At 41.8% G+C, this 60,948-nt stretch overlaps 1 protein-coding gene, 1 long non-coding RNA gene and 1 pseudogene across 4 annotated transcripts; 2 read left to right on the top strand and 1 right to left on the bottom strand.

Moving 5' to 3' along the window:
* The first annotated feature begins 935 nt into the window (after nt 1-935).
* On the top strand, nt 936-24,359 carry LOC127486688 (septin-14). Its single transcript, XM_089322009.1, is given in 8 exon segments — nt 936-971; nt 5,796-5,957; nt 9,048-9,058; nt 14,726-14,766; nt 14,769-14,813; nt 17,283-17,513; nt 18,649-18,734; nt 23,086-24,359. Coding segments are annotated over 8 exon segments (777 nt in total). The 5' UTR covers nt 936-950; the 3' UTR covers nt 23,266-24,359.
* On the top strand, nt 9,603-12,473 carry LOC127486687 (serine/threonine-protein kinase LATS2 pseudogene; annotated as a pseudogene).
* Nucleotides 17,121-53,823, bottom strand: LOC149120423 (uncharacterized). 3 transcript variants are annotated; one of them, XR_016226374.1, is made up of 3 exons: nt 53,138-53,823; nt 45,382-45,493; nt 17,121-17,350 (listed from the first exon to the last, which is right to left on the bottom strand). It is a non-coding gene; the product is annotated as an uncharacterized LOC149120423 (long non-coding RNA). The 3 variants fall into 3 exon arrangements; XR_016226375.1 differs by lacking the exon at nt 17,121-17,350 and adding an exon at nt 33,513-33,916; XR_016226373.1 differs by lacking the exon at nt 17,121-17,350 and adding an exon at nt 38,871-39,219 and having other exon boundaries at nt 53,138-53,822.
* Nucleotides 53,824-60,948: the final 7,125 nt, after the last annotated feature.

Raw genomic sequence — 60,948 nt, 5'->3', positions numbered from 1 at the left:
ACATGATTATACAACCACACCCACGCCCTATCCAATAGTCACAGAATTCCCAGTCACAGCCCACATAGCTCCCACAGTCACAGGGTGTGGGGGGTCCACTCTTAGCAGTGTGAGCCTCCCCCGGCTGTGGAGGGAGCGGCTGCTTTCCCAGAGCCAGATGTCTGCTGGATAGAAGATGGTGCTGCTCTGCCTCAGCAAAATGAGTCTGGGTGCCTTGGTAGAGTGATGGGAGGGGAGCACTTCACAGGCCTAAGTGGGTGCCCTGCTCCCCACCAATTGTTCATGCCAGACTCAAAGTCAGTGTGGACCACGGATCTATCCCTCTGTAAACTCCCTGTCATGTGCAGGCTGCAGCAGTCTCTACCTGCTTTGCTGAGGTGTCTCCTCTTCCCTGCTGGTCACCAGTCACCTGGATGCAGATAGATGGTGTCCCCTCCAGCCAGCAGCTGTGTGAGTTGCTGGTGATGCCCTGCCACTGCTGTGTGATTGTACCATCCTCGCTGCTCCATGGTGTCTCTCTGCTTTCTGTAGAATTTCCACTGCACACTTCTCTCCAACTGTCCCCTGCAGAATGCAGCTCCACCCTTTTCTTCTGTTATATTCCCATGGTCAAAGTCAGCACATCTTTTCCCTATTAAGCCATCTTGGATGCAGAAATTACCTTTTTATGGACATATTATTCACCTTTTCAGTCACCATAGAAACTTGTTTAGCATACATATTGTTTATTAAATGGTGAAAAACAGACTTCATATTTTATTAATCTGTTATGCTCATTATTTTTTTAGCTACCAACCAATTGTTGACTACCTAGATGCTCAGTTTGAGGCCTATCTTCAAGAAGAACTGAAGATTAAACATTCCTTGAGTACCATGATTCTCGTGTCCATGTGTGCCTTTACTTCATTTCACCTACAGGACATTCTCTGAAGTCTCTTGACATAATAACAATGAAGAACATTGACAGTAAGGTGCGTGTGATAAATCATCAGCTTTTAAAGTTTAATATTTATTTTGCAATAATAAGGTATATTGAAGCATTTGCACATGAATACCTGTTATTTTGTAATATGTGGATATGTAATTTTTTCCTGTTAAAGTGTTTGTATTAATTCTCGGGCTGCTTTAATGAAATATCATAAGCTGCATGGTTTAAACAATAAAAAATTATTGTGTCATGGTCCTGGAAGTTGTAATTCCTAGATTAGAGTGTCAGTAGGTTTTGTATCTTCTGGAACCTGTTTTCTTGGCTGGCAGATGACTCCTCTCCGTTCATCATCATAGGCTTTTTCATCTTGTGTCGCTGTGTATATCCCAGTTTCCTCTTCTATGGACACCAGTCAGACTGGATTTGGCCCCACTGTAGCAGCATCATGTAAATTTAATAACCTGTTTAAAGACTCTCCAGTTATGGACACATTCTGAGGTACTGGAGGCTTAGGGCTTTAACACAGGAGGAATTTTGTGGTGGCAAAAAGTCAGTGTTTGGTTGATTTTAATTTTAGCTACTTTGTAGGCAAAGTAAATATTCTATTGGCTTGGAAAATGAAAATTCAAGTAAAAAATCCACTAAAAGGGAACTTAGGTTACAATCATTTACCAATATTTTAAACATTAGATTCATTACATGATACTATAAAGAATCCTGTTTGTGCTCATCTGAAGCCACTGAGAGTGTGGAACATGACACATTACTGATTGTGGCTGCAGGTTCTATCAAGGATTCAGAATAGAAGAACATTGAAGAAGCTCTTCCTCGTTGAGTAGAAGCAGCCAGGGGAAGCATGGTTCCTTCTCGCAAAAGTTTGAGACACACGATGACTTCTTTTTGCCAATATGCTTATTCTCATGGCTTTAGAAAACTCTTGAGGAAATTTATGAGACCTATTCATTTGATTAAATTTTCAGATTATGAATTTTTCATGTTTTGGGTTGAATGCATAGAAAATCATTTTATGGCATGTATAGGAAAACTAGACCATTCAACTTAGTCTTATCCCTACAGGAGGAATATAATGTTGTATATATAAAATATATAGGATTTGCTATCACTGGAAGTAGCTTTTGAATATTTGCATTATTACATGCTTCTGTGACCTTGAAAAAATGTCTTGAACTTTCTGGGATTAAAGCTTGGGCATTGAGTTTAAGCTTTCTGATTTCAGCCACTTTCTAAGCTATACAGCTTGGGGACCATGAAGTCTCAGTTTTTTTCTCTGAACTGTTTATACAATTCTTTATAAATCTAGAATGACTTCACATAAATAGTTTAAGTGCATATGTATATATATATAAATATAAAGATTTTTTATTTATTCAAAAGATAGAAAGGGAGAGTGAGCGAGTGAGCAAGGAAGAGAGCTTCCAGCTAGTGGTTCACAGTTCATGCACCAAATGTCTGCAGTGGATGAGGCTGGGCCAAGCTGATGCTAGGGAGCCAGGAGCCAGGAGCTGTGACTGCATTCTGGCCTCTCCTGTGGGTGTCAGGGGCCCAAGACCTTGACTCATCTGCTGCTGTTTTATCAGGTTCATTAATAAGGAGCTCAATGGGAAGCAGAGCAGCCAGGACTTGACCCAGCACTCTGATATGGGATGCTACCATCACAGTTGGAGGCTTAGCCTGTTGCACCAAAATGTTGGCACTCAAAACATGTAATTACATTTGCAGTATAGAGTCAACATACACATGAATAAAACTGTCACATCATCAGATTCTTTTCTGCAGTCATTCCTGATAAAATATTTGTCTTCAACTTTATTCATTAGACAAGAATAAAAGTTCTAAAGCTAGATTCCCTTTATCATAAGAGCCATAGCTTTAATTATGCATTGTTCAAGCTTGAAAAAAATCTTTGTATGTAATCTTAGATGACATCAAGTTGAAATAAATTCTATTTCTAGTTCAGTTAAAAGCTGCCTCAATTTCCTGATTAGTAGTATATTCATAGCTGAGGACACAGTGTCTGCTAACATCAAGCCACTTTTCAGATAGAGGAAAGCCCTCCTTTTCACAAGGACCATTATATAAAGGGGTCAGCCAGTGTGTCTGTTGTCATCTTTTCCAAATTGTTTAGTTATCCTTGCTATAAATGCCTTTTCCCTCTCAAAAATGAACATCTAAGGAATTGTTAATGTAGGAAATTTCCATTTCTTTCTATGTGAATGATTTATCACCATTGGGGGATGTATTTACTGAGCTTTCTCATCAATACAATACTAAATGTTTGCTTTAGGCTTGAATCTACCTTAGCATTTGCCTGCCCTTTACCATTGAAGATGTTAGGTTTAGATATCAAAACTTGGCAATTTTTTTAGAGAACTTTTATTTAATAAATATAAATTTCAGAAGTACAACTTTTGGATTATAGCAGTTTTTCCCCCCATAACCACCCTCCCACCCACAATCCATCCCATCTCCTACTCCCGCTCCCATCCCATTCTTCATTAAGAGTCATTTTTAATTATCTTTATATACAGAAGATCAACTCAGTATATACTAAGTAAAAATTTCAACAATTGCACCCACATAGACACACAGTATAAAGTACTGTTTGAAGACCAGTTTTACTGTTAATTCACATAGTACAACACATTAAGGACAGAGATCCTACATGGGGTATAAGTGCACAGTGATGCCTGTTGTTGATTTAATAATTGACACTTTTTCTTTTTTTTTTTTGGCAGGCAGAGTTAGTGAGGGAGAGAGACAGAGAGAAAGGTCTTCCTTCCATTGGTTCACCCCCCAAATGGCCACTACGGCCAGCGCACTGTGCCAATCTAAAGCCAGGACCTGGGTGCTTCCTCCTGGTCTCCCATGTGGTTGCAGGGCCCAAGCACTTGGGCCATCCTCCACTGCCCTCCCAGGCCACAGCGGAGAGCTGGACTGGAAGAGGAGAAACCGGGACTGAATCCAGTGCCCCACCCGGGACTAGAACCTGGTGTGCTGGCGACACAGGCAGAGGATTAGCCTAGTGAGCTGCGGCACTGGCAATAATTGACACTTTTATTTATGAGTCAGTAATCATCTGAGGCTCTTGTCATGAGCTGCCAAGGCTATGGAAGCCTCTTGAGTTCACAAACTCCAGCCTTATTTAGACAAGGCCATAATCAAAGTGAAAGTTCTCTCCTCCCTTCAGAGAAAGGTACCTCGTTTGATGGCCCGTTCTGACAAAATTTTGAACAACTGTGTTTTAATTTTGAAGCCTTGTATTTACCCAGTTTTTTTTTAAAGTGATTTGAGAAATCTAAAGCAAAAATTATCCAATAAAACTGATGTCTGTCACATTTTGACATTGTGAAGCTATGATTTCAATATTATAACAGTAGTAAAGCATATTTTAGAATTTTGGATATTTTTACTTTCTACAAGTTTAGCTATTTCAGTATAAATACACAGATGTGAGAATGATCATATAGTACAACTGAGAAAAAGCTTATTTGTAAAGCTTCAACCTAAAATATGTAAATATTCAACTTTAAATGAGAAAATAATTCATTTTTACAAATTTAAGTTAACATATTTGTTGGAAAGGTGCCCTTCACACACACACACATACATGCACACACATGCACACTCAAACACACATACTCATATGTACACACACACAGATAGACACACATTCACACTCAGTCATTAAACTATGGTAACCAAAAAAGTCTATTACGTTTATGTGGTTTTTGGGAAACAAGCAAATCCATCTTCAAGAACATTTTCCAAAAAGATTTTATTTATTTGAAAGGCAGAGTTACAGACACACACACACACACACACACACACAGATCTTCCATTTGCTCGGTTCACTCTCCAAATTGCCAGATCTGGGCCAGTCCAAGGCCAGGAGTCAGGAGCTTCTTCCAGGTCTTCCATGTGGGTACAGGGGCCCAAGGACTTGGGCCATCTTCTGCTGCTTTCCCAAGTGCATTAGCAGGGAGCTGGATCAGAAGTAGAGCAGCCAGGACAAGCACCAGCACCTGTATGGGATGCTGGCCCCACAGGTGGAGGCTACCTGCTACACCACAGTGCTGGCCTCGCTTCAAGGACATTTATATTTATTTGACAGGAAGAAAGAGAACACTTCTATCCACTGGTTCACTCCCCAAATGGCTGCAATGACCAGGGCTGAGCCAGGCAGAAGCCAGGAGCCCAGAATTTCTTCCAGGTCTCCCACATGGTGGCAGGGGCCCAAGTACTTGGACTGTTCTCTGCTGCTTCCCCAGGCAGACTGTCTGGGAGCTGGATGGGAAGCAGAGCAGCCTGGACTGGTGCTCCAGTATGGGAGGTCTGCATCAGCTTAACCCATTGTACCACAATGCTGGCCTCTGTCTGCAAGGACATTTAGGTTGGGCACAGATAGGTGAAGATGAGACCCTGATTAGGATGTCTTTATGGAGAAGGTGCTGTGCATGAATGAGAGCTATGACATCAAAATCCTCTTCCACAATTGTGTTGAAAGGTTTCTAATTCTGACTTTTGTCACTCAGTCTAATAAGAAATAAAATTGATAATGAAATAGATGGTCTGTTTCATAGTATAGCTTACATTTCACTAACTCAAATGTGTTGGAAGTGAAAGAGACTTGTAGGAGAAAAACAACATTGAGACTTCTAAACAAATTATAAAAGATGAATATTAAAAGGTACTAATGATTTTTGAAAAATATTTGGAAGGAAGATATGATAACCAAAGATCATCTAGTTACACAAATTTATTCTCAGAGGTTGTGAGACTTTTTGAAAACTACAAGATAAACAACAAATCATTAGAGGTGAAATTTGTTTGTCTTTCTTCTTAGTAGGTGAACATTATACCATTGATTGCCAAAGCAGATATGATTTCTAAGAGTGATTTACCGAAGCTTAAGAGTAGGATTATGAGTGAGTTGAGCAGCAATGGCATCCAAATATACCGCTTCCCAACAGATGATGAAACTACGGCTCAGGTGAACGCCTCCATGAATGTAAGCTTCTGTTTATTTGTTTTACATGTGAGAATGAAGATACCATTTATAAGTAGCAATATTAGTCATATGTTTCATTTGTATCTGACAAAAACAAGATTAATAATGTGTTTTCCCCAAAATCCAGTGCAAGGATACATTTTCTTGACCTTGAAAAATGTTTTCCAAGAATCAGTACTTTTTTATGGCTTCATTTAGTCTTAATTCACAAATTCACAGATACACATAACCATCATATGATAATATGGACATTTTGATGATATTAATTCTTGTAATCCATGAATATGGAAGATTTTTTTTCCATTTTTGGTGTCATATTTGTTTCATTAATGTTTCATAATTTTCATTGTAGAGATATTTCCCATCCATTACCAAATTTATTCCTGGTGTTTACATTTTTTGTAAATATTGTAAATATTTTGTAAAATTTTGTAAAAAATTTGTAAATATTCTCAGTCATGCCATTGTTTGTGTATACAAAGGCTTTTCTTTTTTGTGAGCATCTTATTCCTGATTCAGTCTCTTGTTTTGTTTATTGGTCTATTTAAGTTTTCTATGTCTTCATGACTCAATTTGGTAGATTGAATGTGTCCAGACATCTATCCATTTCTTCTAGGTTTTCCAATTTGTTGGCGTAGACCTGTTTGTAGTAATTCTTGTTGATTCATTTTGTTTCAATGCTATACAATCTAACACCTTATTTTTTGTCTCTGATTTTATTAATTTGGGTCTTCTCCCTTTTTCTGATAAGTTGGGCTAATGGTGTATCAATTTTGCTTATTTTTACAAAAATCCAGCTCTGCAATTCACTTTTCCTTTTGTTTTGTTTATTTCAACTTTATTTCTTCTCTACTTTTAATTATTTTTCCCTCCTATTTGGTTTGGCTTGTTCTTATTTTTCTGTCTTTGAAATGCATTTTAAGTCATTTATTTGCTGTGTTTGCAATTTTTTGATCTACTAATTGCTATAAAATTCTCTCTTAACACTGCTTTTGCTATATCCTACAAGTTTTGATATGTTGTGTTGTCATTTTCATTTGTTTCCTGGAGTTTTTTTTTTTATTTCCTGGCACACTGTTCATTCAAGAATGTGTTGTTAGTGTTCATACTTTGCATATTTTCTAGAGTCTGTTAAGTTGTTAATTTCCAACTTCATTCCATTGTGGACAAAGAGATACATGGTATGATTTCAGCTGTTTGAATTTGTTGAATCTTGCTTTATGGCCTAGCACATGGTCTGTACTAGAGAAAGTTCAAGCACTGATAAAAAGAATGCGTGTTCTGCAGCTTTAGGATGAGATGTTCTATAGGTGTCAGTTAGGTCCGTTTAGTCCATAGTGTAGATTAGCTCTGTTGTTTCTGTGTTGATTTTTAGCCTAGTTGATCTGTCCATTGATGAAAGTGGGATGTTTAAGTCTCCTATTATTATTGTTTTGGAGCCTGTGTCTCCCATTATATACATTATCATTAGTTTTAAATAGCCAGAGACATTTTTTCTTATTTCTATTTTTTAATACGTATTGATATTTGCTTTTGTGGCCTATCATGTGATTTATCCTAGAGAACTTTCCATGTACAGTTAAAAAGAATGTATATTCTGTTATCCATTGGAGTGTTAACTCTAGTTTATAGTGGTGTCTGAATCTCTGTTTGTTGAACTTCGCTTTGCTCTGTCCACTTTTCATGTTGAGGTATTGAAGTCTGTGTTATTAAATTGCCTGTTTACCTCCTCATTTCTGTTTTCATTTCTTGTGTGTGATTTTGGTGCTTTGTGAATAGGTGCATATGGATTCATAAGTCAAGGATTGGGTGGGCCCTTTCATGTAAAATTATATGTAAGACAGTCTTTATAACTTTAGTAGAAAAGTTTAAAATATTTTATCTAATATTAGAAGAGCCACCACAGCTTTCTTGTAGTTGCTGTTATCATCATGCGCATTTTCAATCCTTTTACTTTCAATATATTTGTGTCTTTGAACCAAATTGTGTCTCCTGTAGAAAAGATAGAGCTGAGACATGCTTAATTGTTCATTCTGGCAATTTGTGCTTTTATTCACTTGTTTAATCCATTCACAAGTAATATTCTTACTTCTATAATTTGATTTGTGACTGCCATCTTACATTTTGTTCTCTAAATTTCTCATGCTATATTTGTTCTATTATTCTCTTTTTTTTTTTGCCATTAAGCAAATGTTTATGTAGACTTTTAATTTGTCTAATGCCTCTTCACTGAAATTTTAGCTTTGATTATAGTAGTTGCTCAAGATTCACCATATACATACACCTTAGCTTACCAGAACTGACTTCACATATATTCCACTTTTGATTTAAATAGTATAGAAACTTTACTATTATATAGCTGTATTCAATTTTCATATTTTCTGTGGCATTATTGTTATACACATATTTTTATATTTCAAACTTAGTAATACATTAGTAATTTCCTCATTCCAGTTCAGCTTTGGTGCTGCCTATAGTCTTTGCATGGTTATTAGCAAATGTGTTACAAATGTAATACCTTTCTATGTGTTATAGGTTACAGAAACATTATATAAATATTTTATATATTATTTAAAAATTAAAAGGATAAGCAGGATATACATTTAAGCCATTATTTTATAATTATATAATTACAATTACTATTTAAAAATATTTATTTGAATCATCTACAGAAGTTTCTTGCTTTCAGTATGAGGAATTTCCTTTAGTTCTTTTTATGTAAAAATTAACAATTGTGCATATTTATGTGCTACATTGTGACATTTCAATAGATGTATAAAGTGTATACTGGTCAAAACAAGGTAAGCAACATTTCTCCTTTTTGACCCTATAACTGGAGGATGGAGCATATGAAAGAGCTGTCTGTACCACATATTTATTGCAGCTCAATTCACAATAGCAAAGACATGGAATCAACCCAAATGCTCATCAGCTGAAGACTGGATAAAGAAATTATGGGATATGTACACCATGGAATACAACACAGCAGGCAGTAAAAAAAAAATGAAAAGAAAACGAAGACCGGTCATTTGCAACAAAATGGATGAAACTGGAAAACACCATACTTCGTGAAATAAGCCAGTTCCAAAGGGACAAACTCTGTATGTTCTCCCTGACCTGTGATAACTAATAAAGCACCTAAAAGACAACATGTAGAAATGAAATTCACACTTTGAGAAGCAACGATTTTCAGGAGCCCTTCTCTTGACTGTTGCTTTTTATTCTATATCTTTTATCTTTTCCTTTATAATATTTTCCTTATTTTTTCTCTTTCATACAATTCATTGAATTCTATACTTAACAGTTAATTATATATATATATATATATATATATATAAAGTTAATTTAAAATAGATCTTAGTAAAGAATAAGCGTGAGAATAAGAAAGGGAAGAGCAAGGGGGGCGTTCACAGTGGGAAGAATTAGCAAGATCCTAAAGTTGTAATTGTGAAACCTATGGAGATGTGCGCTTTGGAACCGCAGCGTGAGAGCCCGGGAAGATGGAGCAGCTGCCTCCGGGGCAGCCCCTGCCCCTGGGGGGCCCGCAGCAGCTCCAGCCACTGTCATCAGGTCTCTGGCCCAGAGCTCTGGGCCAGGACACCTTGGAGGGCATAGACCACGCTGCAGGAGAGTGAGGACTTCACCATGGAGGCTCTGCGACATCTAGATTCTCTAGGGACTACAAAAGTCGAAGGAAGGCAAATTTTCAAAAGGAAGTTGTCTTGAAAATATATTTACAATATTGACAGCTTTTTATATTTTTAAATAATTTAAGACTTTAAGAAGATTTATGGTGAAAGGAAACTGGACTAACAACGAGGCCAAAGACTTTTCCTGCCATGACTTACTCTGGAAATAGCTGGCAGCGACTGCAAGAGACCCGCGAGGGGCTGTAACAGCCGCCCAGGCCTTCCACTCAGGGGTTGCCCGAGGGACAGAGCAGTGATGCCTCCCTGGACGGCAGAGGGCCACCGCTTTTATCAGAAAGTGCTGCGGGAAATCAGATGCTAAGGAATCAGGCACCTGCACAGCTGAAAACCGGCAGATGCTGCAGAGGCTGGTGAATGCAGGGTGTGACCAGGAGGTGGCAGGCAGAGCGCTCAAGCCGACTGGCAGCAGGAGTATAGAAACGGCCCCGGAATACATCAGTAAGAGGCTGCCTGGGCCCCAGGAAGGAACACAGTGCGAGTCGTTAAGCAGACTCCCCAGGAAAGGGCCTGGTGCCAACCCCGGTGAGGATGTCCCTGAGGCCCAGTTTCCAGGGCGAAGCCTTCCCACCCTACCACCTGCTGGGCGGCGCTGGAGGAGGTGCCAAGCCTTCCCCTGGGCGGGGCACCCCCTCCTAAGGCTACGGGACAGCGGGCGGGACAGCGGGCGTGGAGGGGGCGGGGGGCGCACTTCCCGGGCTCCCGCCCTGCGGGCTCCTCGCTGCGGCTACTTGGCGCGACCTAAGGCCATGCTCTTGCTGGTGTCCAGGGAGCCTCTGGCCTAAGGCGTGCGGCACAGCCTGTTGTTCCAGAGCAAGGCGCTGCCTGAGGCTGGGGTCTACCGGGGCCTGACAGCCAAGGGCCAGCCCGACGGTCCCGCGCCCAGAAGGACCTACTCCTTCAACAGCCAGCAACTGCGGGTCGCGTGCCCGTCCAGGCCGAGCCCTCCCTGCTGGCCCCCAACACCCTCGGCAGTCCCTACCCACTAGACCTGGAGTTGGGCAGCCCACACTGCAGGTGCCTGCCCCCCTACCCGAATCACCTGCTGCTGCCCAGCATGTCAGAGCAGTACGACCTGGACGGCCTGTATGTGGGCATAGAGCAGAGCCTCCGAGGGGGTGCGGCGGCCAAGCCCGCCAAAAGGGCAGACAAGAGCCACTAGGGCGCCAAGGGGCACAGATGCGGGAAGGACAAAAAGCAGATCCAGACTTTTTCCTAAGTCCTTGGCTGCAAAAACAGCAAGGAGGAGGAGAAGCGAGTCACACTTTAAGTAATTCATGGAGCAACACGTGGACAATGTCATAAAAACCTACCTACCAGCAGAAGGTGAACCGGAGGATGCAGCTGGAGCAAGGGATGGCCAAAGCTGGACTGTGCAAAGCTGAGCAGCAACAGAGGGAGATCCTCTACCAGGAGGAGTCTAATTACAGCAGGCTGAAGAGGGCCAAGGTGAACAAGCCCATGTTTGTGAAAATCAAAACCCTGGGGGTCGGTGCCTTTGGAGAAGTGCACTTGTAAGGTGGACACTCACTCTCTGTACACCATGAAGACTCTGAGGAACGAGGATGTGCTGACCCGGAATCAGGTGGCCCATGTCATGGCCGAGAGGGACATCCTGGCTGAGGCCGACAACGAGTGGGTGGTGAAACTCTACTACTCCTTCCAAGACAAAGACAGCCTGTACTTTGTGAGGGACTGGTCCCTGGTGGGGATGTGATGAGCCTGCTGATCCGCATGGAGGTCTTCCCTGAGCACCTGGCCTGGTTCTCATCATAGAGTTGATGTTGGCCATTGAGAGTGTGCACAAGATAGGCTTTATCCACTGGGACATCAAGCCTGACAACATTTGGATAGAGCTGGAGGGTCACATCAAAGGGACAGATTTCGGCCTCTTCATGGGGTGCAGGTGGAACTCACAATTCCTAATACTACCAGAAAGGAAACCACATCTGACAGGACAGCATGGAGCCCAGCGACCTCTGGGACAATGTGTCTAACTGTCGGTGTGAGGACAGGCTGAAGACCCTGGAACAGCAGGCAGCAAGCAGCACCAGCGGTGTCTGGTGCACCCCCTGGTTGGGTCACCACATTACATCACTCCTCTGCAAAGGTACACCCTTGTGGAGCGTCAGCGTGATTCTCTTTGAGATGCCAGTTGGGCTGGTGCCCACACTCACAGAAACCAAACTGAAGGTGGTCAACTGGGAGAACACCTCCACATTCCTGCCCAGGTCAAGCTGAGCCCAGGGCCAGGTCAACCTTATCACCAAGCTGAGCTGCTCTAGTCTGCCTGGGGGAGGGACAGGCCGATGACTTGAAGGCCCACCCCTTCTTCACACCATAGGCTTCTCCAGCGACATCTGGAAGCAGCCAGCCCCCTACGTGCCCACCAGCAGCCACCCCATGGGACACCTCAAATTTTGACCCCACAGATAAAGAAAGCCTGTGGAAGGAGGCCAGCGAAGGGAGTACCAAGGCCTGGGACACGCTCGCCTGCCCTGGAAACAGGCACCAGAGCTCGCCTTCTGTGAATTCACTTTCCGAAGGTGCTGTGATGACAGTGGCTTCCCCTTTAGATGCCACAAGCCTTCAGGAGCAGAGGCTTCACAGTCTGAGAACTCAGATTGTAAAACTCCGATCTGGTGGATCCGACCGAGGGTGCCAGCTGGTCTATGTGTAGCCCGTGCAGCCAGGGGCCATGAGGTGTCAGTCACCGGGGGAGCAGCCCAGGTGGGCTACTTCTCTCCAGACTTCTTCACTGGGAACGCCCGACACGGAAGCTGAAGGGACTCTTCCCAGCTGAGCTGCTTTTCTCAGTTCCGCTTGCTGCGCAGGGAGGGTGGACGTGACTTTGAATCGGCTTTTGAGGACTTAACACTGCATTAGAACAATATTTTTAAACATTTAGTACAGTTTAGAAAGCCTATTTTTCTTACTAAATTAGAGATTAACTTTGACAAATCATGCTGCTGTTATTTTCTACATTTGTATTTTATCCGTAGCACTTATTCACATTTAAGAAAAGACATAAAAACTGAAAAACTGAAAAACATGTGAGAACAAATGTCTGTGCAATAATATAAAAAACTTAAAAGGCACTCTGCCCAGATATCATGGAAACCATTTTATCCACACAGTGGATTTTGTTTGTATTTTTTCCCACATTTCAAAATCATGATATGATGCTAAAAGGTGCTTTTTTTGGGCTTTGTGTGTATTACAGTATAATAGGAAGTGAGCAGGGTGATGATATGCTGCGATTTCAGACATCTGCTGGGGAAAGCACTGCTGGAGCAGGGTTTCTATCATAAAATTACCATAGCCATTCACAGCAGCTGCTGTGAATATGTTTTTACCAAGTGTTTTTAAATGAGGCATTTTAGATAGCGTGCTGATAAGGTATCCTGTGGTTTGCTATGATTGTATCCCTTATTTTGTTAAAGACATGCAGAAGTGTAACTGGAAAGTGATTTGTGTGTGTGTGTGTGTCGGGTATGATTGGGTTCTTTGGGGGATAAAGTGAAATGTTTGTCATATACTAAACTTTCACACATCAAAAGGGATTAACATAGCTATGCCAGAACTTTGAAGTTACTGGTGGACGCATGTTCATTTTTGTAGTCAGTATGCTCTTGGGTTCTTGGTGCAGCTGGTATGTGGAATTCAATAACTCCAACCCTGCTACTTAACCTCTTGAATGCTTCTTCCCCCCACTGTTGTAACAGCTGAGATGTTACCATAATGAAATTGAGTAATCTTATGGTTTTTGAGTAATCTTACGGTTTTAGTGTGCTTTGAAATGTTGAACTGTAGCTTGGTTTAAATAGCACATTTTTCTAACCTTTGTAAACAAGCAAAGATTCTTATTGACAGTGTGATGAAAAAATAAACCATACATGTTTTCTTAGATGTATAGATGTATGTATAACTACATAGGTAAACAAAATATTCCTTATTTCAAATTAGTATGGTGCCTATTTAAAGTGATTTATTTAAATTCTTCTGCTTTTTAAAAATCTGATCACAGTTTTCATTATATTATTCTCCATATTTTTCTTTGAATTCTTGGCATAATGTATGCATTACTTAGTATGTATCTAAGAAACAATGCTTATAAGTTTATCAATGCCTAATCTAAAAAAAAAAAATCCTGTGTACTGGTTTTTTGGTTATCATTTTTCAGACATCCTTGGCCTGGAGAACCTCTCTGTCATGAGCCATAGAGATCCCATTTTGCTCTAAATTGCACTTCGAATTCACTGGGATGCATATAGTATTCCTTGTAAGCAAATGCTGTGTTTATCCAGTAACATTGTTTTAGTTATTTTTAGTACCATTTTCTTTTTTTTTTCTTTTTGACAGGCAGAGTGGACAGTGAGAGAGAGAGACAGAGAGAAAGGTCTTCCTTTTGCCATTGGTTCACCCTCCAGTGGCTGCCATGGACAGTGAGCTGTGGCCGGCGCACCGCACTGATCCGAAGGCAGGAGCCAGGTGCTTCTCCTGGTCTCCCATGGGGTGCAGGGCCCAAGCACTTGGGCCATCCTCCACTGCACTCCTGGGCCATAGCAGAGAGCTGGCCTGGAAGAGGGGCAACCGGGACAAAATCCAGTGCCCTGACCGGGGCTAGAACCCAGTGTGCCAGCGCCGCTAGGCGGAGGATTAGCCTGTTGAGCCGCGGCACCGGCAGTACCATTTTCTTTTAATTTTTATACTAGAATTAAAAGTGGTATGAATGTAATTTTCTCAACAATGTCTCTGTGTTTCAGGATAAATATAGGGAAGAATTATATGTCCACTAAAATCTTTTTTCTTTTTATTCCCCACAGCATGATACCCTGCTGTAGGCTCTGCTCAGTAGATAATTTTCAGTTATGTGCATAATCTGAGATCAATGTTGGCAAAAAATCTGCTAGCACATATATGCTGTCAAGTATTGAGATCTGATGCAGTATATATCCTTTGTTTAATTAGATGTATTGTGACATTCTCATCTCTTATTTTTGTACAGCGTCAACCACATTAGTATGAAAGAATTCAATTAATATCACTCTTATTTTCTAGGCCTTTCGCTGTGGCAGGGAGTATGGATGAGGTGAAGTTGGGAAAAGGATGGTCAGAGGCTGTGACTACCCCTGGGGAGTTTTGCAAGGTAAATGTGATGAAAGAGTGCAGCTTCTGGAAATACGGAGTTAAACATTCCATGTCTGTCACCTGTAGGATTTTTAGAGTTTCAAAGTTATGAAATATTCAGATTTTACTATATTGCTATATGTTACACTACATGTAATATTATGTAGGTATAATATAAATAAATGTAAGTAAAATAAGCTATAGTAAAATTATCATATAAAATAAATATAAATATAATGAATATAAATAAAATATAAAATTATCATGTGCTATAAATAATAAGTCATCCTGAGACTTTTGGAAATGGCAACACAAGAGAAAGAAAGACATGTGAGTTGGTTTTTTAACAAAGAATTTTTAATTGACAAAATTGTATGTGCTTTTCATATGCAACGTGACACTTTGAACTATGTGTCTGTTGTTGAAAGGCTAAATTGAGCTAAGCACCATATACATAAGCTTTGTGGTGAGAATATTAATATATACTCAGTATTGAAATTTTTAAGGATGCAGTATGTTAACAATAGTAACCATGATGTACAGTAGATGTCTTGAACTTTCACTTTCATCTAACAAAATATTTTATATTTTGACCAAAATCTCCCTTATCCACTACTCTATCCAGCTCCTGATAACCACTATTTTATTCACTATTTATGTAAATTAAACTTTTTAATATTCCTTAAATAACTGAAAGCATGCCATATTTGCCCATGTGCCTGGCTTATTTCGTAGTTAAATGGCCTCCAGGTTTTTGTTATAAATGACAGAATTTCCTTCATTTTAAGCCTGAATGGTATTCCATTGTGTTTATTTGCTACATTTTATTTATCCACTCATTGAATGGTGGACTCTTGGGTTGATTTCATATCCTATTTTTTGTTTTAATTTTTATTTATTTATTTATTTTATTTATTTATTTTGACAGGCAGAGTGGATAGTGAGAGAGAGACAGAGAGAAAGGTCTTCCTTTGCCGTTGGTTCACCCTCCAATGGCTGCCATGGCTGGCGCACTGCGGCCGGCGCACTGCGCTGATCCAAAGGCAGGAGCCAGGTGCTTCTCCTGGTCTCCCATGGGGTGCAGGGCCCAAGCACTTGGGCCATCCTCCACTGCACTCCCGGGCCACAGCAGAGAGCTGGCCTGGAAGAGGGGCAACCGGAACAGAATCCGGTGCCCTGACCGGAGCTAGAACCCAGTGTGCCAGCACCGCTAAGCGGAGGATTAGCCTGTTGAGCCGTGGTGCTGGCCTATTTATTTATTTTTAAAAGATGGTGATGTATTGTTATTTTGGAAGCAAAGCAACCAGGACTTGTGCTCACATATGGAATATTGACATTGCAGGCAGCAGCTTAGTTCACTGTGCCACAATGCCAGCCCCAATCAGCCAGTTTCTGAAAGGGATTTCTAAGTATGCTACTATGATATTACAGTCTATATTGTTCTTAAAGATTTATTAATATTTGATTTATATATTTAGGTAAAATATATTTATATATAAGTATATATTTATATTTAGGTGAAAATATATATTTAGATGCAAATATATTTATAAGTGCTATGTCATTTTGAATATATTTATTGAGTTGAGAGGCAGAGAGACAGTTATACAGAGAGAGCGTCCTCCTACCAGTCCACTCCCTAGATGATCACAGTCACTGGGACTGGACTGGGGCTAAAGTCAGGAGCTGGAAGATCAGTCCAGACCGCCCTTGTGGATGCAGAAGCCATCACTTCTGCCTCCCAGAGCTGCCTTAGCAGGAAGCCAGAGCCAGGAGCTGACTGTCGGTACTGAATCCAGGTACTCCAATATGTGAAGCAGGTATCTTAATTGGCATCTTAACTACTAGACTAAATGCCAGTCCTGCTATATCCTTTTGATTAAATGACTCCTCTGTTTTTATATAATGACCTTCTAATTCTTGGTTTGCAGTTTTTGCCTCAAAGCCTACTTTATCTGATAGAAATATAGCTGCTTCTGCATTTTTGGTTTATTTCAGTATACTGGTTAGTGAAACACATGTATGGAATATAAATGGGAATTATAACTAAAGCATGCATAATCTATCTTTTGCATATTATATTTTTGTTAGTAGAATTTTACTTAATAAAAGTATTTCCTTCAGTGATGTTATAATACATACTTTGTTAGAAGTCTGTGAAATACCTTCAGGATAGTTTGTAAAGTACTAACGCACTAACCATGAAAACCTATAGTGGATGCTAATGAGACACATTGTTTTACTATTTTTTATTTTTTATTTATGTATTGAATTTAAAGAAAATTTGCTAATCTAGAAATAAACTTCATATAGTTGGTATGTATTAGTAGGAACACAGTTATATTGTTAAAAGAATTATTGCTGTTATTCAGATGATAATGTTGGCTTTCCTTTAAATGTGGTTTCCATTCTTGCATTCTTTTGAGAAAGCTTACTGAGTACCAGGTATTGACAGTGAATGTTGTAGATGTGTTGTTTTTCTGACCAGTGGAAAATGAAAATCACTGTGACTTTGTTAAGCTCCGGGATATGCTTCTTCCTACCAATATGGAAGACCTGAAAGAACAGACACACACTCAGCACTATGAACGTTTCAGGTACTTCAAACTGCAGTCAATGGGTTTCACTGATGTGGGCCCGGACAACCAGACAGTTAGGTGAGTACAGACATGGCTGGAACAACTAGATGAATAATTTAGAAAGTCCATACAACCACAGAGTGTAGTCATTTGGGCATGCAGATAATTGTACTTCTCCCATCCCAACCCATCCTTCATTTTAGGTTTTTTAATCATCCTCAGTCTTAGGTGGAACTAATAGAAGCAATATAAAAAAAAGCTCATTTATAAGCTAAATATTTGTGTATATTGAAAAATGTATCCAAGGTATTGTTTTGTTTTGATTTTTGTATTTATGTGAAACAGAATCAGAGAAGAGATTGGTGAATATAAGCAAACACTGACAGATTGGCAAAAGAAATTAAGAAGGTTTGGTGAAGGAAAGAGTTGAAAAGCATTAATGCAATGTCTTGGAAGTCAAGTGAAAAAGTTTTAGAGCAGATGTATTTAGCGCTATTGAAGATGGATGGTATTTGTGTTGTAACAGTATTTATAGTACTTTAGTAGTCAATTGGTTATGATTCCTTGATGACAAAACCAGAATTGAACTATCTTAAGTGAATGATACTTTTAAAGATGCCTAGCTTTATTTCAACTATTTTAAAAAGATTTATTTATTTGAAAGACAGGTTGGGAAGACAGAGATAGATATCTTTCATCCACTGATTCACTTCCCAAATGGCCACAGTGGCTGGGGTTGGAGTTAGGCCAGGCCAAGGACAGGAGCTGGAACTTCATTTGGGTCTCCCACATGGGAGCACAGGCCCAAGTACTTGGTACATCTCCCACTGCTTTCCCAGGTGCATTAGCAGGGAACTAATTGGAAGTGGAGCAGCAAGGACACAAACTGGTGCTCATATGGGATGCTAACATCACGGGTGATGGCGTAACCTGCTACACCACAACACCAGCTCCTATTTCAACTATTTTGAAAGTAGTTTCAATCATTAGAACTTTCCTCTAATTTTATTGCCAAAATATAAGAAGTACAGAAAATGGAAGAAATAAGAAATCACTACTATAAGCAGTTAAAAATTATAGTACCCTTTTTAGTGCTCTTTATTTATAGTCTACATATAGTCAGGTTAAATATTATACCTCAGTTTATATATCCCATGATCTATAAGTTGTCATATTGGTAAATGTTCTTTTATAGAACCTAGCCTACAAATATATCTTTATATGTTTATTTATGTGGGCATTTTAATGTGAGAGTAATACAAATGTGCTTTTTAGCTTTCAGGAGATCTATGAAGCTAAAATAGAGGTTTATGCAATGGGTGAGGGAGAAAGAAGCAACATTTAAAGAAGCTAAGAAAGAGGCAGGTGCTGCCAGTTTGATATACTTTACATCAACTTTTAGTGGTCTTCCTAACTTAGGGGGTAAACTCGAGAGATCAGTTGAAGTTTTTGAGGCTGCTTGACTTCAAAAAGTATGAATCCCATGAGGCATTGCTGTGGTGGGAATTCTATGCAGTGGCTGTGCCCTGTGTCAAGTCTTTACCTGGGCCCCAGATTGCCCACATGCTATCCTTTGTCTAGATAGAGACATCTGTGTTTCCACAGCTCTTGCAGTCTGTGTGGCCACAGAATTAGTAACGTGTGGATGCTGCTAGAAATGTTGGCTTGTACCTCATGTAGCAGTGGGACAGGCCACACCTGAGCTCACTTGGTGATGACTGTGGTGGTCCAGGATGCTGTACCAGAATCTGGGGAGCAGAGTCCTGAGGTGGAGCAGAGAAATGAATGCTGAGATCCCCAAGGGGCCTCTCCAGGAATCTTGTGGTGAAGGCCCTGGCTTGCTTCACAGATCCCTCTGAAAAGCCTTGTCTTCATGACTAGAACCTGGGTAACTGACAGCCACATTAATCCTTGGCAAATGGCCACTTGGGTACATCTGTAGTATTCTCTCCTGAACATGAAAATTATTATTCACAGGGCCAGCTTTAGGGTTTTCAAAATTTTACTTCCTCCTTCCATTTTAATTATAAATTCCATCTTTAAATAATTTCTCTCCTCTTTTTACTGGAGGTAGTTAAAAGTTGTGTAGACCCTTGACTGATTTGCTCCTTAGATTTCCCTTCTGCCAGATACCCTGGCTCATGGCTCTTAAACTGTGTCCTGAATAATGCCTTAGACACAGGAACAATTCAGCCATGTTCTTTACAACTGTACCCTGAGGACGGTCTTTACTGAAGTTTCTAATACCTTGTTTCTATCTGCAACTTCATCAAGAAGGCCTTACTGTCTGTATTTCTATCAGTATTCTGACTTGGTCCTAACTAATGCCTGAGAAGATTTAGATTTTCCCTGCAGCTCTTGTCTTCTTATTACTCAGCAGTATTTCCCTTTATGCTGAAATTATGGGGATCTAGGTTTTTTTTTTTTTTCTGGCTTAATCCTATAATTCTTCCAGCCTGTGCCCATTACTCAGTTCAAAAGGCATTTATAGGTGGTACAAAGCAGGATGGTGGCTGAGTAAGATGATCTGGGGACCACCTTCCCATGGAGGCAGAAAGTTTCACAATTATCAACACATCAAGTCACCATCACAAGAGCTACAGATGCCAGGCGGGAGACCATAGTGCCTTTAGGAGAATAAGAAGAAGCATTGCAATGAAGAAATCAGAAAGGAAAGAGATGCCTGTGTCATCCCTCCCCTACTCTAAGCAGCACAGTCTGGAGAGAGATACTTCCTGCTTGTGAGAGGCAGAGGCAGCTGAATTCCAGTGCAAGGCCCACTGCAATAAAATTCAGAATCACACAGAACCCTGTGGCTGCTGCCCCTAAGGCTTTTGCCTGCAGACTGAGTATTGGGCTTTCTATAGCCAGACAACCTCTGTCACTCCTCCCACAAACCTTGGCAGAAACTGGAACAAGACCACAGCTGCTATAGAGTAGGGCAGGAGAGGGAGTTCAGGACCTTGCTTTGGAGCTCTGAGCCCATCCAGCAGCTGCCGCGAGACCCAGCACTTGTTAAAGCCCAAAGACCTGTACCCTACCCCAGGGGGTGCTCATGGATGCAGCCTCTGAAGTTACTTGGCCTTGTGCAGAGGCCTGTGCTGTGTTAGGTTATACTCCTTTCAGTGTGTCAACATGGGCCTAAGGTGGGCCTGACATGCACTCCTAGGAATTCACAGGGACAGTGGCTGTGGAATTCAAGTCTTACCCAGATTTGTTTCTTTTTAAAAAAAAAAACCTTAAGGCATACAAATTTCATGTATTTCCTATATACAGATTCAGGGACATAGTGATACTTTCTACCCTACCCTCCCTCCTGCCCACACTCCCACCCTTCTTCCTCTTCCCTCTCCTATTCCCATTCTTATTTTTTTTTTTTATTTTTGACAGGCAGAGTGGACAGTGAGAGAGACAGAGAGAAAGGTCTTCCTTTTGCCATTGGTTCACCCTCCAGTGGCCGCCGTGGCTGGCGTGCTGCAGCCAGCGCACTGTGCAGATCCGATGGCAGGAGCCAGGTGCTTATCCTGGTCTCCCATGGGGTGCAGGGCCCAAGTTCTTGGGCCATCCTCCACTGCACTCCCGGGCCACAGCAGAGAGCTGGCCTGGAAGAGGGGCAACTGGGACAGAATCCGGCGCCCCGACCGACTAGAACCTGGTGTGCCAGTGCTGCAAGGTGGAGGATTAGCCTGTTGAGCCACGGCGCCGGCTTCTTATGTTTTACAAAGACTATTTTCAGTTAATTTTATCCTTGTAATATTTACTCTACACTAAATAAATAATTCAACAAATAGTATGAAGCAAAAAAACACTTTCCCAACAGTTGAGACAAAGGCTATTCAAAATCATCATATCTCAAAGTGTCAATTTCACTTCTGTAGATTACCTTTTAGGTACTGTATTATTTACCACAGATCAGGGAAAACGTATAGTATTTGCCTTTTTGGGACTGGCTTATTTTACTAAGTGTAATGGTTTCCAGTTGCATCCAATTTGTTGCAAATGACAAGACTTCATTTTTTTTACTGCTGTGTAGTATTCCATAGTGTATATATACACCATAATTTCTTTATCCAGTCTTCAGTTGATGGACATCTGGGTTGATTCCATATCTTAGCTGTTATGAATTGAGCTGCAATGAACATAGAGTTCAGATAACTCTTTAATATACTGATTTCTTTTTGTTTGGGTAAATTCCCAGGAGTAAGATGGCTGGGTCATACAGCAGGTCAATATTCAGATTTCTGAGGTACCTCCATATTGTCTTCCAATGTGCCTTTACCAGTTTACCTTCCCACCACCAGTGATTAGGGTATCCCTTGCCAGCACTTGTTGTTTGTTGATTTTCGTATGAGAGCCACTCTATCTGGGATGAGGTGAAGTCTCACTGTGGTTTTGATTTGCATTTCCCTGAAGGCTAGTGATCTCCCCACTGGGATGCCAAATACCAGAACCTGCTAGGTCCTTGCTACTGTGTTTTTGTGCCCCTTGTCTGACCTTCCATGTCCCTCTCCCACACTAACATCATGTAGGGAACTTTTGAAGGCTCTGTCCCATGGATTTCAACCCAGGTATTCTAATGTAATTGATCTGTATGCAGTCTACACATTGGGAGACTTACAGGCTCACTGGATGACTAATGAACACCCAGCACTGAGAGTCACTGAAATCAACACTGCTTGCATTCTTGACAGTCATCTCAGCCTACTGACCATTAGTGTGGTAGCAAAAGTCCCCAGCATATGTATTTTTTAAAACTTAAGCCACAATTACACCTCTCCTTCATCGTATCATTCCATGCAAATGGTAATTTTAAAAAGCACACCTTCTCTAGAGCAGGTATTTGGCACAGCAGTGAAGAAACTCACATCCTGTGTCAGATTGCCTGGGTTCAAGTCCTGGCCCTACTCCCTGTCCAGCTTCCTGCTTATGCATACCCTAGAAAGCAGCTGGTGATGCCCCATGTGGTTGGATCCAGGCAACCCATAAGCTAGACCTGGATGTAGTTCCCAGCTCGTGGGCATTTGAGAAGTGAGCCAGTGGATAGTGGCCTCTATATCTCTCTGCTTAAGTAAGTACATAATTTGAATAAGTAATTTGAATTACAAAGAGCTTCTCTGATGCATATAACAATCTTTGTGCTGTTGACAAATCATATCACAGATGCAGGCCTGCCTCTAATGAGATCCAAGGTGGCTCTGCCTCTTTTGCATAGTTAATTGAATTGATTTTAAGCCCCATACATGAATAAGAATTCCCGAGGAGCTAAAACGTAAGTGAGTTCTTGTTGTTTTCCACATGAACTGATTTTACTTAACAAGGAAATTATAAGACTTTCTTTCAAAGCATCTTTACCAATTAAAGTCTCAGCTGCTGTTTCACAAACCATGGTGTATCTTAATGTGCATGTATTTTTAGTGAGCATGGATTTATTAAACTTTATTAGAACATGTTTTGAGGAGAAAATGTTGACTCAGAAAATATAGGTTATTAGGAAAAATGAAAAATTCAGATTTTTTTGTTCACAGCTGTGGGTTCTATTACATTTGATTCCATGGGTACATAGTCAAAATTAACATCAAGGACACCCCACATCTGAGTATTTTCTTTTATTGTGAATGTTTGAGTTGTTTGATAACCCTAAAAGGCAAGTATATTCTTTCAGCTGTTCTGCCGCACTGTGCTTTGAGTCACAACTGCACATTGATGTCCCAGTTACACGACAAGTTTGAGAACGTGAAGAGGATTCAACACAAGGAGGTGATAAAGCTTGAAGAAGAGAAAAGACAACTGGAAGAAGACATAGTAGATCTTTATAAAATGAAGGCTACTTCTGAAACATTTCAGCCGCCTATGTGCACCAATGTAAAAAAGGACAAAGGTCATAAGAAATAGTTTTTTCTGGGGTGAGCATTTGGCACAGTGGTTAAGACATCAGTTAGGAAACCCGCATTCCATACCAGAGTGCTTGGGTTTGAGTCTGAGATCAGTTTTTTTCTTAATTAATTTATTTTAAAGGCAGAGAGAGTGAGCTTCCATCTGCTGGTTCACCCCTTAAATGGTTGCAAAGGCCAGGACTGGGTCAGGCTGAAGCCAGGAGCCAGGAGCTTCATACTGGGGTCCCACATGGGTGGCAGAGGTCCAAGTACTTGGGACATTGTGGTCTTCCCAGGCACATTAACAGGAAGCCGGGTTGGAAGTGGAACAGCTGGGACTTAAACCACCACTTGATATGGGATGCTGGCATCACAAGTGTTGGCTTAACTCACTGCACCACAACACAAGCCCTGCAATTCCATTTTCATTCCCACATCCTGGTAATGGGTACCCTGGAAGGCACTTTGTGATGGCTACAGTACTTGGGTCCCTGTCAACCCATGTCGGAGAACCTGGCTGGAGTTCCAGGCTTTGGCCTGGCCCAACACCAGTGGTTGTAGGCAGTTGAGGAGTGAATGAGCAGATGGAAATCTCTCTTCCTGTCTCTGCACCTGTCTCTCTCTCTCTGCCTTTTAAATAAATATATGAATACAAATTTAAAATAGTCTTTTCTTACCATCTATATGTTGGAGAGTTCCACCATTCTCTATTCCACTTACTTATGAGATTGTATTCATAGCATTTTGTTGCTCCCCCATTCGCGGAGGAACGACACAGGACCCTGCGCTGTTCTTTCTGCCCGGCTCTTCCCGGGTTAGCTGCTGGTCCCTCACTCGCGGAGGAATGATGCCGTCCCAGGTTAGCTGCCAACCCCTCCACCTCCGTGGAGAGGCGGCACCCCCCGCCACTTTCTCCACTTCCGCGGAGGAGCAGCACACTGCCGGCCAGCTCTCTCGGGGGCTGCTCAGATGTTCCTCAGGTGTTCCTTTCAGATCTTCCTGGTGCATGTTGTCTCTCTCCTCCTTTATAGTCCTCTTCCACCAATCCCAACTCTGCTACCCACACACCGAGCACGCTGCTCTCCTCCAATCAGGAGCAGGATCAGCTCCTGCAGCTTATCAAACTGATGAGGCAGCTGCATAGAGGTTGTTTGCTCCCTCAGCACCATATTGTGGGAGAGCAGATGCATAGAATAAGTCTTAATTCCAGTAACTTAGTCTAGTCTCAGTTGCTCCCCACAGCATTTAACTCTGATTACAGTTCTAATATTTACATTTTTGGGATTTTGTATGTTTTCTCTAAATAAATGTGAACTCCTTGTGAGCAGATACTTTGTCAGTCTTGTTAGATGCCTTATTACTATCACTTAGGACATAGACTAGCCACAAATGCAGTACTTAGTGAATATTTTTCAAAATGAAAAAGATCAAAGAAATATGAAGGGCCTTCAAAGTTTATGCAAATATGTATTCTGAAAATTTATCAATTAATTTCATTTTTTTGCACCATAATTATCTTTTAATTCCATTTTCTATGAACTTTTTAAAGTACCCTCTCATGTCTTTACACATTATTTTCCGTGCAGGCATGATTGACTTTTGAAAATAACAATCCAGAGAAATAGTGCCATTAGTAACTTGTAAGTAGCCCTATCAGTAATGTCTTTAATATATATGTCTTTAAATTATGTTTGTGGAATTTTCTGTGATGAACACACATCTGTCACTGAAATGGCACTGCTCAACCCAGTGAAATCTTAAAAATGTGTACGATGTAAGTGTATTTAAACACTTTTAAACATATATTACACTATTGTGAACCAGCCCATCCATCCAAATAGTACTGCTCTCAATTGCTTTATTATTTCCACTATTAATAATTTAATACATGTCTTTCAATATTAATAGAATCTTTGACTAACAAATTGTATTGCATACAATTATGAGGTACAATGATGCTTTTGTATCTTTAAACAATGTGGAATGATTAAACTGAGTTAATTAATATGTCCATCACCTTGTCAACTTATTTGTTTTTTGGGATAAGACATTTGAAATGAACCCTTAGCAATTTCAAAATAGGTGATATATTGTTGTTGCCTGTAATCACTGCAAGGTGTAAAGATTTCAAACTTACTGCTCCAGCATATCTGAAACTGTGTATGCGTTGAGTAACAACTTGCTATTCCTTCCTTTCCTCCATGCCAGCCTTTGTAGGCCATCATTCTCCTCTCTGAGTTAAGTTTGTAAACATTCCACGTGGGTTCTGAGACTGAGTGGTATTTGTCTTTCTCTGACTCAGTTAACTCAGCGTGATATCCTCCAGGTTCATCCATGTTGTCCAAAGTATCAGCCTTATCTTTCTAGCAGCTGAATGGTATCCCACTGACTACATTTTATTTCTTTATCCTAAATGGAAATGTAGGTTGATTTCATAGTTTGGCTCTTGTGAAAACTGCTGCAGTGAACATGGGAGCAAGTATTTCTTCAACACACTTTATTTCATTTCTTCTGTGCATGCACCTGGTCGTGGTAATTCTGTTTTAGTTTGTTGAGGGATGGCCACGGTGTTTCTCACACTGTCTGTACAATTACACTTCCAGCAGTGATACGCAAGTTCTCTTTAGACTGTATCCACAAAAACATGTTATCTTTCATCTGTGATAAAAGCCATTCTAACGGATGTGATGCTGGCAGCTCACTGTGGTGTGAATTTGCATTTCCCTGATTTTTGGTGGTGTCCAGCCATTTCCCATGTGCATGATGTTCACGTGCATGTTTTCATTTCAGATATGTATGTTGAGGTCCTTTGTCTGTCTTGTCTCTACGTTGTTGTTTCCTTTGTTGTGCAAAAACTTTTTCATTTTGTGTAGTCACATTTGTCTGTTTTGTTTTGTTGCTTTCAGGTTAATATCAAAAACAATATCAGCCATGCCTATGTTGTAGAGCTTTTCTCTTATGCTTTTATCTGGTAGTTTTACACCTTCAGGTCTTATATTTAAGATTTTAATGTATTTTGGGTTTATGTGTGTCTATGGTATGAAATAAGGATCTAATTTAATTCTTCTGAATGTGGATACAACTTTCCCCCAGACCATTTGCTGAAAAGATTGTATTTTTCCCACTGTATGTATTTGGGCCCTTTGCCCCAAAGCTGTTTTTTTTTTTTTCTGTTCTGTTAGTTTATACATCTGTGTCTATGTCATTATCTGACAGTATTTTTTAAGTGATAGTATTAATTTTTTATTGCTGCTTTAAAACATTACCAGAAACTTAGTGCTTTAAACAGTAAAATTGTCTGATCTTAGCGTTTGGGAAGTCAGAGGACCAACAAAGGTCTCATTGGGTCAAAATCAAGGTGTCAGCTGGGCCGTGTTCTTTCTGGACTCCATAGGGAAAAATTAATTTTCTTTACAAAAATAAGATTTTACACTTGATCCTAGCCTAAAGGCTGAGAAGTTATATATGAAAATAATTAAAAAAATTTTAAAAGGCACGTAAAATTGTACCTATGTGTGGGGTAGCATGGATGTATCAGGGTGGGGGATAGCTAGCAGGAAGATTGACTGCTGCAGCACCAAACGCGCCAGATTCCATGCAGTGGAAAATGGAAGCTCCTGCAGTTTAGGCACTTACAACAGGTGCCAGCTGGAAATAACCAACAGGGCTGCCAACTGTGTCTCCATGATGGACTTTAGCTCATTATAAAGTCATTGTAATAAACTCACCATGGTTAGCACCCTACTCCCTTCATGCACCTGAAGCCATGACACTTCTGAGATTTCCCAAAAAGGTCAAGGAAATGAGTGATACTCAGGTCCCTCCCCCAACCCTGCCCCCTTTGAATATTTAATTAAACTGTGCCCCAGACACCACCCCATGCCTCCAGTTCACATAAAGTGGTGGACTCAAACCTTGTTGGTGCAGTTCTTTCTTGAGTGTGCTCGCACGCCTTCCTGAATGTATTGAAAATATCTTTATATTTCAAATCCATGGAAAAATTACTCTTGCTTTGTCCTTTTTACTTATGTCTGTTTTGGCTGAGGTCCTTTGTGGCACCATACAAATATTTTTCTTTGTAAGTGAATAATGACACTGGCAGTTTTCTACATATTTCCACATCTCTGTCACAGAATTCCCACACTCACAGTGTACATGGCTCCCAAACTCACAGGGGGCAGGAGGTCCCCTCTCAGCCCACGAACTTGCCCCCTCCACAAAAGAGACAAGGTGTTCCCAGAGCCAGCTGCCTGTCAGTATTCCACCCTGGCAGTCTGATTCCTGGCACCTGTGATACAGTGAGGGGGGGAGCACCTCCCAGGGCAGGCCAGCTCAGATTCAGTGGGGACCACAGATTTATTCCTCTCACATAGTAATGTGGTTGCACACAGGTATGAGCCACAGCAGCCTTTACTCACCTTGTTAAGATGGTGCTTCCTCCCTGATAGTCACTGAGATGGCTTGGAATTCAGCAAGCATGCAACACCAGGAAGTGCTGCACACCACAGAGTTCACCTGGGCCTGTTTGGGGGACGCTAGGGTGGTTAAGCTGCCTGAGGGGTGTCTTTGGGTGACAGCTGGTGGCTTTAGTTCCACTTCACCAGGGGAGGGGTTGGGACAACTCCTGGGCAGTGGGCTCCATGGCGCCCCCTGCTGGGGATGCATCCCTTGCTTTCAGATCTGCAGGGGGTGGGTTTGACCACAGAGGCTCAATGAGGAGCCTGGATCCTGACTGGTCTGGCAAGGCCTGTCAGCTTCCCAGAGGGCACAGCTCTGGTTCCTGAGGGGATTCATTATTGTTTCAGTGGTGTCTAATTTTCCGGTTTTGTGTTGATCTTGGAAACATATGTTGTGTAACTGCAAGGGTTAACTGAAATAGTGTTTTTTGAAACAATTCAAGATTTTAGCTGATTTCCCTTATACATACTGGAGTATGATTTTGGCAACCACTTGGACTTTTCACAAAAGCACCCTTTGAAACGCCTTTCTCCCCAGCACTGGTCTGATAGAAGATACCTGTTGTGGAAGCTGCTTTGACTTGCTTGCACCTGACACTGTAATCTCAGGAGCACTGAGCAACCCCAATGGGGACCCCCCACCCAGGAGGAGCAGGGCTGTGCATTTGCATCTGGTTCCCTCCCTGCGGATGTCCCCAGCCTGGCTTCCCTTAGAGAATGGATTCATTCTTGCTGCCCGTTCATGTTTGCAGGGTGGAGTGTTGCTTTCTCTTTACAAAGCCCTTGCTCCTGGTGGGAGCTGGTGGGGGTGGATTGGAGGAGCGCCCCTCTCTTTCCCCTCCAGCCTAGTGAAGTAGAAATCAACAGGAAGAGAGAAGCCAGTTAGGGAGTTTGATTGAAACTGTTTAACTTTTGCTCTGCCTGTGGAATGCACGTTCTCATGTGTGAAAACTTAACCCAGATGGTAGACTGCTGAATTATAGGATGACAATTTTTAATTTTAGACTCCACTTTTAAACATTCCTCTAGAAAGAAAGTATGTCCTTAAAATACAGTTGTCATAGTTTAGGTCACATAACATGCAAGCATGTCACAGGAAGACTAGCACAGAATCTTACTTTCCCTGCCAGAAGATTTTCTGCTGTCTTCCTTCTGGTTGCCATTGCACAAGTCTGCAAGGGAATCACAAGTTTTGCTCATGTGTTTCCTAGCAAAGAAGTAGCTGAGGGCGCGCTTATGGATTAAAGGATCTCACTAGTGTGCTTCAGAGTGTTTTAGACGATTGAATCCTGTGCTGCAGTCTCTCTAATGGAGGGACCGATCATGATGAAGAGCAGCAGTGCCAGGTAAACCATGTGAGTACAGGCTGTAGTCTATACAGCGTGAACACACCTTAGTCATGCAAGTATATTGCTGTTTATACTACATTTACCTGGATGATCCCTTTAAAATATTGTTTACAATTTTTACACCACATTTTATAATATGGTACAAATATTTTATGCTGCACACTTATCTTTCCAATCTCTGACAACCTAAAATTGGCAATAGATATGACATTATTTCTTTTCTGACAAAGTGCTTTTATTTTTATTGAAAATATTTATGAATATTTTAGGAACAGTTGATCATCTTTTGTGTTATTTAAATTCTTATTGCTTATTTTGATGCTACCTAAGATGAAAATAGTACTCATGGAATTAAAAAAATTAGAATGTATTTTCAAGATTTTAATTTTACATTTTTGTCTTCACTGGTATTAAATTTTGGTCTGTCATCACTTTCTTAGGTTTTATTTTCCAACTTTATTAAATTAGGCCTATCTTACATAATTTCTATCAGTTATACTTGGCAGCATGGCATTTTATTTTTTATAATTTAGTGAAAATCAGCACCGTAGAAACTGATAGTGAATAGAATAGTTAATGGGTGAGGAAGTGAGAGAGACACCCAGTAACCACATGTTTTACCTGGACTCTTATGCAAGGGTACATGCTAGATGGCTTCATTCAGGTTATGATACAGATGGAATCACATCTTGACTTTCGGTCTGGATTAAAGTGGATATGGAGGTAGTTAGAGATTTAAGCAAGTGCCTTGTGTTTCCTGGAAACTATTGAAACTCGTTTGGATGAAAGATTCTCAGATGGTGATAATTAATTACACCCTCTACCTTTTTCTTGGGATAATTTGGAGTTATACAGTAAAGTCCCAAATGTCCTTGATTTGCCATTTTTGTTCACATGAAACTATTCAAATTTGATTTTGTTCCCACATTATATATGATGGAGAAGCCAGAATTACCTGGCAGAATTTAATTCTTCCTTGGATCTAGTTCCATTTTTAATGTTGGGTTCCTTTTTCAAATCTGATTACTCTAGCTGTAGCTCTCTAGAATAAAACATTCCTACCAAGTCCCTGGTCACAAAAGGTCAAAAGAATTCTCATTTCTTAAGGTGCTCAACAAATCACCTTTATTTTGAGATGGTAGTCTTTCAAGTTACTGTTACTTACAACCCTTCTCAGTGATGATGAAATACTGAGTTCCCATCATGGGGCACTCATCTGAACCTCTTGTGGTATATTTCAATAAATTACATTCTTAGTCTTAGAGAACATGGACATTTTAGTGTTTGGAATACTCCAAATTTTAAAAGGTTTTTCTTTGTTTTAGGTTAGCTTCTTCTCTTCCTGATGCCATAAAATATAACATGTTAGATATCCTAACCACCTCCCCCAAATGTTTTTCCTTTTTTAAATTGTATAATGACCAGTAGATTCATCCAATGGCATGCAATTGACAAGTACTATGGATATTTAAGATGATGGTAAATAATTTTAATTATTTTTGCTATAATTTTATAGGAGAAATGGGCTGTAAAAGAAATCTCTAAACCACAGAGAGCATTTAGGAAACTATATTTTATAGAGGGTCATTAATGTGTCCTTAATTCAAGATATAAGGTATATAGTTTACACAACCTTTGTTCTCCTCATACAAAGTTTTTATTCATTTTCCTATAGGTCAGCACTTTCACTGTTCCTTGTACTGCTTCTGCAGACTTGTTTTCAGTTTGCTTTATTTTTGCTTTTCAGAGTTGTCATACTCATGGCAGTAGTGTTTGTGACACCATAAATGCCAAAATTCATGGGAAACTTAATGAGTGATTGCCTAAGTATTATTTCCCTTCAAATTGGGATGGTGCCACAATAGCCAGAGAAAATGAATGGCTTTTTTGAAGGCCATGTAGGTTCCATGACATCTGGTCAGTGTATTGCTTTAAGGGCACAGAAAAACATTCTATCTTAACTTGCCTTATGGACCGTAAATCCTTGTTGCAGAGAGTGGAGCTTATTTTATTATACTACTTTGTATAATTAAAATAAGTCACATTCTAGGGGGGGGGGAACCTGGAATTTTTCTTTTTCTTTTTTGTTTCTTTTTGAGAAACTCCTATGTAGAAATCAGAGCTACTCACTACCTTGTGCTCTTGATTGTCCACGAGGATTATTTGTAGTCCTTTTTTTATCCCACATTGGAATTGCCCTCTTCTTCTAGATTGCCTCCCCTTCATGATAATCATGATATCAGGACAGTGAATGTGTAGTGTGTAACATCAAATGTGGTGAGGTATTCTGAAATCCTGCAGCATGGACACAGAATCTCTGTAGTTAATGAATTAGCTATGGCTGAATTGTTAGCGTGGATCGTCAGAAGACTGCCAGGTCTTAGTAAGGAGGAGAAAGATAAGTGATATAAAAATTAGAGATGAGTGGAAGGAAACCACTCCCTTACTGATATTAGTAATCTTCCATATAGTTAATGGTCTAAAAAGTATATTTACTTCTTAAAACCCAGGGTTGGTATTGGTAACATAGAAATATTGACTTTTCTGTACATTCCTCATTATTGGTTCCCCAGAAAATAATTATTAAGAGTTTATGAAACCAGATTAAATATCCATGTTCACTTCAGCCTTATTTTTTCAAATAAAAATTTGAATTTTCAGCTTTTGTGTATTTGGTGTTCATCACTGTTCATGAAATCAAGGATCAGAAAGGAAGTGGAGATGAGACATCTCTGTATTTCCCTTTGCACTTTGGGTACAGTGAGTGGCATTAGCGTGCACTAGCTGCGAATTTACAGCACCTTACGGAACTAAGTAGTGTTTATTTATTATAATAGAAAAGTTAAGCTGCACTTCTGTAGATAATTGACTTTTCAGAGTGTAAAGCTATCATATCTTCCAACAGGATTTACTCTTTCATTCATAATTGTTTTTGAAAAATCTTAAATAGTGTATCATTCATTTATATCCTTTATAATAGTTTTGAATTTGGAGTAGAAGGGATTGTTTTTTTTTCCAAAAAGGGCTTCATCATTGCTATCTTTTAATCATGCTTAGGGATCCAGTTAGAATCAATAAACTTTAACAGTTTATGGCCTCCTATGTCAGCACTGCAGTGATTGGTTGTGAATATTAAATTGATTACTATTTTCCCTCTGTAGCATGTAATTGCTATGTTTTTGCTAAGAAGGTGTGACTAGAAACAAATGTGAAAGATCACTTAAACCAAAGCCAGTTTAAAGGAGTATTCTCTCCTGTTGGTTTACTTTCACCTCAGAATTACAAGAATATTACAACGCATAGTGAATAATTGTTTATAACATTTCTACCAGTTTCAATTGCATATTGGTCTTGGCATTTCTTGGCACTATGGTTCTCTGTGATGTCTTATTATTTGTGAGGGGTTTTTTGTTTTATTTTTAATAGGTGAGGCCTGAATGACTGTCCTGGCAGGAGCAGGGCTGGGAGGCTTCAGGCTCCTCTGTGTGGGAGGAGCTGTGTCATTTCCTTAACCCTGATGGTCACATGCTCTGGCCAGGCCAGCAATGGTGTGGGGTTATCACAGCATGAGTCAGGGTTAAGGATATATGTGTCAGTACTGAGTACTTTTCTCAAATCCCCAATTTCTGGTTTCCATTCAAGTCTTTTACTCTATTTTTTTTCTTGCTGAGTAGCAAAGGACTTTTATTTTCCACTTTTCCAATATACCTACAAAGTATGAACACTGCATTTCAATTGATTGTATTGCATGCTTTTTTGCTGAAAACCTTTTCTGTAAACACAATTGCCTTGTTCAGTTTTGTTGTAAACTGACTTATCTTAAGATGCACTGTTGATATGCTTTCTGATGTGTTTGATAAGAGTGATAAAAATAAAACTTAAAAAATAAAGCAATTAAAAAAATTTGGCCTATTTCTCAGTAACATGTATAAACAGCTCAGTAATGAAGGGAAGTAGTCTTCAGTATGATGTGTGCTGCACTACCATATATATGGAATGGGTGCACAAAGACAGTGCTAGGGTGGCTATGGTAGATTTATGAAAATTGATAAAACTGCACCTATAATTTCACTCGTAGTGTCTCTAAGCCACAATTCTGATGTATTGTACTTGATCGATGAATGTGTTTACTATAATCATAGTTCGGTTTACATATCTAAATAATATCTGCAGGATTTTTATGTGTTTGGGATTTATAGTATTGATGGGAGATATTCTTGGACCACAAGGGTTATTGTCAATGTGTTATTTGTGTTTTAATTTAATATTTTCAAATGAGAAGCTAATTTTATCGGTAATATTCAGAGAATTCTATAACTGTATATTTCACAAACTATTACAATATTTTTGTATTGGAGCTTCTTTACATTATTTTATCATGCAGCAGACACTTGGTAGTTTCAAAATAAATCATTCATTCAATAAATGCTTCATGTTATGGGCCAGAAACTACAAGACTCTGGATTCACAGAAAATGCACAGTGTTTGTTGATAGGCACCTAAACATTAGAAATGGAAAATGTGAATTATCTTCTATAACTGTTTCTTCTTTCAATTATTTGAACAAAAATCTTTGGATTCAACCTAGAGCAGAGAAACAAATTGACTAAGAATAATTACTATATATACTATAATTTAACAACTGAAGAAGTACACCAGTGGGTGATGGAGACAACTGGTGAGTTCATGGACATGAAGAGTCTCCTTGGGACAAGGACGCTGGTGGCCTGTCCTGAGCAGACACTGTGGAAGTGCAGTCCTTGGAGACACTGGACACTGTGAGCTCAGTACCTGGGAAAGCTGTGAGCTCACAAGCAGGACCATGAGGGAATGATGGAGAATTGTCAGGCAGGAGTGTAGCAGCCTAAGAGAGGGTGGGATCCAAGACAAAGCACAGGTTAGGTGAGGCCTGAATGACTGTCCTGGCAGGAGCAGGGCTGGGAGGCTTCAGGCTCCTCTGTGTGGGAGGAGCTGTGTCATTTCCTTAACCCTGATGGTCACATGCTCTGGCCAGGCCAGCAATGGTGTGGGGTTATCACAGCATGAGTCAGGGTTAAGGAACAGGGAGTGGGACCCTGTGGGGCCTCAGAGGGGTAGGACAGGCTGCAGGGACATGTTGGCCATGACTTCATCCTGTTTAGTCTCCAATGATGAGGGCGGCTGGCAGAGGGAGGATGACAGATGGGAGGTGACACCCTATGACCCCCTGAGTGACAGAAGCAATGTCCCTGAGGTGAGTTCTCCCATCTTTCTTCTTGTATTACTCAACCCATGGCCTGGTCAGCAGCACCTGGTAACCCAGCCGCCTGAGATCTTGGGAAGTGGTTCATCCTTGGAGCCCCTGAATGTGGTGATGTCTGGGGCAGTGTGTGGATCCCTGCTCTGCAGAGCACACCCAGCACCACACCACAGTCACCTCCACCAGCCAGGGCCCAGCTTCCTCACAGGACCCTGCCCTTGGCCTCCCTCCATCCTCACCTCCAGGGGAGACCAGACAAGGGTGATGAGGAGATTGGTGAATACAACAGCAGCAATGGAACCTGTATAGCTAGGAACACACATGGGCTTGTGCACACAAACACACACAGGCTCACACTTGTCCCCAGTGGGATATTACAGCTCAGGCCCCTCAGGACAGGGAGAGTAGTGAGGAGCTTGGCCACAACAGGACCCAGGAGCCTCAACAAATCCTGCAAGGCATTCACTGTCCCTGCAGGACCAGAGGCAACCATGCCCGGCCGAGGAGCTGGAAGGGGCCTAATGGTGCTGACAGTGAAGGTGTCCCCCAGATGTGGATGTCCCTTATCTGGGAGCCCTAGGGATTGTGGGTGCTCCTGACCCCATATGCTTATTGTCAACATCAGTGTCTGTGTGGTCAGCACCAGTGTCAGGGGCTGGTGGTGAAGTCACAGTGACTCAATACTTCACCTCTTGCCTGTGTCCAGGACAGAGTCCCTGTTCCTCCTGCAGATAGTCTGGTCCCTGCTGGCTCAAGGTCCCAGGCAGGTGGCAGGCAGCCTGCCTCACCCCTCCCCCTAGTCTCTGGATTCTGATACCCAACAGCAACAGCAGCAGCAAGGAGAAGCCAGGAGGCGGGCAAGAGGCACAGCCTGGATCAGCAGTGCTAGGTTAAGCCTGTCATGTGGCAGGAGGTTGTGCCACATGGATTCCCCAGTTCTGGTCATTGCAAGGGTAGGCAAAGTACGGGGACCTCAGGTAGTTGTATTTCAATTGTGAGGGCACACATTGCACTCATATTAATCCAAAATGGAAATGTTCAAAGGTCAATACAAAATATAATTGTAGAGTAGGAAAAGGAGGATGGAGGATGGAGGGTGGCAGTGACCTGGGACATTGTCCAGAGAGTGACAGAGGGAACCGGGACATCTGAGCCCATGATGTATCTCCTGCACATCTGCCCTTTCCTCTTGATCCCAGGAGAGACCACAGGCCCCACTACTAGGGGATTCTTATTCCTCAGGGGGTTGGGAACCCTGACCCCGAGACTTGCTAATCTAGGAGGGTGCCATTGTGACTGCGCTCCATGATGTCATCATTGCCAAGCACTGCTCCTTCCATATTCTACAGCAGTTAGAGGCCACTCCTGTGTCAAGTGACCGGCTGAGCTGGAGTTTGTTTTCTAGGCAGCAAGCAAGTTCAGGACACGGGGATGGATTCAGGTCCAGGTGAGTGGGACTTGCTCTCTTCATGTCATGATGATTTGGGGACAGGTTGTCCCAGCTGTGTGGGCCTGGCCTCTCTTGGCTACTGCAAAGGGCCATGCTGCCTGAGAGTGTCTCTCTCTCTCTTTCTAGCATGTTTTCCAGCTTAAAAACATGAAAAATTTGATTCTCTGAATACTCACAATGGAGATGTAGAACCTGAAATTAACTATGCCACTTTCAACTAATCTGAGAAAATTAAATGCTTATGTATAGCATTAACAAAATATGTGTAATATTGTACACTCCAAATAACAAAATACTGATTTTAAAAAAGGTGAAGTACATCTAAAGAACTGGAAACTGTATTGTGCCTGCAGATTACAGGATAAATGTAATAAAGGTGCTGGTTTCCCCAAATTAGTAAATAACTCTAATGCTATTCCATCATTATCCCAGCAAGATTTTGTAGGTCTAGGTGAACTTATTCTAAAATTCATACGGAGAGTTAAGACAGTCTTGGGAGAGTGGGAAGAACAAAGTGGGAAGATTCACTGCAGTCAATGTCAAGTCTCACTATGTAGATACAGTAATCAAGAATTTGTGACACTGGGGAAAGGACAGACTTAGACAAACAGAACAGAGAACCCAAATAGACCACACAAATATACTCAACTGAATTTTTTTACTCAGTACCACAGGGAATTCAAAAAAGAAAGGATAACTTATTCAAAAAGTGGAGTTACCCTGCCTCTGTTACACATCAGAGTGCCTGTGTTTGATGCCCGGCTCTGCTCCTGACTCCAACTTCCTGCTACTGCAGACCCTGGGAGGCAACACCAAGGGCTCAAGTAATTGGGTTCCTGCCCCCCACATGGGAGACCTGGAATGAGGCCCTGGCTCACTGCTCTAGCCTGGCCCTGCCCCATCTGTTGCAAGGATTTCAGGAGTCTATCCGTGGATGGAACATATCTCTGTCTCTCCCTCCTGCGCTGTCACTCTGCTTTTCAAATCAATATATAGATCTTTAAAATATCTTTTAAAGGAAAAATACAGGACTCCAAGATGAATTTTCTCAACAGTTGACCAATGCATAATTTGTGAGTTTATTTAATATTCTATGCAATATTTAGATGCATTTGCATTTCTGATCAACCCAGATCAATTCACATGTCAGATGAATGGAAAAAAAAAACATAAGAAATATATTGCATTCCATGGAACATTTGGGATATCATTACACTAAGGGGTCTTTCAATGTTTATGTAGCACGCAAATGGAACTGGGCATTTGCTATTATTGTTTCAGGTACTTCTGTTTTTTTCTTGGCTAAATCTGGCAGCCCTATCAGGCTAAACTTGGAAGTAGGGCCTTCTCTATACCAATTTCACCTATGGCAAGTGTCAGACTGTCTTTTTTCCTCTCTGTAAAGTGGGGGTGATGACTTTTATTTTGCAAGGCTGCAAGCTTCCCAAATCACACAGCTCCACTAACTGTTGTTGGTGGTGAATGCTTAGCAATCAACATGCATGTCTGGGGATGATGGGTGGATCACTGAATCTTTTTTAAAAAAGATTATTTATTTAAAATGGAGAGAGAGGGAGAAAGAAGGAGATGAGGGGAGAGAGAGAGATAGAGTGAGAGAATGATCTTCCATTTGTTGGTTCACTCCTCAAATGGCTAAAACAGGGCTGTACTAGGTCTTGAGCCAGGAACTCCACTGGGGTTTTCCATGTGGGTGGTAGGGAGCCAAGCACTCAGGCCATACCTCACTTCTCTCCCAGATATACACCAGCTGGATCAGGCACAGACCATCAGAACTTGAACCAGTGCTCTGACATGGGATGCTGGCATCACAGGTGGTGCTTTAACGTGCTGCTTCACAACACAAGTCCCTAATTAAACACATCTTGCTTGTTACTGTATCCCTGGGTTAAAGCAAGTGAATACTAGCAATATTATGGGAAAATTTATTTTTCACTTAAATTTTGCATGTAGGCATTTATTTGAACAGCAGAGAGCCAGCAAGCTTTCATCTGATGGTTCACTCTCCAAATACCCACCACAACCAGGGCTCGGCCAGGCCAAAGCCAGGAGCCAACAACTCTGTTCAAGGATCCAATCACTTGAGCCATCACTGTTGGTTCCCAGGCTGTGTATTGGCAGGAAGCTGGAGTCAAGAGCCAGTTGCAGGACTTTACTCAAGCACTCCAGAGTGGGACATGGGCTTCTTAAATTCCAATTAAACACCTGCCCCACAGGTAAACCTAAATGGCCTGTGGAGTTGGCAGGGCCAGTGTGATCACACCCTGTGTGACATGACAAGTGATAGAAGTGGAGAAAGCAGCTCCAACATCCTGGCTTTGCCTTCACTTTAACCACCCAGCTGGCTTTTCCAGGCTCAACTGGGTGCTCATTTCCTCCACTAACTGAGCTGGGACATTTCCCAGATGCCTCCAGGCTGGTTTTAGAAGAGATGACAATGTAATCCTAGGTGTCATTGCCTGTGTCTGCGGTAACTGCTGAAATTCTAGGAATGAACTTTTGCCAACACCTGCTCAGTGTCAGGGTTTAGGCTTTTTATTATGTTATTCATTTATTATCATTATTATTATAAGAAAGAGAGACATAGATATCTTCCAACTGCTGGCTCAATCTCCAATGCCTGTAAGAGCCAGACCATGGCAGGCAACACCCAGGAGCCTGGAATTCTATCTGGGTCTCCCACATTGTTGAACCATCAACTGCTGCTTGCCAGGGTGTGCACTAGCAGGAACCTACAGTTGGAGGCAGAGCCAGGATTCAAACCAAGGGAAGAACACTCTCAGGCTTATTAATATGAAAGATTTTTAAATAAGCATTTGGTGATAACATATGGCACCTCAAATTTCAATACCATATGTGGCATCCCAGATGGTGCTTCTGGGGAACTTAAAAGGGCCACATTTTGATATAATTTTAGGGGGTTATTTCCAGTATCAGCAGCACCTGAGCTGCAGCAAGCCATCATGTGGTGCACACAGACTCACCATCCCATGGCACACAAGGCTCTGGAACACCCAGATGGAGGTACCCATGTCTGAAATGAGTACATGAGATCAATCACATTTCTTTTTTTTAAAATTTTATTTATTTATTTTGACAGGTAGAGTTACAGACAGAAAGAGAGAGACAGAGAGAAAGGTCTTCCTTCCTTGGTTCACTCCCCAAATGGCCACTACAGCTGCGCTGATCTGAAGCCAGGAGCCAAGTGATTCTTCGTCTTCCATGTGGGTACAGGAGACCAAGCACTTGGGCCATCCTCCACTGCCCTCCCAGGCCACAGCAGAGAGCTGGGCCTGGGACTAGAACCCAGCACCCATATAGGATGCTGGCGCCACAGGCGGAGGATTAACCAAGTGAGCCACGGCACTATCCCCAATCATGTTTCTTATATGCAGCTGCCAGCAACACACAACAGGCATCTGTCAGTGTAGGCCATCCCTTAAGAAGTCTCCTGGGGAGTCTGTGCAGGGAGATAGATAGCAGTGATACACCAATGGGTGAATCAGTGGACTCCTTTAGCAGTGCTAGTCCTTAAGTCTACTAGATGTTATTCTAATTCCCACATGGCAAACAGCAGATACTTTCTGCAGGTAAGCTTTATCTTTGCCTTTTTCATATGATCTTGTATGTAGAGAACACTCAAGATTCCTCAATAAAGCTGGTACAAAAACAATTCAGCGAAGCAGTACAATACAAAATAAACATAGAAAAAGCAGTTTTGTTTATATACAAAACTGAACAACCTTGAAGGGAAATATAGAGAACAGCTGGATTTGCAATAGCATCAACAGGGTTAATTACTTAGGAATAAACTTAACCGAAGAAATAAAATATTTAAACACCAAAAACTATAGTGTTAATGAAATGAATTAAAGATGACACAAATAAAAAGCATTTTAAGAAGTTAGTACCACACTAAATGATCTACATATTCAAAGCAATCCTTCTAAACACATCAACATTTCATTTTAGCAGAAAATGTTAAAAACAACTTAGAATTCATATAGAATGTAAGAGAACCCCAAACAACCAAAATAAGTTTGAAAATGAAGTACAAAGTTAGAGGTCTCACATTTCCTGAATTCAAAACTCTCTACAAATCAACAGCAATCAAAATAGGATGATACTGACATAACATCAGATACACAGACTAGAGGCATAGAATAAAGAGAGAACTGGTGGGCATTCAGTCTAGCAGTTAAGATGCTGGTTAAGATTCCCACAATTAAATCTCAGCCTGGGCTCCTGACTCCAGCTCCCTGCCAATGCACACCCCTGGAGACAGTGGTGATAGCTCAAATAATTGGGTTCCTGCCACCAACACTGGGAATGTGGATTCTGTTTCTGGGGGCATGGTATTGTGCAAGCTCAGATTTGGCCATTGTAGGCATCTGGGCAGTAAGCATGCATGTAGGAGCTCTCAGTCCCCACCTCTCAAATTAAAAAATTTAAAATTTAAAAATTCAGTTAATATTATACTCACTAGTAAAATTAAGGAAAGTCAAGATATGATAACCCCATAAATACAAGTTTTGTGTTTTTTTTTTTTTCTAAATCTATCTTATAGTAAAACCCTAAACAAATTAGGAATTGAAGAGAACTTCTGTCAGGGAAAGGCCACCCATGGAAAAATCTACAAATGCTGGGGCTGGGAACAAGAAACAAATACTTTTACCACTTCTATTCAACCTGGTAATGGAAAACTTTACTAAATAAATCATGAAAAGAAAAAGAAAAAGTCTTCAGATTTCAAATGGAAACAGTAAAATCGCTTTGCATTGTTCAAGACATAATCCTGCATATAAAAGAAATACTGATGAATTTACTATATATTCAAAGTAAAATTCAGTAATCTTTCAGGGCATAGAACAGATGTAAAAGTATCAATTGTATTTCTGTGCAACAATGAATATTCTGAAAAAACAGCAGCATTCAAAATGGCATCAGAAGGAAGAAAAATACAAATAAAAATTTTAAGAATACCCTAATACTACACAAAAAATACAAAATACAATGGAGATAAACAATGTTCAAGTCACTTAATGAATTAAATTATGCATTTTTCCAGTAACCATGTAAAAATATGCTTACTATTAGTCATTAGGAAATCACAAATCAAAACCTCAAGAAGATACCACTTCCCAGCCAGTAAAATGACTATGGCTCAGCAAGAGATGAATGCTGACAGATCTGACTGAGGATCATGAGAGCTTCACGCAATTCCACTACAATGGTGCAGACACTTTGAAAAACAGTTGAAGTAGTTTCTCAGAGTGTTTTAGATGAAGTTACTGTTATTGATCTGCAGTTCCACTTGCAGTTATGCCCCTAAAATATAAAATGACATGAACACAAAGGCCCACCCCGGCACTATTCATGAAAGCCAAATGGGAAAACATCAAATGTCTATGTGAAAGGAAAAAAATTGAGTTGTGTATCTTCACAATTTACTCTATGTGGCAGTCAAAAATGAAGTTAAGAAAAAACATGTCACTGAAGAAACAAACTAAAAGAAACACATAAAGAAATCAGAATCAGGGGCCCGTGCTATGGCATAGCAGGTAAAGCCACTGACTGCAGTGCCAGCATCCCATATGGGAGCCAGTTCAAGTCCTGGCTGTTCCACTTCCTATCCAGCTCTCTGCTATGGCCTAGGAAAGCAGTAGAAGAAGGCCCAAGTCCTTGAGCCCTTGCACTCGCGTGTGAGACCTGGAAGAAACTCCTGGCTCCTGGCTTCGGATCAGTGCAGCTACAACTGTGTGGCCAACTAGGGAGTAAACCAGTGGATGGAAGACCTTTCTCTCTACCTCTCCTTCTCTCTCTGTGTAACTCTGACTTTCAAATAAAATAAATAAATCTTTTAAAAAAAGAAATCAGAATCAAAAGACTAAACACTGTTCTACCGTAGGAATCCAATTATACAGACATGTAAGAAAAGGCAAATATCTTAAGAAAAGTTTAAATCAACAGTTGTCTCTGTTGGTGGAGAATGAGGAATTGCATAAAATATCTTTTCATCAATGCAAATATGCTGATTTTGTTCTGTGGTGATCACATAACTCTCCAAAGCATGAAATAAACATTAAAACATGTGACAATTACAGCTGGGCAGACACTCCCGGGTACATCATTTCTGAGAGGAGCCTGAAAACTGCTAATTTATTGTGGATGACTATAGTTGATATTTTTAAATTTGATTACTCTTTATTGTCCTGGCATATATTCTTCCTTTCTAACTCCACTGTGTTTTTGTGAACATTAAGCCTTTAAGTATAAGATAAATTAAAAATATGTTCTCTTCAAAATAAAATAATAGCAAATTTAAAAAGAATGAAAATTCATGACTTTTTAAGATTCTTGGTGTGTATGTTAAGAATTGTGTACACATCAAAATGTGTATTGATTCTCAACACCAGTAAAATCTCAATTTTTAAAAAATAGTCTATCATTTGATTTCACATTTTTGCATTGCTCTAATTCCATTTTTCTTAACTGAAGGCAACAATAAAATAAACCATGGTAGCCTTTCCACTCATCTTGGTAAGACCAATTACTTCCAGATTATGTTTGTCTCAATATTAATGAAATGTTTCTAAATACTGCAATATTAGTTGTGATAGTAAACATTTTAACATCTCTTAATTTTATACACCAAATAAAATGTTGGTATTTTCATTTTTTTGTTAACAAATAATATTTATGGGCTACAGTGTGGCATTTCAATCCATGTATACAAATTGAACTGATCAAATGCACATTTATCTTGTGACACTATTTTATGGTTGGAACCCTGAGCTCTTTTCTTCCATTTTCTCATAAAATACATAATAGATTCTGTGAACAATAGTCACCCAATCGTATTGTGTGACACCAGGAAATCTAATTGATCTAACTGATCGGGCACCAATTGTCCATAACATTTTCCCACAGTTTCAAAGGTGAAATATATATATATATATATATATATATATATATATATATATATATATATAATGTTTCCATGGGTTTATTAAGAATCTCATTCTGTCGTACTTGGCTCAGTGCTCTTAGACTACATTTGTTGTCTTTGTAAACTAATAAAATATAGGCCATTATCTTCCAAAGTTCAGCAATAACCACTGCTGTGGAAGATAGATAATGTGGTCCCTCCTCTTTTAGAATCAAACTAGTATTCTGAAAGACCAAAATTCCCAAGAAAGGGTGTTTCAGGTTGGCAGACATTGTTTATCTTCATTTGCCTCCTGCTCAGCTCCTCCAGCTGTGTGCATGGGGGGGGCTGCGGCTCAGCAACGCGGGGTGACCCAGGCTGCTGAATTGACTGGGTCAGTGGCGATTGCTGACCTGCAGTGCCGCCAGCTCCTGGCATGGTTCAAGTAGCTGAATTTCTTGATCAAGCTATTAATAAAGCCATTCTCCCATTAAACATTTACTGACAACATAATGTGTTCTAAGTAGTAAGTTAGGCTCTGGAGATTTGATAACAAATGTGAGATTAGGAAGGACAAAGGGAGAAAACTTGACTACTTTTGTAGGAAATTGACAGGAACAGCCTTGAGGATGCTAAGACCTCAGGGAGCTGTCTGTTTCCACCTCCCTCACCTCCTCCTCCTGTCTAGAGCAGGTGGAACAGGAGGTTGGAATCAAATCTGCTGTTCACTACCACCTCTTCCTCATCCCTGTATGCTGGTTTATCTCCAACAGGCTCCCAGGAAATGTCCCATAGTTATGTGACACCTGACTGGGGCCAGAGGGATAGTGAGTGTGGAACTTGCCAGCTCCATGGCAGTTGTATGGGCTGACATGGCAGCATGGGATCCCACTGCAAGAACACCCCCAAGCCCAGGGACCCAACGCCCACACCTCTAGAGTCATCAGACTCTGTGCACAGAGATGGAAATCTGCCTAGAACCTTTTGTAGACACACTGCATCATGGGTCTAATCCAATGTATATGAAAACAGGAAATAGAGGAGTTTAAAATGCCTTGGCAATTGGGAGAGCATAATGTCCTTAGCTAAGATCTGAGTTCACATAAGGCATTAGGGGCAAGGTTCATAACTCCATCAGTCAGTGTCCATGTCCCATTGTGGTCTGATCAATTTGTCATCATTTTCTGTGGGGTAAAGCCCATGGCACTGACCTCTTACCCAGCCTGAGGAAGACCTAGGAGCAGAGAAGGGGCAGCTCTCCTGTGATTGATTTGAAGGAATGTTGTACACTTACTCATCCCTGCTCTGGGGTTCATTTAAAACTAGGTCACATTGGTCATGAGCCCCGTAAGAGCCCGTCTACACCTGCCACCCCATGATGGGATGGGAAGTGGACCAATATGGAGAGTGCCCAGTGCACAAGAGCGAGTGTGCTCCATATGTGGCTCACAGACCCACTGAGGGTGAGGATGTCACCTGCACAGAATGTTGGCACAGGCCAGACCTCTGTGATGTCTTCCTGCATAGCAGTTATTAGGCCTTGCTGCCAGCACAGTGGCACAGGGACAGGTGCCGAGGGCAGGGACAGGGCAGGGAGAGCAGTTGGTGGGGAGAGGGCCTGGGGAGCAAGGGAGTGGTGGACATGGGTGAGGGAAGGGAGAAGGCAGGATGGGGGTATGGGCACGGGCAAGGGTAACAGAGGGTGTGGACAAGCTGAGGGTGGGCCAAGGGAGGGTGAGGGAGGGTGTGGGTGGGCTGAGGGAGGGCATGGGAGGGTGCAGGTGGGCCGAGGGTGGGCCAAACGAGGGTCAGGGTGGGCCGAGGGTGGGTGAGAGAAGGCAAGGGAGGGTGAGGTGGGCTGAGCATGGAATGGGAAGGGAGAAGGGGAGCCCGGTGTGATGGTGGTGGCAGGCATGGAATGGGGCACTGGATCCAGGGCAATGGGGAGAGCAGTAGAAGCAGAGACTTTTGGGGGGGCAATGGAGGAGCTCCCTGTGGCATTCCTGCTATATCCCGGGTGTTGGGGGGAGTGTGCTGGGTATTTCTCAGCCTGACCTGGCCTTCTCTCCCTTGTTATGTGGCAAGGGTTTGGATCACTGGAACCAGATCCAACTCATTGCCTGTGTTTATAAAGTTTCCACATTTGCCCAAAAATTACCATGTGATGTATAATTTTTAACAAAGATTTATGTATTGGAAATGCAAATGAGGGAAAGAGGGGGTGAGAGAGAGGTCTTCCTTCCTCTGGTTCACTTCCCATGGGGCCACAACCATCAGGTATGGTCCAGGATGGAGCCTGGAGTAGGGAACTCCTACTGCTCTGCTTAGTGGGTGGTAGGGGCCTAAGTACTTGTGCCTGGATCTGCTATTTTCCTTGGTACATGAGCAGGAGACTGGATGGGAAGTGGAGCAGCTGGAACTTGAAATAGTGCTGCAATATGGGAGCTCAGCTTGAGCAGAAGCCCCACAAAGGCCAGCTCCCTTGTGAAGTGTCATTTTGTCTCACAGTTACCACACCCTATGCATTGATGGTGGAGTTCCATCTGCTAGGTCATGTGTACACCACGCTGGGTTTTACTGCCTGAGATGGTGTTGCGCAGCCATGCAGGCAAACCTAAAATTTGGGACCTCCCCTTGCCAGCTGAGGGAGGCCTGGCTTTGAGTGGAGAGCTTCACTGAAGAGGGTCAACTCACCTCTTGGGACTTGAGATGGGAGGGGAGGTCCTGATCTCAGCCATATCATAGGCTGTGTCCAGTGCTGAAGGAGGTATGAATGTCTGGCTTTCCCTGGCAATGTGTCTGATAGCTATGAAACAAAAAAAAATCAACAATCTTTATGGCCTCTGGGAATCAGCCAAAAACAAACCAACCAATGAGAAAACAGACAGAACTAATTGATCGAGAAATGGTGACCACCCGGGAAAGAAGAGTGGGAGAAGCTGGTGTGCTGGCCTGGAGCTGTGTCACTTTCCTCCCCACCCTGAGCTTACAGTGCTCCCAGGGTGGGTGAGGCTGTGAAAACCAGCAGCCCTGTTGGACCTGGTGTGGAGTGGAAGGAGAGGAACCCATGCTTATGTTCTCACCAGTAAATAGAAGAAATGTAGGATATAAATGGAGATCAGCAGCTCTGCTGGCCTGAGGTTGAAGGTCCTTTTGGGATAGGGGTGCACCAGTGAACCAAACAATTTTTACTTTTATGATATATTTATTTATTTGAAAGTCCAAAGTAAGGGAGAGAGGAAGAGAAAGAGAGATCTACCCACTGGGTTACTCCCCAGATGGCTGTCACAATCAACAATGGCCAGGCTGATGCCAGGAGCAGGAGCTTCTTCCAAGTCTCTCATGAGAGTATCTGGGGCCCAAGTACTTGGGCCATCTTCCACTGATTTTCTCAGGCCATTAGTAGGGGGCTGGATCAGAGGTGCTACAGCCAGGAAACAAATCAGCAACCATATGGGACGCTGGCATCACAAGCAGCCACTCAACCTTCTACACTACAATGCCAGGCCCCAAATTATTTTTATTCATTGATCTGAAAGACAGGGACACACAATAGGCAGATGGGGAGAATTTTCACCCTTGGTTTAACTCTCTAAGTAAGTACAACTCCCATAGCTGGGCCAAGCTGAAGCCAGGAGCCAGGAATTCAACCTGGGTCCATGTGGGTGGCAAGGACCCAACAACCTAAGCTGCTGCCTCCCAGGGTGCATATTAGCAGGAAGCTGGACCTGGAAGTGGAGCTGGGACTTGATCTCAGGCACTCTGATATGGGATGTAGGTGTCCCAGTGGTGTCAGTGCTGGACCAAACACAGGCATTCCCCAAAGAGAAGTTTATCAAGGAAACAGCCAGAGATGGGCAGTAGATGTTTTTTATTTTAATTTACATTTAGTTTTAAGATTTAACTTTTTTTTGCATTTGATTTCATTCACCTTATATATAGATATGCACATCTTTTCTTGAAATGAGGGCTATTAATATCACAAAATGGGGGATTCATGACAATGATCAATGCGTGGGAAGGGTGTAATTCAGTTAAGCAATATTTATAACTATATATCAAATAATACGATTCTCTACAATTTTTCAAAAGGATTTTTTTGAAAGTGAGTTACTGAACAAGGGAGAGACACAGATGGATGGAGGAATGGAGGGAGTGAAGGGCAGAGAGAGTGAGTGCTTTCACCTACTGGTTCACTACCCAGATGGCTGAAGTTGCTGTGGCTGTGCTACACCAACTAGGGGCCAGGAGCTTCATTCAGATCTCCTACGTGGGTGGCAGGGCCTCAAGCACTTGGTCTATCTTCCACTGCTTTCTCAGGCCATTCCCAAAGAGTTTGATCAGTAGTGCAGCAGCCAGGACTGAAACTGGTGGCCATATGGAATGGGCTTTGGATGTGTTAGCTTTACTTGTTATGTCACAATGCTGGCCCAATCCACACAATTTTAAATATTTTTATTTATTTGAAAGGCAGAGTGACATTTAGTGACAGATTCATACCAAGAGATACATCTTCCCTCTCTACTGGTTCAGTGCCCACATGGCCATACCAGCTAGGGCTGGGCCAAGCTGCAGCCAGAGCCTGGAACTCCATCCAGGTCTCCCCTACATACATTAGCAGGAAGCTGGATCAGAAGTGGAGCAGTGAAACTTGAACCAGGGCTGTAATATGGCATGCTGGTGTCACAGGTGGTGGTTTAACATGCTGTACCAAAATGCCAGTCCCCATCTGCACATTTATTTTCCTCTCTGTATATTAACTTCCACAAATAATACAAAGCCTGAGATATTTTTCTTTGTGGGTTTGGGTTAACTCACTTAGCAGATGAAATCTATTCCATCCATTTTGTTACAAATGTCAGGATTTCATTCCTTTTTTAATGCCTGACTTAAGTATTTGATTTGCTGATCTTATGTATTTTTTTGTTTCAATATTGGTATTTTTAAATTTTAATATTCCTTTCCTCCTACTCATTTTGGGTTTGATTTGTTGTTGCTCTGAGCTGCATTGATATCTCATTTATTTGGTGCCTTCTGATTTTTTGATGTATGCTATAAACTTCCTTCTTAACACTGCTTATGCCATATCCTATAATTTTTGGTATGTTATATTGATGTCTTCATTTGTTTCCTAAGTTTTTTGACTAGTTTTCTGTCTAGTTAATATGTTCACTGATGAACATGGGGTGTTGAAGTTCTTGTTACTATTGTATTAGAGTCTATGTCTCCCCTTAGATCCATACACATTTATTTTGAATTGCCTGTTGCCATGGCATTGGGTGCATATATATTTATTATAGTCACATCTTCTTATTGAATTAATCCCTTAATCATTACAGTTTCTTTCTTTGTCTCTTTTAACAGTTTTCGTGTTAAAGTCAATTTGGTTTGCTATTAGGATGGTTATCCATGCTTGTTTTTGCTTTCTGTTAGTTTGGACATTTTTCCATCCTTTCATTTTCATCCATCTGTATCTTTGTTGGTGAGATGTGTTTCTTGTAAGCACCAAATGATGGGTCTTGCTTTTTAATCCATTCAACCACCCTGTATCTTTTAGTTGAAGCGTTTAGGCCATTTACATTCAAGGTGACTATTCACGAGTAACTACTTGTCCATCATTTTCCTATAAATATTCCTACTTTTTGTTTGCATTTCCTTTGTACTTTTACTGGGAGATTTTCTGCCTTCACAGTCTTTCACAGTGATGACTATATTTCCATGCTTCTGTGTGTAGCACATCCTTAAGCATCATTGTAAGGCTGAATGGTGACAAATTCTTTCAATTTTGATTTGTTATTTTTAAGCATTTGTGGAAAAATACTTGTTGGTTTTTGCTCTGATGGTTTTTATCTTTGAATTATGCCTCTGTGGCTTAGTGGGGGTATTTGCTCTTTCAGTGAAACCCCAGAGGCATGTGCCGAGTGTGGCCAGGGAGCTCTGGTCACTGCTGCAGGATGGGTCCATATTCATGATGATATCCAAATTGGGCGAGGTAGATCTCTTTTTAGCAGAAAGGTCACCTCTGTTGATGTAATCACACCCTCACCTCCTCTCTTCCAAGTGAGCAATTTGAAAACCTAGGTTTTAGTTCACAGTGGGTGAAAATTTTATCCACATTGCCATATGAACCACACAAAGGATCTGTGCAGTTCTCATTATGAACACAAATCCCATTGCAATCCCACCCCAGGCAATCAGGGAGCTCTGAGCATATGGAATCACATACAATAATTGTCCAGAGATCTAGCTACACCTTGAGCTCTCTTGTGCAGTCACAGAATTGCCACAGTCTCAGCACACTACTCCTGCCATCATGGGGTCCAGAGGACCCACCCTTCCCTGGTAAACTGTCATGACTGCAGAAAGTCAAAGATGTTTCCAGAGCCAGCTGCCTGTGGGTATTCTGCCCAGGAGGCTTGAGCCCCAGAGCCTGTGATATGTTGAACAAATGGGGGCCACTCATATTGCTGCTTGCATGCTCATCCCCCTATCAATCCTCCCAGCCAGACTTAAAGTCAGTGGAGAACTTGCTTCTCCCCTCTGCTATAATCTCTGCATTACAGCTGTGCACAAGAGTGCCAACCAACTGTTGCCTTCTCTCCACTGGTTGCTGATTGTGTGCACCTGAATTGTTGCCATCGGTACTGCTGACATGATAGTGTTGTCCCAGCTGGCTGCTGGGCTCAAGTGCAAGAGCTTTCACAACTGCTGCTTTTGCCCAAAATGGCACTGCCCTCTCTCAGCTGGTTGCCTGGTGCCATTGTGGGTGAGATGAGGAGAGAAAAACATGCTCCTTTTTTTCCCTCACTGGGTTGGTGGGTACACTATCCACCCATCTGCAGTCACAGAACAAAAATCAAGGTCATGGCAATGGTGAGCTTCCCTACAGATATACTCTGACAAATCCAATGTCCTCCATACCCTCTGTTCAGCTCCCAGCTGACAATCCCTCTCCAAGCCTGTGGTTAGACACAGGTGTGTGTCTCTACTGTGGAAATAGCAAATTGTGGTTCAGATGGATTAAGTGCCTGCCTGCAGTTACACAAAGAGATCTGGGAAGTGAACTCCACTCACCAAAGGTTGGCATTTGTGATTTCTATGTGCATTGATCTGATATCTCATATCTGAACCTAACAATGGGGTTTGACTCTCCCAATATGCTACACATAACTGACAAAATCATAAATTTGTCATTTGTGGGGCTTGCATTTGACCTGGTCATGTAGACACCAGTCAGGATTCCAGCATCCCAGATTGGAGTGTCTGCGTTTGAGTCCTGAGTCTGCTCTTGATTCCATCTTCCCACTAATGCATACCCTGGGATGCAGCAGGTGATGGCTCAGTAGTTGTGTTTTTCTCACCCAGCAGGGTGACCTAGATTACATTCCTGGCTCCTGGCTCCTGTCTTCAGTCCCTGACCAACCCTTGGCTGTTTTAGGCATTTGAGAATGAACCAGTGGGTGGAGTATCTGCCTGTCTTTAGCTCTGTCTCTGTCTTCATGTCTCTTTGCCTCAGAAATAAAATAATTTAAAAACAAAGATCAGGAGGAATAAAACCCAATGTGCCATATGGCTTTTAGTCATGTCATCAAGTTCTCTCTGTGCAGGAACTCTTGAGAAAATGGTGGGAAAAATATCAAAAGACATTTGCAGTCAGCGCACAAGGAGAGCTGAGCACTGAGAAGAGTTGTCATGATGGAATGAAGGCAGCAGGCCTTGTTGGCAGGACAATGAGTGTGTGTGGGGGGATGGGGTCCTTCCTAGCCCAGATAGGTTCTGGACTCCAAAATGCCTGCTGTGCAGTACCTGCAGGGTCTACTCCAGGCACTTCCATTCCCTTCTCACACCCACTTGTTGGTTGTCTGCTGCTACCTGAATGCACTTTAGCTGAACTGCAGGTTGTAGGCCCATGAGCCAACCAGGTCCATGTCCAAGTATCTACTAGGTTGTGCCCTGCCTGGCAGCTCCAAGGAGATTCCAGTTTTCAGCTGATGCTGAGTGTGGGCAAACTGTGTCCCATGTACCTACAGGACTGAGGCTCCAGTCCCCTTCCACTGCCCCTCCTGCCACATCACTTCCAGGTGATAACAATGGGCCCACAAGCAGAACCCTGGAAAACCTCCCACCTTCACACCTGTGAAGTCTTTTGTCAACTGTCATGGAACCACCTAGAAGCCACAGAGGGATTCAGGGCCTGGTCTTGGGGACAGGGATTTTCATACCCACTTGGCAAGGAGACATTCTCTAAATGAGTTGAATAGACTCTCTGGAAACATGACAGGCAGTTGAACTGGGCCCTGGACACAGCCCTCTGCAAGGGAAGCCATGACCTCAAAGTAGAAAGATAAGGACAAAATGGTGGGAATGATTGTAACTTAGGCATGTGTGTTTTCATTTCAAAAGGCACTTCAAGTATCCAGCCCAACACTTGTGCCATAAACCAATGATTCAAATGTTTGGAAATTTCAGTGGAATGATAGGTCCTGAAAGCTCCCAGGACAGAACAAACCCACAGGGAAGAATTGAACCATCATGGGTTTCTCATGGAACACACAATGCTCAGCCTTTGCAGCTGGTTCCAAAGTTCTAGAAGGAATCAGCATTCAGCCCAGAACTCCAGGCACAGCTGCTGCTAGCAGGCAAGGGAGTTTATCACCAAGACGATGGTGTTTGTACACATTCCTACTCTAAATGACATGGAGAATGGTGACTGAGGGTTCCTGGTTGACCGAACTTCCTAGGACAGTCATAGTACTAGATTCTTGTGTGTTACCTGCTGGCGTGGGTACAAAGAGGATTACAACTGGGAGGAGACCAGGTACGGAAGGGTGTGGTGCCTTTTTGCTTTTCATTACTTCCTATTCACTGCCACCTACTTCCCATTCTAGCACACTACAGCAAGTAGGGTTGTGATCCTTAGACAGATGTGCATTCAAATTACATCAATGACTTCCTGTGACTTTACATTACTTTTTTTTTAATTTTTTTTTTATTTTTGACAGGCAGAGTGGACAGTGAGAGAGACAGAGAGAAAGGTCTTCCTTTTGCCATTGGTTCACCCTCCAATGGCTGCCGCAGCTGGCGCGCTGCGGCCGGCTCACCGTGCTGATCCGATGGCAGGAGCCAGGTGCTTCTCCTGGTCTCCCATGGGGTGCAGGGCCCAAGTACCTGGGCCATCCTCCACTGCACTCCCTGGCCACAGCAGAGAGCTGGACTGGAAGAGGGGCAACCAGGACAGAATCCGGTGCCCTGACTGGGACTAGAACCCGGTGTGCTGGCGCCGCAAGGCAGAGGATTAGCCTAGTGAGCTGCGGCGCCAGCCTACATTACTTCTTAAAATAAAAGTGAGTCTGCATGCTGTTTTAAGCTAGAAGTCACTTGGGATCACTTTTGCAAAATCTAAATCATTTAAACCAATGAGGTCCAAGGTGGCAGAATAGTGATACTCTGCCTTGTCAAACTCGTGGATCCAAAAGGCTTCCAAGGCCAAGGCAACTCATGTTAAGAGCTTTGGGTGATCACTGATATCATACCTAAGAGTCCTATTTGTTAAATAAATAACAAGAGTCACTGTGCATTAACTTCTCATGCAGGACCTCTGTCCCCAAAGAGTTGCATCATGAGACTTAATAGTAAAATGTATTATCAAGGATCACTTCCTTTTAGTGTATTAAATGGAGGATATTATTATGTCCTGTAAGTTATCGTTATGTCTAAGAGCTCCCAAAAGATGAAACATTCTTGGGTTCTTCTTTAAAGACAATTAAATTACTAAATGGATTGTTTCTCACTCTTTTTTTCCTGTCTTTTTCTTTCTTAGAATAAACAGGAGAAGGAGGATGAAGGGGGGAGAGTGAGTGGGAAGATTTACTATGTTCCTAATGTTGGATTTATGATATACAGAAATAACAAAAAATCATAACAAAGTCTATTAATATTAAAAACACGAAGTAATATTTTTTCTTTGCTTTTGATCTGTATTTCACAGTGAAGCTTAAGAGTCATTTGCCCTTATATTAAAATGGAGTTCTGTAAAAAAAATCCTGCTCAACCAGTGTGCAAAACGCACACAAAACAAAAAATGTTGCCACTTTATCTGCATGAAAAAAGAAAAACACTTCAGGTGAGTAGGTATCTAACTAAAGCACATAACAAAGTAACTTCAGTTCATATTTTTTCCAGAAGTTGCCTGGGTAGAAACTATTCTGAACATCACTCAAATATTCTTCCAGTGCTTAGTACCATGCTCAAGTATTGCTGTCAACACAGAGGACACCCGCACAATGACGTCAGCACAGTCGTGGTCACACTCTGGTACCTGCTCCATTAGGCCCTGCACAGTGAGCGCCTTGCCAGCAGCCGCGTCACTTTCTATTTGTAGGCTGGCCGCGTGGTGCTGCCGTTCACTTAGCGCCCCCAAGGATAATGAATGAAATTGAAATCGTTTTACCTTGACGGAGTGAAGCCGTCCTCCCTCCTGAGGTTTGGCCCCGTATCGCATATTTTTTCTAGGCGGCGCTCAAATAAGCCTCCAAAGTGCCCGCCACTGGACGCCATCTTGCCCGGAAGTAGGATAGATCAAGGCGTGCCAGGATTGGCTGGAGAATCGACAGCATCGGTCATCATTGCCTGAGAGCAAGGACTGAAGGGACGTGGTGCCGCCCCCTGGCAGCCCCGCAGAGAGGATGTGAGAGACTTGCTCCCGCCTCCCCGCCACAGGGCACCGATCGATCTTCTCCGTTGGAGTCAGACAACCGCTAGGGCGGCCATTTCCCAAGCGGCGGGGCCACACTGCAGTGTGAGGTTGCGATCGCCGCGCGGGGCGGGGGAGGCAGCCCGGCCATTCACCCTTGCTTGAGACTGCTTCCTCCGCTTGCCACGGCGCCTCGTGGCCCAGCCGCTGCGGGAGATGCGCCGGTCCCGGGAAACCTGGAGGGCGGCCTGGGGTGGGATGTGGCCGAGTCCCTCCGGGGTCTTGTGCGCAGTTGGGCGCCGGGCTGTGCAGCGGCCAGGCCGCGGCTCCCAGGAGGACAGGATGTTTCTCGGTGGTCTTTGCAGTCCACGCCAGGTCTGGGCCGGCCCTGTCTTTACTGTCCCATACCATACCTTCCCACTCTGATAAGGAAGAAATAAATACGGAGTGGATATTGCATTTGGTTGGCAGTTTAGAATCCTAAATCTATAGTCTTCAGAGCTCATGATATATGTTTCTAATCATGTTACTAAAATAATAAGTTTATATTTTACTTAACTATAATCTCGCTGTTGATAGGCTTTAAGACAGCCTTAAGATTTCACTGTTAGAAATTCTGCAGAAAATCTGGTGTGATCTTTCAGTCATGAATTTGGAATACCATGCTGACTTATTTACTTATCCAAGATTGTGTAAATTTATGGGCAACCTATTACCATTTTGAATTCTGAGATGGTTGAATCAATTTGTATGCGGTCATAGGAATATGAGGGCATTGGTTTCATCTGTGTCATCACCAGCACTGGCTGTTGGAAATGAAAATAAGTTTCTGAATGTTATGACAAATATGGATAAGAGAGATCTTCAATTCTGCAGAACTCATCTTGTATGTGTGGAGTACAATAATAGTTTTATATTTGTGTGGATTAAAAAAAAACAGGTTACAAACTTTTAAAACCTTTTTCCTTCTCATTTTTACATGAATCGAATCAAGCTCTGGAAGTAGCCTGCATTTGAGAGCTGGATGGAAGGCAGGCATTTTAGTGATCATGGTGAAAATGTGGCTGCAACTGACACAAGTTGGTCTAAACTGGGACTCCCAAATAGAGGCCCAGGTAAGCACACAAAGTGTAATGGGAATGAATTTCTTCTGATGTCACAATATAGCAAAGAAAGTGAAAAGTTCAGATTTTTTTAATTGAAGTGAGATGATACCCAACTTATATATTGTTATACCCAGACAAGGATATTCAAGTGATTAAGTCATTATCTTGTAGTTTACCATACTTCTTGGTTTATTTGTGTTCTATTTTTTTTTTTTTTACACACTGCTTAGGTTTACTAATTCTGTTTTTGTGAAATTCTTCTTCCTTTATGAATTGCTAGGTTTTACCATTATTGAACTTTATTTTCTAGCTTTCCATGGTCTTGACTAAAAATGCCAATTCCATAATGGGTTATTTTCCTATATTAGTCTTTCCTATTAATTTTTTAAAAGAGTTATTTTATTTATTTGAAATGAGGTGCTATGGAGAGAATGACAGACACAGAGAGAAATTTTCCATCTGCTGGTCATTTCTCAGATGGCTGCAACCAGAGCCAGGAGCTTCTTCTGGGTCCCCAATCTGTGCAGGAACCTAAGGATTTGTGCCAAATCTGCTGCTTTCCCAGGCACATTAGCAGAGACCTGGATTGGAAGTGGAGCAGTGAGGACTCCAACTAGTGCACATATGTGATGCTGGCATTACAGGCTGTGGCTTTACCTGGTATGCCACAATACTGGTTCCTTGCCTAGGAATTTAATGGGCATGATTGCAAGCCCCAAAGCTCAGGAATTGCGTCTGTTTTTAATTCTTTTTTGCCAATTGAATCCTTTAAACACATTTTAAACTATAGGAGTAACATGCATTTGTTATATTTTACACTTGAAAGCAAAAACTGGGATTTTCCCCTAACCCCATTCCCAGTCTTGGTGTGAATTTTTCCTGTTGTTTGGGGGTCTCACTAGACCCGTTGGATTTTAAGAAGAGATCAGAAAGAATGTTCTCAATGGTTTTCCCTACTAAATATATCCAAGAAGCCAGCGCCGTGGCTCACTAGGCTAATCCTCCACCTTGCGGCGCTGGCACACCGGGTTTTAGTCCCAGTCGGGGTGCCGGATTCTGTCCCGGTTGCCCCTCTTCCAGGCCAGCTCTCTGCTGTGGCCAGGGAGTGCAGTGGAGGATGGCCCAAGTGCTTGGGCCCTGCACCCCATGGGAGACCAGGATAAGTACCTGGCTCCTGCCATTGGATCAGCACGGTGTGCCGGCGGCAGCGCGCCAGCTGCGGTGGCCATTGGAGGGTGAACCAATGGCAAAAGGAAGACCTTTCTCTCTGTCTCTCTCTCTCACTGTCCACTCTGCTTGTCAAAAAAAAATATCGAAGTTTGCATCGAACATCTTTGTATATAAGATCCTCTTTTGTGGCAATGCCACTGGGATATCATTTCCCAAGGAGTCACGGTTAGGAACAGGAAGTGGACTGGCTAACCAAGGAGTCCTTGACTTCTTGCTGGGCAGAATCTTTGTGCTTTGTGCTTCCTCAGATTCATCCCGTTCACATATGGGACAAAGGAGACAGCAAGCAGAAGTTGTGCTGCTCCAAGGCAGTTAGGAAGGGCTGATTGCCTGGGGCATGGCTTTGGCTTTTAATCCTTAATCCCAGAAGGGCCTACAGAGGGGAGAGGATGAGATGGTGGGCCCCAGATTGTTGAGACACATGCATGTTTCATGTATCTTTAGATTACAATGGGGGTGCTTATTATCTAAATTATTGATTCTGATCTCAGCTCAATGTGTTCACTTTCCTGGAAGCAGCATGGTTTAAAAACTAACCGTTGGTGAACTTACAGAGGTAATATGTATTTGTGAGTTAGATCAAGCATGACTTTATAACTTTATCATTTTGTCTTGCATGCTCATACTTATTTTTTGAAAAAAAATTATTTATTTTTATGAAAGGCGGCAATACTGAGATAGAAGAGATGTATTTCCCTTATTATTTAGTTGATTGTGAAATAATTTTTCCCAGAATGCTAAGTATGTCAAGGGTAGCTAATAACAGATACATAATAAATATTGTCACACGAAAGACTACACATAAGATTATATAAGCACCGATTTTCTGAAGATACAGAAGTCTTTTAAAAATAGCTTCAGATTTTAAACTTTTGGAGCATTTCTCAAGCTTTGCTCCTATGTAGTGTCCTGTCAACAAATTGAGGTGAAGCTGCTCCTGGCCAATGAAACAAACTTCTTCTAGATACCAGTGTTTTCAGATGTTTCTTCTCTGAGTTTTGTTATATATTCTGAGTTGGTTTGAGTTATGAGAATAGTGAACAAACATGAGGAACACAGGTAAAAAATGAACTGGAATTGAAATTCATGATAAATAAGTAGATTCTGGCTGCTTTTGCCATACAAACAAAAAACCCTGGGTCTCTATGTTAGAGGATGAATATGTTAATTTGCTTGAATATATTAATTTTAACTATGTGTATCCTATGACATCATGTTATATCCCTTGAATGTACATAATAAACCCACAAAGGGAAGGGGCAGAATGTAAAGTGAGCTATGTGTTTGTTTATTATAGATGCTACACATTGCTTTCCTTAAACAACATCTTCTGGAACAAATTCAGAAAGTTTTCCCAAAAGCCATTTTTTCTGTTTCAGTCTGTCCACAAAAGTATATATTTATCCAAATTGCCAGGTACTGTTGTAAGATTTACCTTCATACACTCCAGCGTAGCACTGAGTCCAGAGCCTAGACAAACATGCAGTTAGACCTGTGTATTCTACACAGCTGCACTGATGCCAGCAGCCTCTTACAGAAGGCTCAACACTGATATCAGACTCCTGATTCAGCCAAGCACATGTTTAGCCAAAAAGAATACACTTTCAAAAGCAGATGCTATACATGGGGGAATTTCACAGTTTTGGAAGAGAACACAGGGAATGAGAGAAGGATATACTGTGGGAGTTTCTGAGTCTTATGAAACAGACTGTGAGATTTCAGTGGACTGTGAGAGCATCACTGTGACCTATGGAAAGCTAACTAAGCTACTTTCTCCTGAGCAGTGGCAAAATAAACCCAAGCAAAATGTCCTTTCACCTGAAAAAGAGAAGCCAATGTGAGAGCCACCAGATCAAAACCACATTGCCTCAGATTACAGTCAAGGAGTTGGGCAGACTCGTGTGCTGAATGTCATCTGGAATGGTCTTGAGGATTTGAACAATGCTCTAAAATTACACCAAAGTTGTAGAAGCTTGGGGCCAACACTGTAGCATAGTGGGTAAAGCCGCTGCCTGCAAGGCCGGCACCCCATATGGGCGCCAGTTTGTCTCAGCTGCTCCACTTCAGATCCAGCTCTCTGCTATGGCTTGGAAAGGCAGCAGAAGTTGGCTCAAGTCCTTGTGCCCCTGCACACATATGGGAGACCTAGAAGAAGCTCCTGGCTCCTGGCTTCAGATTGGCTCAGCTCCAGCCATTGTGGTCTATTGGAAGTGAACCAGTGGATAGAAGACCTCTCTCTCTCCTTCTATCTCTCCTTCTCTCTGTGTAATTCTGATGTTCAAATAAATAAATCTTAAAAAAAAATGTAGAAGCTCTCCAATTTGGTGAAGTTAGATTAGTATACATTTTAAGATTTTGGGGAAAGTTTATATAATATTCATGAATTAGAATAACATTTTTAAAAAAGGTTTTATTTATTTGACAGGTAGAGTTACAGACAGTGAGAGGAAGAGACAGAGAGAATGGTCTTCCTTCTGTTGGTTCATTCCGCAGATGGCTACAATGGCTGAGGTGCACCAATCCAAAGCCAGGAGCCAGGTGCTTCCTCCCAGTCTCCCATACAGGTGCAGAAGCCCAAGGCTTTGGACTATCTTCTAATGATTTTCCAGGCCATAGTAGAGAGCTGGATTGGAAGAGGGGCACCCAGGACTAGAACCAGGGCCCATACAGGATGCTGGTGACGCAGGTGGAGGATTAACATACTGTGCCATGGAGCTGGCCCCCTAGCATATATTTTTTTAACTTTTATTTAATGAATATAAATTTCCAAAGTACAGCTTATGGATTACAATGGCTTCCCCCCCATAACTTCCCTCCCACCCGCAACCCTCCCCTCTCCCAATCCCACTCCCTTTCCATTCACATCAAGATTCATTTTCGATTCTCTTTATATACAGAAGATCAGTTTAGCACACATTAAGTAAAGATTTCAACAGTTTGCTCCCACACAGAAACATAAAGTGAAAAATAATAGATGATTTTTTAAATGATGATGAAATCAGATCAGACCTATTGTCATGTTTAATCCCAGTGAGAGTCAAGTTGGGAATTGATAATTTCTTTTTTTTTTTACAGAAGATCAGTTTAGTATACATTAAGTAAAGATTTCAACCGTTTGCACGCCCATAGAAACACAAAGTGAAATATACTGTTTGAGTACTCGTTATAGCATTAAGTCTCAATGTACAGCACGCTAAGGACAGAGATCCTACATGAGGAGTAAGTGCACAGTGACTCCTGTTGTTGACTTTACAAATTGACACTCTTGTTTATGGCCTCAGTAATCTCCCCATGCTCCAGTCATGAGTTTCCAAGGCTATGGAAGCCCCTTGAGTTCTCCGACTCTTATCTTGTTTAGACAAGGTCATAGTCAAAGTGGAGGTTCTCTCCTCCCTTCAGAGAAAGGTACCTCCTTCTTTGAAGACCTGTTCTTTCCACGGGGATCTCACTCACAGAGATCTTTCATTTAGGTTTTGTTTTGCTTTTTTTGTTTTTTGTTTTTGTTTTTGTTTTTTTGCCAGAGTGTCTTGGCTTTCCATGCCTGAAATACTCTCATGGGCTTTTCAGCCAGATCAGAATGGCTTTAGGGCTGATTCTGAGGCCAGAGTGCTGTTTAGGACATCTGCCATTCTATGAGTCTGCTGTGTATCTTGCTTCCCATGTTGGATCACTCTCCCCTTTATTTATTCTATCGGTTAGTGTTAGCAGGTACTAGACTTGTTTATGTGCTCCCTTTGACTCTTAGTCCTTTCATTATGATCAATTGTGAACTGAAATTGATCATTTGGACTAGTGAGATGGCATTGGTACATTCCACCTTGATGGGATTGAATTGGAATCCCCTGGTATGTTTCTAACTCTACCATTTGGGGCAGGTCAGCCTGAGCATGTCCCAAATTGTACATCTCTTCCCTCTCTTATTCCCACTCTTATGTTTAACAGGGATCACATTTCAGTTAATTTTCAACACTTAAGAATAACTATGTATTAATTACGGAACTAAACCAGTAGTATTAAGTAGAACAGACAAAAAAAATTACTAAGAGGGATAATGAATTAAGTTGTTCATTAACAGGGCTATGCTGATCAAGTCACCGTTTCTCATAGTGTCCATTTCATTTCAACAGGTTTCCTTTTTGGTGTTCAGTCAGTTGTCACCAATCAGGGAGAACATATGGTATTTGTCCCTTTGGGACTGGCTAACTTCACTCAGCATGAAGTGTTCCAGATTCCTCCATTTTGTTGCAAATGACTGGATTTCGTTGTTTCTTACTGTGGTATAGTATTCTAAAGAGTACATATCCCATAATTTCTTTATCCAGTCTACCATTGATGGGCATTTAGCTTGGTTCCAGGTCTTGGCTATGGTGAATTGTGCTGCAATAAACATTAGGGTGCAGACCGCTTTTTTGTTTGCCAATTTAAATTCCTTTGGGTAAATCCCCAGGAGTGGGATGGCTGGGTCGAACGGTAGGGTTATATACAGGTTTCTGAGGAATCTCCAGACTGACTTCCAGAGTGGCTTGACCAGTTTGCATTCCCACCAACAGTGGGTTAGTGTCCCTTTTTCCCCACATCCTCGCCAGCATCTGTTGTTGGTAGGTTTCTTTATGTGAGCCATTCTAACCGGGGTGAGGTGAAACCTCATTGTGGTTTTGATTTGCATTTCCCTGATTGCTAGTGATCTTGAACATTTTTTCATGTGCCTGTTGGCCATTTGGATGTCCTCTTTTGAAAAATGTCTATTGAAGTCCTTGGCCCGTCTCTTAAGTGGGTTGTTGGTTTTGTTTTTGTGGAGTTTCTTGATCTCTTTGTAGATTCTGGTTATTAACCCTTTATCTGTTGCATAGTTTGCAAATATTTTTTCCCATTCTGTCGGTTGTCTCTTCACTCTCCTGACTGTTTCTTTTGCAGTACAGAAACTTCTCAATTTGATGCAATCCCAATAGTTGATTTTGGCTTTGACTGCCTGTGCCTCATGGGTCTTTTCCAGAAATTCTTTGCCTGTGCCAATATCTTGAAGGGTTTCTCCAATGTTCTCTAATAACTTGATGGTGTCGGGTCATAGATTTAGGTCTTTAATCCACGTTGAGTGGATTTTTGTGTAAGGTGTAAGGTAGGGGTCTTGCTTCATGATTCTGCATGTGGAAATCCAGTTTTCCCAGCACCATTTATTGAATGGACTGTCCTTGCTCCAGGAATTAGTTTTAGATCCTTGATCAAATATAAGTT

The sequence above is a fragment of the Oryctolagus cuniculus genome, chromosome 19 (assembly GCF_051225735.1).
Source record: "Oryctolagus cuniculus isolate XC-2025 breed Fujian yellow rabbit chromosome 19, ASM5122573v1, whole genome shotgun sequence".
NCBI classification, from domain to species: Eukaryota; Metazoa; Chordata; class Mammalia; order Lagomorpha; family Leporidae; genus Oryctolagus; species Oryctolagus cuniculus.
This window is presented reverse-complemented; position numbering and strand designations above follow the sequence as displayed.